Source organism: Plecotus auritus (assembly GCF_963455305.1).
Source record: "Plecotus auritus genome assembly, chromosome: 3".
Taxonomy (NCBI): domain Eukaryota; kingdom Metazoa; phylum Chordata; class Mammalia; order Chiroptera; family Vespertilionidae; genus Plecotus; species Plecotus auritus.
Window position 1 is genome coordinate 192537487 of NC_137772.1, and position 72089 is coordinate 192609575.

A 72089-nucleotide genomic window follows, 5' to 3' on the forward strand; every position below is an offset into this window, starting at 1 on the left:
TAATGATGTTGGTCCTACCAGTCCATGAACATGGTATAGTCTTTCATTTGTTTATGTCTTCCTCTCTTTTTTCAACGTCCTGTAGGTTTCTAAGTACAGGTCTTTAATTCCTTAGTTAAGTTTATTCCTAGGTATCTTAATTTTTTTGTTGAAATGGTAAATGGAATTTTTTTTAAGTTTCTCTTTCTGTGAGTTCATTATTGGTGTATAAAAAGGCCATAGATTTCTGGGTGTTAATTTTGTATTCTGCTACATTGCTGAATTCACTTATTAAGTCTAGTAGTTTTTTGATGGAATCTTTAGGGTTTTCTATGTACAATATCATGCCATCTGTGAATAATGACAGTTTTACTTCTTTTCTAATTTGGATGCCTTTTATTTCTTCTTCTTGTCTGATCTCTATGGCTAGCACTTCCAGTACTATGCTGAACAAGACAGGGCATTCCTGTCTTGTTCCTCTTCTTAGAGGAAATGGTTTTAGTTTTTGCTCATTGAGTATGATGTTGGCTGTGGGTTTGTCATATAAGGCTTTTATTATGTTGAGGTATGATCCGTCTATTCCCACTTTGCTGAGAGTTTTTATCAAGAAAGGATATTGGATTTTGTCATAAGCTTTTCCTGCATCAATTGATATGACTATGTGATTTTTGTCCCTCAGTTTATTTATGTGATGTATAATGTTTATTGATTTGCAGATATTGTACCAGCCTTGCATCCCTGGAATAAATCCCATTTGGTCATGGTGTATGATCTTTCTAATGTAATGCTGGATCTGATTTGCTTGCATTTTGTTGAGGATTTTAGCATCTATGTTCATCAGGGATATTAGCCTGTAATTCTCTTTCTTTGTAGTTTCTTTATCTGGTTTTGGTACTAGGGTAATATTGGCTTAATAGAAAGAGCTTGGAAGTGTGCCTTCCTCTTGAATTTTTTGGAATAGTCTGAGGAGGATAGGTTTTAGTTCTTCTTTGAATGTTTGGTAAAACTCCCCTGTGAAGCCATCCATACCAGGGTTTTTGTTTGCTGGAAGTTTTTTTTATTACTGCTTCAATTTCATTGGTAGTTATCAGCCTATTCAGGTTTTTTTATTCTTCCTGGTTGAGTTTTAGAAGTTTGTAATTTTCTAGGAATATGTCCATTTTGTCTATGTTGTCCAGTTAATGGAGTAGAGTTGTTTGTAGTATTCTTTTACAATCCTTTGTATGTCTGTGAGGTCAGTTGTTGCTTCACCTCTTTCATTTCTGATTTTGTTTATTTGGGTCCTCTCTCTTTGCTTCTTGGTGAGCCTGGCTAGAGGTTCATCAATCTTGTTTATCCTTTCAGAGAACCAGCTCTTGGTTTTATTAATCTTTTGTATAGTTTTTTTGGTCTCTATGTCATTTATTTCCACTCTGATCTTTATTATTTCCTTCCTTCTGCTTACTCTGGGCTTTTCTTGTTGCTCTTTTTCTAATTCTTTAACTTGTAGGGTTAGATAATTTATTACGTCATCAGTCTTGACTGTTAAAGAAAGATGACTTCCCAATTTTCCTCAATCTTAGCCTCTGCTTCCACCTCAAACTTCTCATGTCTAAAACCAAACCCAGCATCCTTCCCTGAAACCACTTGTGCTTTGAGTCTTACTTCTTATATCTGATTGATGAAGACCATCAATTTCCCAACCCAAATTAAAAGCCTTAAAAATTTTTATGGCTTCTTCCTCTCTCCCACCTAATGAGATAGATGCCAAATTTCATGGAATCTACCTCCCTAACCCCCTTGTGTCACTGGCCATCCCATTTGTACAATCTCCCCTTAAAACTAGCCTCACATTGCCTTTTTCATGGGCCATTACCATACTTTTCTCTTAATCTCTCCCCCGTTCATCACCACCACCCTTCATCCTTCTTCTTCTTCTTCTTCTTCTTCTTCTTCTTCTTCTTCTTCTTCTTCTTCTTCTTCTTCTTCTTCTCCTTCTCCTTCTCCTTCTCCTTCTCCTTCTCCTTCTCCTTCTCCTTCTCCTTCTCCTTCTCCTTCTCCTTCTCCTTCTCCTTCTCCTCCTTCTCCTTCTCCTTCTCCTTCTCCTTCTCCTTCTCCTTCTCCTTCTCCTTCTCCTTCTCCTTCTCCTTCTCCTTCTCCTTCTCCTTCTCCTTCTCCTTCTCCTTCTCCTTCTCCTTCTCCTTCTTCTTCTTCTTCTTCTTCATCCAACCTTAGCCACTGCCAGGTCTAAGCCCATGTTCAAAATCCTTCAATAACCTTGAATTGCCAACTGAAATAAATCTAAATGAAGGTGGCCTTGGACTCCTTCAGTTACACTATCATGTCTAGAGTAGGGATAAGAGGGTTAATAGATGGTTGCACTGCACATTAATGTCTTCAGCATTGTGTCCTATTCTGAAGGGCATATAAGACACCAAGAGCTCAAAGTACAGTGACCAGGATAGGGAAAGGTTGATGACCATGTGATATAAAAGTGGTTAAATAAGAGGAGATATTTTGGCCTTTAGAACCACAGTAAAGAAGATAGCTGACTTTGACATATGAATAATTGTCATTTGGAAAAAGACTCCTTTTGTGCCATTTGGTCATGAGAGCTAGAACTTGAACAAAGAAGTGGAAGCTATAAGGAAAATGATTTTAGCTCAACATATAGGGAAAATAGAACTAAATAAAGTTGGGACAGGAATTCTCAAGAGCAGAATCTCTGTTATCAGAGGTTTTCATTTAAACTGGATGCATTTGTAAGAACGTTATAGAGCTGATTTAAGAATATAATTCTTTTCAATCATGCGGTTGCTTATTTGTTTATGTAGCTCTTTCTTAGCCCAGCATGCAGCACCAACTCATTTTTCCAACTCTCCCTCTCAATTTCCATACATGTCCATGCTATCTTTACCTGCAATTTCCCTGACTTACAGATTTCCTTTCAAAATTTTATCCATTTTTTCAATCCTGAGTGATAGATAATTAACTTAAAAAAATAAGTGATTGTATTACTTCTTAAGGGAGATCTATAGGTAAAGGCCCCCAAATGCACTACCCCAGTCAGATATTCTTAAGCAGAAAGACATAGTCAGCTGATTCTTCTTCCAGGCAAGTAATAATAATAATACCAATGAAAAAAATGTATTCCATAACAGGCATTTCATTAGATGAAACCCACAAATATGGCAGTCTCACATTCCCTTGAAATCAATAGATTTTTGTCAAAATTAAAATAACACACAAAATTTTATCCATTTTTCAATAGCCCAATCAAATGTTACTTTTCTATCAAAATTTCCCTCTTCACATCTCAGATACCACCATGAACAGAGGAGTTGTTTTACTCCAAAACTTTAATACTTTTTAAATTCATTTTAAGGTGCTTAGTATTCTTGCTAATGTTATTTGTATACATTTCTGCTTTTACATAATAGGGTGTCAACTTCATGAGGCAGGAATTACTTTTATATTGTTATAACCTCTATAGGACCTAGTATAATGGAATTCCCTTATACTAGGGGTCAGATATACTGATGTCAAACTGGTAAGAAAGTTTTTTAAATTATTCTAAGTAGTAGGTAACTTTATTTTTCAACAAGTTTTGTGACATTCCTACTGAGATATTCAACACATGCTCATAATAGAACATTAAAAGAATTGTACACTTGGTTATATTTTTATGAAATTAAGTGACACTGAATCAGAGCTCTACACCATTAAAATTTGTAAAATTAACAACGTCAGAAAGGTAAACAGTGAACTCTGGCAAGACTTAAGAAAGGGAACATCTTATTGTGATATATCAGACGTTTACTCATTTATCTCTACCATTTCTTCCTGCTCTTTATAGCACTACAGGACATTCCCATTGGTGCTGATTTCTGTTTGGTAAATTGCTGCCAAGAGCCCAGATGTTTTCTCAGTGTGAATTTACAGAAACTTGTGTTGTCCAAATTTCAGAAGGGCTGTTAAACTAGATTTGATAAAGCAAGAAAAACAACAAAAACAACAGAGCAACTTACGTTGAAAACTAAGCCTAAATTATTTATTATTTCTACTGCTCCCCACCACACTTCCTCTTCCCCTTCTGCATTCAGTTCTCAAGTGACTCAAATTGGGGGCTAAAAGTCAAATTATGAGTTGAAAAGCATGACTGTGGCTGCCAGGAAAATCTAAATATATGGGAATCTGGTGAGGCAGTCTGATCAGCTCAGAAGTCTCCTTTACTTATGGTACTTCTTAGGAAGCAATCTTCTAAATCTTTGGACTGTCAGCCATTAAAATCTCCTTAGAAAAGGCCCAAAGGAAAGCCCTTCCATGTGGGTCTGAGGCAAGTGTAATGCTGCCGAGAAGATGAAGCACCATGACTCCTCAAGCGTATGGGCACCTCAGGAATGAACAAAACTCAATGATTTCCCTCTAGGCACATATTATGGCTTCTGCTACTTGCCCTTCTATCTTCTGACTTCCCCCTTCCTCTCAGCCTAAACAGGAGAAAGTCAGAATGACATGGTCCAAAAAGTCAGCAGGAAGGTTGTGGAAATTCTCTTTCTCACTTGGATATGTGCCCTAAAGAAAGAAAAAATTAGGATTATCAAGTTGCAGCGGAGAAAAAAATAATAAATAAAATAGACAAGTTGCAACAGAGTCATGCTGCCCAGTTACAAATTCAATGTCATTCTTTTCTGATAGAGTGAAGAGGAGGTTAAAAGATATTAAAACTTAATGTGGCTCCATTGCCCCCTCTTTCTGGTATGAAAATAAATTTCTAGATATGAAAGGAGCATGGTTTGGAATACCAAAACATTATTTAATTAATTAAAGCAATCTGACATTATTACCTACAACATGCTTTCTGACAACTTGGCATAGGCATTGAGATGTTGCCAGACCATTTGGAAAAGAATTAACTTGGTCTTCAGCAAGAGGGGAGCATGAGGACTGATGATTAAGCATTTATTTTCTTTTCTTATAAACTAGTGTCTTGTGTTCCAAAGGCATTATCTTTGTTTTGTAGGAGAATTGAATCTTCCCTGTACTGGCTCTCTGTGGTTACATGGGTAGGATAAGTGATAGCTGCTTCAGGCTGAGCTTTGGTATAGAATGCTTCTGACAGTGCAGGGACTCACAGAGAAAGCTGATGTAGGGTATGTGCACACTGACTCATGCTTTATGTCATTTACACTCTCTTAAGTCTTATTTGTAGACAAGAAAGCATTTTTTTTATAATTATTCCAAGTGGGATATTCTTACCATAAAGATTATAAATCTCATAATCCTTTGCTGAAAATCTGGCTTGTACCTAGGACATCAAAACAATAATCAGATTCTTTATTTTTAATGTAAAAAATTTACAACATAAAATATGTAACATATTCCAAAAAGTACATGTAAAGTATATGTAATTTAAAAATTAGTAAAATGAACAAACTACCCCCACTGCCAGCTTGAGAAATAGAGCACTAACGATGAATTAAGTCACCTGTGTACTCATCCTCATTCCCAGCCTCAGTAGTCACCCTTAGCCATTACCCTGAGCTTTATATTTATCAATTTCTTGCTTTTCTTTGAAATTGTACCACTTATGTATATATTTCTAACATGCGTGTATATGTGTGTATATACTTGTCTTTAATTTTATATAAAAAACATCAGACTATTTTCCCCCATGACTTGTCTTCCTTAACATGTTTATGAGAGTCATTCGTGGAGATGTGTGTAGCTCTAGTTAATCTATTTCTGACTGTTGAATGAATGTTAATGTTATTCTTACTCCTATTGATCAACATTTGAGTTGTTTCCAGAATTTTGCTATTATAAATGATATTGCCATGACATATATGTTGGACAGTAATTGCTAGGTTATGGGGTATACATGTCTTAGCTCTGCTAGATCATGCCCCAGTTATTATTTTTTTAAAATTTGGTTTCTAGCAGCATAAAAGAGTTTCTGTTTTCCCGTAGCTTCACCAAGACTTGATATTGTCATACTTTATAAGCACATTTGGTGGGTCTTAAATGGTATCTCATTGTATTTTAATTTGTGTTTGACTGATTACTAATGATGTTGAGCATATTTTATGTGTTTAATAGCTACTCAGTTCTGATTTTTGCCCATTTTTCTATTGAAGTGTTTTACTTCCACTTATTGATACTTAGGCATTCCTCTCTTTTTTTATTGTGAAATATAGTATACAAACAAAATTACATGAAACATTATGTATAATTTAATAAATCATTTCGAGGAAATACTTGTGGAAATACAGCCTATGTTAAGAAATAGACATTTTTAGGACCCCAGAAACTCCACGTATGTCTCAGATCTTTAATTCAATTCCATCTTTTGCCAGAGAAAACCACTATCTTGATTTTTGTGACAGTCTTTTCTTTGCTTTTTGATAGTTTTACCATCTATGTATGCAGTCTAAACAATAAGTTTAATGTGGTCCATTTTGAACTTTATACTGTACATATTCTTTTAGATTTGGCTTCTTTAGATCAACATTGTGATTCTTAGCCTGATCTCATATACTGTCTTGAGGATTTGGGATACATCTTACTTTAATCCTAGAGCTTTGCCTATAACTCAGATCTACATAGAAATTTAAATAAAACTAAAAAAAAAAATACTCACCTAGATTCATTTATGTCTTCCATTTTACCCCAATTTACAAATTTCTCTATGTTAATTCTAGATGAGTCAGGAAATTTCACAAAATTGCTAGCTAGTTGCTATGGTAGCAGATTTATTTTCATTTTATTGCTGCCTTATGTCTGAACATTTTATGTTTGGCATAATCATGAATTAACTTTAATGCACCCATGCTTCATATCTACTATCTCTGAGGCAAGGCCAGTTTTTTATATTCTTTTCTCTTCAATACCAATAGCCTAACATATATCTTAGAAGAACTCTTAGTCTTCTGGATTCATCTATAATATAAAAGCCTAAGTGACCGTAAGACCGAACAATCAGAATGACCGGAACGACCAGTTGACCAGTTGCTATGATGCACACTGATCACCAGGGGGCAGACACTCAATGCAGGAGATTCCCCTGGTGGTCAATGTGCTCCCATAGCCAACCTCCCGCAACCCCTCTACTCGGCCGGCCAACCTCCCACAGTCCCTTCCCCCAGGCCCTGATCGAGGGGTGCTGGCAGGCCAATCTCCCATGGCCAGCCAACCTCCCACAGTCCCTCCCCCCAGCCAGCCAGCCCCCCAATAGGCCTCGATCACCGGCCAGGCCAAGGGGTCCCACCTGTGCATGAATTCGTGTACCAGGCCTCTAGTGGAAATATAATATGAAATAGCCAGATAAGTTATAAATCTTCAGATGCTATGCCTAAGCCATAGTACTTAGTAAACACTAATAATTGGGACCCAAGCTCATTGCCAATTATATATAAACTAGAGGCCCAGTGCACGGAATTTATGCACCAGATTGGGGGGGGGGGTCCCCTCAGCCTGGCCTGCACCCTCTCCAATCCAGGACCCCTCAGGGGATGTCTGACTGCCGGTTTAGGCCCTATCCCGCAGTTGGACATTCCTCTCGCAATCTGGGACTGCTGGCTCCTAACCACTCACCTGCTGCCTGCCTGATCGCCCCTAACCACTCTGCCTGCCTTCATGATTGCCCCTAACCCCTCTGCCTGCCTGCCTGATTTGCCCCTAACCACCTCTGCCTTACCCCCACCACTGTGGCTTTGTCCAGAAGGATGTCTGGAAGACGTCTGGTCTATCTGGTCTAATTAGCATATTACCCTTTTATTAGTACTAGTACAGACTTTTTTTTTAATTACTAGTTTTTACCTAGTTTTCTTGTTCTCTGACTCTCTTTCCTAAAGCACCCTCAGAATTCAATTCAAATTAGTTTAATTCAACCACCAATTACTGAGGGCCTAAGGAATATCCCCTCCTTCAACCATAAAAAAGGAAGAAATAAAAAGAACTAATTTATCCTTTAATGGATTCATAGACCAGGTAAGAAGACATATATATATATATATATATATATATATATATATATATATATAGAGAGAGAGAGAGAGAGAGAGAGAGAGAGAGAGAGAGAGAGAGAGAGAGAAATAATTACCATATAGTATAAGGTCAATAATAAAAGCAAGAACAAGGTGAAAGTCTCTTAGAGGAGAGAGTGATGAACTCTATTAGAGTTCACGTGTTAGGAGAAGATATCACAGAAGAAGGAAGTACCCAACCTGGTTTTTAAAGGATGAATAGAAAATGTCCAACCAAGGGAAACAGGATGGGCAAAAGCCTGGAGATTACAATGAGTTCAATGAACTACATGTGACTCAGTGTTGCTAGAGCTTTAAGTACAAAGCAAAAGAATGAAGAGAGATGAGGCTCCAGAGAAAGGCCAAGGTAAGATCGCAAAGGACATTGAATGGCTTGTCAAGGAGTTTGAACTTTATTCTACAAGCAATAGGAAGCCATTTAAATATGGGGACATAATCACATCTGTTTCAGGAATGTTACCTTCGAGATGTTGTGGAACTTAAGTGGTCAGCTGTGTAGTGGGTATTAGAAATCCAAAGATCCAATTCAGGACTGTTACTAAGGCTCCACTGTGTCAAAGACTGTCTTTTCCTATATTGTCGCCCTCGTGTGCAACCCCAATCTCATGTTGAAGATGGCAGTGTTCACATTCCAGGCAGAAAAGTTAATAGAGACACAGTAAAAAAAGAGTAAAGTGAGGCCCCCAACTGTCTTTCTAAGAAGATCCCCAGAAACTGCCACATGACGCTTCTATCTCCCATTGACCAGAACTTCCTCACCTGCTCACACCTAGCTACGAGGCAAGCAGGGAAGTATAGAAAAAAAAAATGGTGATGGAGGACAACTGGCAGTTTTCTGCCACTGAGAAATAAGATATTGGAAGCAAAGGAGGCCAATAAAAAGACGACTCCAGGCCCAGCAGCGTGGCTCAGTGGTTGAGCATTGACCTGTGAACCAGGAGGTCACGGTTAGATTCCAGGTCAGAGCACCTGCCAGGGTTGTGGGCTCCATCCCCAGCGTGGGGCATGCAGGAGGCAGCCAATCAATGATTCTCTCTCATCCTTGATGTTTCTATCTCTCTCTCCCTCTCCCTTCCTCTCTGAAATCAATTTAAAAGAAAAAAGACTACTGTAGTATTGCAGTGAGATGATGACTGTGGTAAGGCAGTATGCATGAGGGTGGAGAGTGAATTGGGAAGCAGAATGGTTTAGTAGTTTAAAATCTAATGGATGGAGTAATGATTCTTTATTTCTAGCTTAAGTGGCTGAGTAGATAGAAGTATCCCCAAGGGGAATTTATACCATCATAAAACTGATAGGAGGGGGAAAAAAGAAACCAAGAAAAATGTCAAAATAGTATTTTTACTGTATAAAAACCTTTTGCCTCTGACACTTTTCCTTCCCCAGAGTTTCCTCCAAATGTCTGGACTTTACTTAAAAGCCTAAGGGGAGATGCAGTTATCCAAATAACAGGATACTGAGCCTTTTCCTTCTATTCAAGAGAGTGGGATAGGAACACTTCCAGACCTGACTGTCACCAACGAGATGAGTGACTGGGCCTTCATTTCTTCATCTGTAAAACAAGAAAGGTGCACTAGGTGATGTCTAAGGTCTCACCAGATAAAGAATTGTTTGATTCACTAATCAGGCCTATCACCCATGCTAATTATCAGCACAAAGTGAACAACCTTGATCCCTCCAGCCAATGGAAAAAGTAATTGAGGCAATATCTTAAAGTTCAAGTAAACACAATTTCCTGTCTAATTGCTTCATATCCCTTTTCACTTAGCTGTTGGGAACCTAGTTTAGTGTGGTCTGGGGGTATGAAACTTTGCTGAATTTATGAAGTCTCTTATTAAAGTGGAGGGGGTTTTGCCAGATGCATTTCAAGATTACTTTAAAAGGTCTTACTTGGGGGAAAAGGATTACTTTTCTCATTATATACATAAGTCTACATGTGGTAGTTGCAAATATCTCCCTTGAGTTAAGAAGTATTTTCCCTTTCGATTGGTCAAGTACACAGTGTTTCACCTACTACAAAAGTTTAAAATGACCCTTTCATCACAGAGCAAAGCAATGGCGGCAGCATGTGATTTTTGGCAGAAGGAACACTTTGGAATTGCTAATTTCCTATTTCCAAATTCAGCTGAAGATTGTAGCCTGAGTCCATAGTGCTTTGCAAGTTTTAACAAGCAGGACCCAGTGACACTGCCAGGTTGTGTAAAATGCCAATGCATCTAAAGCAGCAGGGCGTTCGCTGAGGATGAGCCTTTTGGAAGGCATGTTCAAATCCAAGACCCCGAATGCCTTACAGAGACAGAAAAGCGTCCACAGGACACAATTGGTAGACTCAGGTGTTTGCTTTGGCCTGCGACTCTCTTCTCATCTCCACTGTGTTCTGTGCCAACTGGCAGCTGTCCTCAAGGTCAGATTCTTTTTAAAAACTCAGCAACTTAAACGAGAACCAGTAATGCTTTCAGCAGGTATGATCCATTTCACTTGGAAAGGATTTCAACTAGTATTTCTTTTGATACAAAAAGTTTGGAAATTTGATATAAATGTTATATTTTAGAACTCATATCCAGCACCAAGTTTGCCTTCCTCAGCCAAAGAAAATATCCCTTACTGAATAAGTATTCAATCCCAGTCTACAATGAAAACACATTTTCTAGGTGACCAAAACAAATGCAAATAAGGCTATGATGATATAATCAACTTTGAAGCAAGTCACAGTTTTATTTTTCTCAGTTTCCCAATAATCTTCAATGCTGTCAGTTGATTTTTTTAATTAATCATTTTTTGCATTTGACAAACAGACCTTTTAAAGAGAAAGAAACTATAAATATGTTATGCATATTAAATAGCTAGATACCTGTCTACCTATATCTATCTACCTGTCAGTCTGTCTGTCTCTTTCTCTGTGTAAACTGGCAGCTTAATTCCTACAGTTTCTCAGGCGCAAATCCCTGGAGCCATTTTGTTTGCTCTCCTTCTCTTAAATACTTCATATCTAATCTACCAGTGAATTCTCCCAGCATCTCCTTCAGAATATATCCAGAATCTGACAGTGTCTCATCACCTCCATTGCTACCCACAGTGGTACCATCAACTTTCCCTCAATGATGGAAATGGTACCCTCCTCTCCAAAGTGGCCTTAAAACAGAAGTTAGATCCGTCCCTCAGCTCAGGGCCCTCCGATGAGTTTCCTTCTTTCAGAGTAAAACCACCATCCTCCCCACAACCTGTCAGACCCTGGGACCTTGGTACAGGAAAGGGCACAGAGCTTCTATGACCTTGTTGAGTGTGCCGCTGTTCCCAAATCTCCACGTGTTCACCAACGTGTAATCTCTCTGTACCCTGTTTTTCTGGATTTTATGGTGACTTCATTTCATAGGCATGGTTGATTGTCTCATTGGCCCTTGGTGATTGAGCTCAATCTCCAACCTCTCTCCCCTTCCCAGAGATGGAGGGGATGGGGAAGGAGAGGGAGAAGAAGAGTGACTGTAAGTTCCAACCAGCTAATCATAGGGTTGGCTCTGGCCCCATCCTTTGGTTACCTAAGGACTTTCCCAAGGTCACCTCATTAACATAAAAAAAGACACCTTTACTGTAATCTTTACTTTCAAGATTCCATGGGTTTTAGGAGCTCTGTGCCAGAATCAGGGATAAAGACCAAATATGTATTTCTTATTGTAAGTCATATTACACCTCCCTCCTCTCTGGGCCTTCATTTCTTCATCTACAAATTTGAATAATTATAGTTCATACTTCATACGATTGCTGTGAGGATCACATGAATTAAGGTATGAAAAGTACTTTAACCACTGGTTGGCCTAGGAACAAATTCTAGAAAGCTAACATAAGCAAGAAGCCCTTTTGAAAGTCATACATTTTAAAAAGAGGGATATTGCTTCTTCTGTTCCCTATTGGAGAAACTCAGGAGAAATTCTCCAAGCATTTTTCCTTGCACCATCTGCATCAGAGTCAGTAAGATTCTTGCTTAAAAAGCAGATTCCTGGACCCTGCCCCGGACTTCCTGAAAAAGCAGCCCAGGAAAATCTCATTCCTAACAAGTGCCCATGTGATTCTTTCATACTTTAGGATTTGAGAACCACCACTGTAAATTTGTTAACTTTTTTCAACATCCTAAGTACTCCCATTGACCTAGCCTCCCTAACTGGAACTTACGTATAACTGGATAATTTCAAGAATAGATACCAGAGAATCTCAGTAGCCATTTACGTTCTAAGGGTTGCAATTAATGGAACTGCACATGTAGCAAGTTTTAGCTTTTAAAAATCACAACAGAGAGGCTCTCCCATTGGTGCCTTCTGGGGCTACTTTGGTTCGTGTATCTCCTGGAGGAGGGGCCTGTCTATAATTTAATCCTGATTTAGGACCCTTCCAATAGTTTCTAAGACCTACTTTTAAGTCTTCAGGTGATGCTGCATTTATATATAGCATCTTTTTCAGCTCTGAGTTTGGAGAAATTCCAAAGTCTATATAGATTCCCAAGAGGTAAACCCAAAGTCAACGAAGCTTAGTTCAAAGCACAAAGAGGACAAGAAACTTGAACCTCTGTGCCAACAATACTCGTGTCTTTGCCAAAACTTTTAATTTATAGGACCCATGCTCAGATAGGGAACAGGAGCAAGGATCCCCAAGAAATCTTTCAGAATTATGCCGATTTTCCTTTGGTTTATACTTGTTTCCTACTGATGCTGACAGTGAGATTATTCCTAATTTTAGAATCTTCTAAGTTAGTGTTTGGTGTGACATTTTTAGGTTTCTGAGCAAGCTTGTCATTTGGCATCATTTCTCTAAGGTAAGTTTTGTCTTTGCGTGCAATTTACTAAAGAACAGGTGTGAAAATAAGAGCTGGTTTAATGTAATTGTTAAATTATAGAATGGTAAGTTTGGAAGTAAACTTTACATGTCAACTGGCCATCCCCTGTTGACACAAATACATAGGCTGGGCTATTTAGATCTGCAAACTATGTGAAGCACATGGTACCCGGTAAAGGGAGGAAACCTCACCAAGCTCTTGCCTGGAATTCTCCTTTTGCCCCTCTAGCATCCTTGTGAGATCCTGACAATACATATGGAGCTACCATATAATCGTTTTTTGTTTTTTTTCTCAATAAGGAAACACTTCATACTTCCTGGCTTCAAATGGATGAGGAGGGATAGAAGTTGATTGAGAGAAAGAAGTCATGGGGGGAAGTAAATATATTTTCTAACCTAGATTTAACCCTTTATAATATTGACTAGAGGCCCGGTGCATGAAATTCGTGCATGGGGAGGAGGTGTCCCTCAGCCCAGCCTGCACCCTCTCCAATCTGGGACCCCTCGAGGGATGTCTGACCGGGATTGGGTCTAAACGGGCAGTCAGACATCCCTCTCACAATCCCTCTCACAATCGCTTCTGCCGGCCAGCCTGATCATCCCTCTCACAATCGCTCTCACAATCGCTTCTGCCTGCCAGCCTGATCACCCCGTAACCACTCCCCTGCCAGCCTGATTGATATCTAACTGCTCCCTGCCAGCCTGTTTGCCCCTAACTGCCTTCCCCTGCAGGCCTGGTCACCCCTAACTGCCCTCCCCTGCAGGCCTGGTCACCCCTAACTGCCCTCCCCTTCAGGCTTGATCGCCCACAACTGCCCTCCCTTGCAGGCCTGTTCCCTCCCAACGGCCCTCCCCTGCAGAGCATCTTGTGGTGGCCATCTTGTGTCCACATGGGGGGAGGATCTTTGACCACATGGGGGCAGCCATCTTGTGTGTTGGAGTGATGGTCAATCTGCATATTACTCTTTTATTAGATAGGATAGAGGCCTGGTGCATGGATGGGGGCCAGCTGGTTTGCCCTGAAGGGTGTCCCGGATCAGGGTGGGGGTTCCCTTGGGGTGTGAGGCGGCCTGGGCCAGGGGCCTGTGGTGGTTTGCAGGCCGGCCACGCCCCCTGACGACCCAAGTGGAGGCCCTGGTGTTTGGGATTTATTTATCTTCTACAATTGAAACTTTGTAGCCTGGAGTGGAGTGAAGCCTTCTGCTCACTCTGTGGCAGCAGCCATTTCTGTTGGGATTTATTTATCTTCTATAATTGAAACTTTGTAGCCTTAAGCAGAGGCCAAAGCAGGCCAGGGCTGGGAAAAACTTGGCTTCCTCCATCGCCGGGGGCAACCCTAGCCTCCTGCTGTCTCCAGCTCTGTGGCTGCCGCCATTTTTGTTGGGATTAATTTATCTTCTATAACTGAAACTTTGTAGCCTGAAGCAGAGGCCTGGGCTGGCCAGGGTGTGCGGAAATCTTGGCTTCCTCCATTGCCGGGGAAACCCTAGCCTCCCTCCTGCTCTCTCCGTGGCCACAGCCATTTTGGTTGGGTTAATTTGCATACTCGCTCCTGATTGGCTAATGGGCATGGCTGGTGGGTGTAGCGGAGTGATGGTTAATTTGCATATTACTCTTTTATTAGATAGGATTATTCTTATCTGTCAATTTTCCAAGTTAGAATTAGATGCCTAGGATAATAGAATTTAATCAAAAGGGTGATGTATTTGGAATAATTTTTATTTTCTTGGCTTTATTACTAAATTTTGTGACAGAAGTATTCAACTTCTATTTGTCTCAGACTCACTTTTTCTAGTCATAGTGGCTTCAGAGTCAGAGAAATAAAATAACTGTGATTACATTACCAGTCTTGACAGTTGACCTAACAACTGCATTATCTAGTTGATTCTCATATTTTATTGGCAAAAGAGATGCCTTCATTGAAAAATGGATTCAGATGTTTTAAAACCAGATGCTTTAGGATAAAACAACAGCAGTTTCTGTTTTGACAAATAAAGAGCTGTCTTGGGCCTTTAATAATGTAATCAATACTCAAAGGGAGATATATGAGAGCACAGAGGGAAAGAAGTGAAAAGAAGAAATGAAGGTGGTCATGACTACAAAATTGAGATGACACATGATCTGAACCTTTAAGGATAAGTGGGATTTTACTAGTGGTAAAAAAGGCAGGACATTGTAGGCAGAGAAAACAACTATATTAAACAAAGGCTGCCTATGAGGTGGGGAAGAGTCAACAATGACCAAAGCACTTGGCTTGAGAGTAACTCTATTGGGTTTACTTTAGATGGTACAGGCAAATAGAGGTAGTATCTCCAGTATGTTTGGAAAGTGAGCAAGATAATGATCTTGGTTTTGTACATAGTACGTCATGCAGAATACCCAGATGGAGAAGTTAAAGAATCAGTTGTAAATACAGATGACTAACAGTATCTACTCTATGCCATACAGATATGGATATGGATTATATATATGAACTAGAGACCCAGTGCATGAATTCATGAATGGGTGGGGTCCGGCCAGCCCACCCCGACTCGGGCTGATCAGGCAAGGCCGGCCAGAGGGAAGGGGGTCGATTGGGAGCGGGGCCTGCCAGGGGGAGGGGCCCCGGGCGATTGGCCGGCTGGCCCAACCCCTGGTCGAACTCCTGGTTGAACTCCCAGTGGAACTCCTGGTTGAGGGGACAATTGCTAATTAGCCTTTTATTATATAGGATTATATGGAATACATGTGTACACACACACACACACACACACACACACTTACTTGACAGACAACTCATAGCCTAAGGAGGCAACACTTTGAAAAATAATTACTCATCCTTTAGGAGAACAGTTTGGTCTAGTTTTATGGTTTGAGTAAACTTATAGATGCATATTATCATTTATAAGTATCAGAATGTATTTAAAAACTGAGTTTGGCTTATTTGGATATTTCATTGTGCTGATAAGTCCAAGATTAGGTCTTGATTGCCTTATAGGTGACTTTTATCTATAAGTATTCCTGAGACAGGTCTTTTGAAGCGTGTTTTTATTATTCTGCTTTAGTGAATTCCAATATGGTATGCTGTTGTATATAGTAACAGACCACACATAACACTTCACTATTGACTGGGCAAATGACAACTGGGGAATTAATTAGTATTGGTGCATCCTCTGAATTGGCTTTAGCTTACCCTAATGGTAGTAAATCTGCATATCAATGAGCAGTATAGTATTAAACAGCTCCCTCATTTATATGATTTTTTTGCATTCAACAGATTCACATATACAAGTGATATCTTGTGTGATTAGTATCTCAAGTCACACTGAGGCATATTCTATTTCTATTCAGTTACCTGAAGCTACTGTGAGTAGTTTGTTTTCGGAACATTCTCACCTACCAGTATCACTGATTTTCCAATCTTCAAGTACCTACATCCTCTAACTCTGCTTGCCCAAAGGCCAACACTGCAGTATTTCATTCAAACCTGCCCTTTACATGCATTCAGATCACCTTTTCTGCTCCTCTCTGATGTCATTTAAACTCCCATTTAAGTCAACACTACATTTGAAGGATTTAGGTTTATTCGTAGTAGTATAATACTACCAAGGTGTGTGTGTGTGTCCATGTGTGTGCACACACATAAACGTGTGTGCCCCATAATGTAAAATATCTGCTTGCATGAATGGCCTGCCTCCTGCTGTGCTCTGTGAGATGGAGAAAGGGAGACAATCAAGCAGGTGAACGACCGGGCAGGTGAACAAAGCAAGAAGCCTCTCAGACAACTGTAGTCACAGCACTAGTAGGTAGGAGTCAATACATTGGGACTAGAGAATGTGTTCTCACCATCTCCTCTCCAACCCCAGATATCCTCCCACCATGAGCTTGGTAAGACTGGATGAGACCAGCATAGACATGAAATGCCCCACCCTCTCAGCATCTATTTTCTGAATGCAGGGGTACTTCATGACTGCTCTCTGGAAGAGAGCCACTATTGGCCCTGGTCAAAATGTCAAAGAAAGAGAGGTTTTGTCCTAGCCAGTTTGGCTCAATCGATAGTGCATCAATCTGCAGACTAAAGGGTCCTGGGTTTGATTACGGTCAAGGGCACATGGTTGGGTTGCAGGCTAAATCCCTAGTGTGGGGCATGCAGGAGGCAGCTGATCAATGATTCTCTCTCATCATTGATGTTTCTGACTCTCTCTCTCCCTTTCTCTCTGAAATCAATAAAAATATTTTTAAAATTTTTTTAAAAAGAAAGGTTTGTTTTTACTTTCTCTCTCCCTCAATGAGTTATTTGTAGACCTTCTTCATATTTATGGAAACAACATATTGTATTAAGTCAAAGACAATATTTTTTCACCTCTGAAATTGGGATGTATTGATAGTGTTGTAATTTAACCTCATTATTAATGAACTAGAGGCCCAGTGCATGAATTCGTACACCGGTGGGGTCTGGCGGGCCCGGCCCCAATCGGTGTGCATTGGGGCCCGGCCTGTCAGGAGGAGGAGATGGTGGGAGGTTGGCCAGTCGGCCCACCCTGATCAGGGTCCAATCAGGGCCAGGTTGGCTAGGGAGAGGGGCCGCGGGTGATTGGCTGGCAGGCCCCACCCCAAAATGGGGTGGGGGGAGATCAGGGGTCAGTGGCTGGGGGAGGGGCCATGGGAGGTTGGCTGGACAGCCCCACCCCCAATTGGTGTGTGGGGGGGCGATCAGCGGCAGAGCTGGCTGGGGGGAGGGGCTGCAGGCCGACTGGGATAGTGGGGTACCATCAGGGGCGGGGCCCCCATGGGGAGGGGCTGTGGGTAGTGGGCTAGCCAGCCCTGCCCCCGAATGGGGTGGGGTGGGTCGATCAGGGGCCAGTGGCCTGGGGGGAGGGGCCAAGGGTGGTTGGCCAGCTGGCCCTGCCCCTGATCAGAGTGGGGGGGCCGATTGGGGGCAGAGTTGGCTGGGGGGAGGGGCTGTGGGTCGATCAGGATGGTTGGGGCCCATCTGGGGTGGGCTGCAGGCAGTTGGCCGGCCGGCCCTGCCCCTGATCAGGGTGGGGGGGCCTATTTGTGGTGGGGCCAGCTGGGGGAGGGGTTGTGGGCCAATCAGGATGGTGGGGGCCCATTGGGGGTGGGGCTGGCCAGGGGAAGGGTCACACAGAGGAGGAGCGTTGGCCAGCCACCCCACCCTCAATCGGGGTGGGAGAGGCCAATCAGGGACAGGGCTGACTGGGGGGAGGGGCTGTGGGAGGTTGGCCGGCTGGCCCCACCCCTAGAACGAGCTGTTTCACTGGCTGCAGTGGGCATAATACCAACTGGTCATTCTGGTCATTACGGTGTTCTGGTCGCTGGCTTTTTATATATATAGATGGGGAAGGAGTAAAGAAAAGGCAAAATATTATAGTCATTTGTGCAGCTTTGCCAGGAAGGTGCAATTTAGACACATGCCCAGTAAAGTCTGGGTAACATAGGGAAGGTACTTGCTTGTTAATCACACCTGGGAAGAGGTCATTGTCCAGAATAGGCATGGCCCCTGCAAGCCCAGGAAAATTCGAGATACTTAAGCTCCTAAACAAAGGAGTTTGCTCTCTTGCTGGCTTGTGCACTTATTCTCTTGCTCTCTTGACTCCTGGCTTGTAGAGCTCTCACACTCCTGCATTTTCCCACACACACTGGACTAATGGACTACAACTAGTGCTGGGGCTGACCAGCAGCCCCTGAACGATGGATGAACAGATTGCTCTGACACAGTTTCACTGTGGGGGAGAGGGCTAAGGGACAGCCAGGCTGAAGAAGCCAGGCAGCCTTGATTGCCTGCCTCATTAGGCTTTTATTGGAATTTTTATCTTTAGATACAATCAGTAGGGTGAGTAATCTTAGGAGGACACATGTGTTTACATTGTCCGCTAGGCAAGGGCATGCAGGGATTCAGCATAAGGATTCCAGTAAACACCCGGGGTCTGCATATGCACATAGACTTGTTTGGAAAGGTCAAGGAATAATTAGGGGCGCCGCCTTTGACATTCCCCTACGTCTTCCCTAAGTCAGAATTCTGATAAACAGGGCAGGTGGCCTTCCACACACTTCCCTTTTATCAGAATGTCCTCCTTACAAATTTTCCAACCAAATCGCGTGAGCTCCCCAACAAACTAGCCTGATGCTCCATGGGACCCAGCTCCACCGTGGAACAGAAACTCTGGACACTGGCTCTGCTTTTAGCTTTATTGAATCCCCAGCTGCACATCTCCCAGGACTGGATTAAGGGAAACGGGACTTTGGAAACCCAAGGATGTAATTCCATGCAAATAAAATTCACTCATCCTCCCATGTGAGTCTCAGGAAATTCTTTTTCTTGAGATATGGTAACGACTCGACCCCCAGCATCTAGTGAGAAAATGGATCTCCCACTTTCACCAATAACATCCTATCTAATAAAGAGGGAATATGCTAATTGACCGTCATGCCCTCATAAAGATGGTGGCGCCCACAGCCAATAAGGAGGGAATATGCTAATTGACTGCCACGCCCTCAAAGATGGCAGCGCCCACAACAACAAGATGGCAACACCCAGTCCCCGCTGGGGCGGCAGGTGCACAGCACAGCTGGGCCTGCCCCCAGGCGGGTCCAGTCGCTCTGTGCGCCTGCCTCCAGACTCCCCCAGTCCCCTTAGCCCCCCAGACACCCAGGGCCGGCCCGAGGCAAAGGGAAGTATCAGATGTCGGCTGCCCAGCTGCCTAGGGCCGGCCCGAGGTGCAGGCAAGCCTTGGATGGAGGCTGCCCAGCCACCCAGGGCCGCCCAAGGCTCAGGTAACCAGGGCCAGCTCAGGCTTGCGCTGCCAGCAGTGGCAGCAGCAGAAGTGTGATGGGAGCGTTGCCTTCCCCTGATCGCCAGGTCGCCTCCCACCCCTGAGGGCTCCCGGACTGTGAGAGGGGGCAGGCTGGGCTGAGGGACCCCCTCCAGTGCATGAATTTTCATGCACCGGGCCTCTAGTTATCATATAATTAAATGGCATCCTATGACCTTGGTATTGCCTGCACTGAATTTCTTATATAAGCATTTACTTCTGACAGTTCCCTAGGGACACTACCGAACTGAGAATGCTTTAAATTAAATTCCCTTCCTGAGGTTTTTGCATAATGCTGGTGGTGTGAATTGAGACATCATATCTATGTGGGTCATGGCTGCGGTTCACCATCTCAGGGGAGATTTTTCTTTTCTTTCTCCTCCCAGTGTAAAGGTTGACAAACGCAAGTTGTCGCTTGGGGATTTCAACTCTATGCCAGGATCTCTTATTAGATTCTCTATCTGGATAGTTTTCCCTTGGGAGTTGATAAAATAACGCCGTATCTTATAGCCAAAGGATTTAAGAAATTTGATATTGGAACTGGAAAGGTTCACCAGGGACAAAAAGAAAATCTCAGTTTCCTGCTTCTGAGCAGCAGCACTGCCTTCTTCAGGTCTTTGCTTGTGTCTCAGAGCCTGCGACCACCTTTCAAGAAGAGCTACGAAATCACCCTCCAGGTGAATGATTCACGATGCAATGCGTAGGTATAATGGGATTTGTTAATTTGTAATTTCATCAAGGTGTAATTTGTGAGCCAAGATTGTGGTAAAGCTATAATTACCACTCTGGTGATTTTGTTCATTGCTTTTGCAAATACTTACAAGGTATCTATTCTGTGACCTGGGGAAGGTACAAAGATGCCCAAGAAATGATGCCTGATCTCATTAGTTTAGAGCAGCCTTGGGCAAACTACGGCCCGCGGGCCGGATCCGGCTGTTCTATCTGGTTCTCTTGCTCTCCCCTCCACTCCTTTACTTTGAATTTATATTAGTTCACACAAACACTCCATCCATGCTTTTGTTCCGGCCCTCCGGGCCAATTTAAGAACCCATTGTGGCACTCGAGTCAAAAAGTTTGCCCACCCCTGGTTTAGAGTCTATTATAATTGGACTAGAAGCCTGATGCACAAAATTCGTGAAAGAGTAGGCCTTTTTTCCCCCTGGCTGCTGGCACCAGCTTCCTTCCGGCACCCAGAACCTGGGCTTCCCTCTGGCCATTGGCAGGCACCCGGGACCCGGGCTCCCCTCATAGCCCCAGCTTCATCCAGAAGATCATCTGGAAGGACATCCAGTCTAATTAGCATATTATGCTTTTATTATTATAGATAAGTCATGTGCACAATAACTGTAATGCCATGTAGAAAGTGATGATGCCAGGGGGAAGGAATGAAAAATGTGCCCCCTGGATATTCAAGAGAGAAAGAAATCATTCTAGTTTGTGTAAAATAAAAAATACTTTATGAAAAATATGGGTATAATAGTAATAATAAAAATAATAATGATTACCATTTAAAATGCTCTACTCATATTATTTTACCGAATCCTTCATGAAATAGATATTAATTCTACTGTATAGTTGAGTACACTGGTTTTGAAGAGTGGATAGATTTTTTGAGGCTGAAGCAGTGTTGGCACCAGTTCCTCAGTGAGAATATCAGAACAAAGGCACATGTGGGAAAGCAAGGAGCACATACAGAAATACTATAGCACATGGTTTAATTTGGTTGGAGCATGGGATGTGTATAGGCATGTAATAAGAGATAAAACTGAATAGTTTGTTTTAAGTAGGTAATGGAGGAATAAATGGGAGTTGTCATGGAGACGGAATAAAATAACCTGGCAGATGGTTTATTGCAAGGTAACACAGGGAGGAAGATTTTTCCAAGATGAAGAAACCTTTTGGGGACAAGTGATGCTAAGAGAAGAATTAGTAAACACAAGAGAATATTGAACATAGAGGTTCTGTCCTAAGGAGCTTAATTAGCAAAGTACTAACACTGGCTGTGCTAGTAGAGAAAAGGCTTGGGAGAAGGACTAAGCAAGGTGTGAGATATAATCAATGGTGGCATTGCTGAAAAGGTGTTCATCATCACTAATCATTAGAGAAATGTGAATCAAAATCCCAGTGTCATCTCATACCTGTGAGGATGGTTTTTATAAAAAAGATGAGATAAGTGTTGGTGAGGATGTGGAGAAAAGAGAACTCTGTATACTCTTGGTGGAAATATAAAATGTAGGCAAAACCTACAATCAAAATGATGAAGTTTGATATACTTCTCTCTGTATTTTTTATAATAAATAGGTGAAAATTAGTAAGAATACTAATGATTTGAATAAGTTTTTATAATTAATCTAATTGAGACATATAAAACACTATACTCAACAAATTCAGAGTATGCACTCTTTTAAAAAACATATGAAAATTTTACAAAGTGTACCATATGCTGGCCATGAGGTAAACTCAATAAATTTCAAAGAACATAAATTATTCAGATTATGTTCTCTGATCACAGAAGAATTTAGCTAGAAATCACTAACAAAAAACAAAACAAAAACAAAACATAGAAAATCTTCATATGTTTGGAAATTAACCAATAGCTACCTGTAAAAAGCTATGTAAATTTTAAAAGTATATTGAAATAAATGATAATGAAAATACTACATATTAAAATTTATGGAATAAAAACTAAAGCCATGCCTATTGGGAAATACCTTAACTGCCTATGTCAGGAAATAAAAATAGGCTATAAAGCACTTACCTAAGTATCCATTTCAAGTATTCACAAAAATAACAAATTGAACCCCCAAAAATAAAAAATAATGTGTAATAAAGAGTAAATATACAAATAATCATATCATAAAGAGGACCAAAAGCCATAGTTGATTCTTTAAAATGACTGAGAAGATTAATCAAGTAATAAAAACATCAAAGAGACAAATAAACAATAACAGTTATGAAAAAGGTAGATGACACCACAGATTCCACCAACATTAAAAAACTATTACAAGGATATTTTGAAAAAGTTGGGGTAAAAACACAGCTTTCCAAAAAACAAACAAAAAAAGAAATGGAAAATATGATCAGCTCTGTGACTACTAAAGAAATTGAACTTTAAAACTCCCCAGAAAGTAAAGTCCAGAACCACAATGTATTATGAGGAAACTCTACCTAGGATATAACGAAGTAATAATGCCAATCGTTCACAAATTCTTCCAGGTGGCGGAAAAAGAGAAAACGTTTACAAACTTGTTTTATTAGACCAGCATAATCTTCATACCAAAACTTGACAAGGATTACCAGAAAGGAAGATTACAGATAATCCAATCTTTCCAAATAGATCTGTAGATTCAGTACAATCCCAATCAAAATCCAAGATGATATATTTTTTAAATTAACAAGATTATTGTAAAATTCATATGGGAATCAAAGAACCTAGATTAGTCATGATAAACAAGGTGGGGCAAAAGTAGGTTTACAGTTGTTCATATGGAAAATGATACAATAATTAATAACTAATAATACAAACCTACTTTTGTCCCATCCTGTATTGAAAGAACAAATTTGGAAGATCTATACTATACTCTACAGTTACAATAACTAAGACAGTGTTGTGGTAATAGCACAAGGATAGAGAAATCTTACCTAATAATAGACAAACATGTAAAATGACCATACCTCTGCGATGCCCACCAGCCAATCAGGAGTGAGTATGCAAATTAACCTGCCAAATATGGCGGGTTATTTTGCATAAGCAGGCACTGAGTGGGCGGGGCAGGCAGCTGCTTGCCTGAGTGCTGGCCACCAAGCAGCGGGCAGCAGGGCAGGACTCTGAGCAGGCACGGAGCAGCCGGGGGTGGGGTGGGATGCCTGGCTTTGTGGCCAAGTGCCCTGGTCGCTCTGGCCTGGAGGGCTGGGCTGGGGGCATGCCCCGAGCCATGCTGCAGCAGCTAGGAGCACACTGCCAGCCCAGTGGACACAACACGCGGCTGCGGGGCTGGGAGCGTGCAGCCTGGCTGGACCTTCTGGATACCAAAGCTGACCCCGTGCAGACACTGCAGGGTGCAGCCCACAGGCACGCAGCCTGCACACATTCCCCCCGTGGCCGTGGCTATGGCTGATCCCTTCCTCCTCCCACATCCCCTGTTCTAGGGCCAAGCCCCAACCCGGACGGAACCTGCAGCCTCACCTCCCATTGTGCCCTCCCAGCATCTCCTCCATGTGGCCCGCCCACACGTTTCCAAGCTGCAGCACCCACCCCTCCAAGTGCGGCTGGCCTCCGTCCTGCCGGGACATTATCCTTCACCTCCACTCTCCACCAGTGCCCTGAGCATCAGAGCTGGCCGCGGACACCAGCCCTCCTCCGGCACACTGGACTGAGGCCCTAGGAGTCTGAGCTGTGGGTCCCTGCCCTGCGTCTTTGTGCGACCGCTGGGAGGCCTCTAACTCTCCCCCATGGGCGCCGGCTCTCCGGGCTTCCTGCGCGTCCCAAGCCAGGTCTGTGGCCTAAAGGGTCCCGATGTGCAAAGCTGGGTCATGAGCGGCCCCCACTGTGCGGGTCCTGGGGATCTGAGAAGTGGACCACAGGTGGTTCAGGAGCTCGGGAGTTCAGCTCTAGACCTGAGAGGATGCTCTCTCCGCGTCCAGCACGCTGACTCCAAGGGCTGCACCGCACTCTCTGGCGGCCCGAGAGCCTGCGGATGGGCGGGCGGGGGCGCTGCCTGAGGGCCCTGGCGCGTTTTCTCGGAAAGGGAAAGCCCTCCGCATGAGAGCCGGTGTTCACCAAGGGAGCTGTGAGCCTCTAAACGTGACCACCTTATATTTGTAGACTTCCTGTGTAAACCCACTAGTAAATCCAGCAGCCACCAGGGGCTGATTTTCACTTTAAAAACAAAGACCCCATAATAAAAATTACTTCTAAAAATGGGCCTCTGTAGCACATGCCCATGCCAGGCACATAGCTGACGCTGTCAGTGTATCTGTGTACATGTAACTCTCAGACCACGTGCATTTGTAACCTTTGAGACTTATGAACTTTAGAAACTATAAAGATTCAAATACAAATCGGCCAGGGGTTCACTGGGTCCCGAGGACTAGAACCCCTGAAGGCTGGCAGGCAGGGCGCAGAGTCCACGTCTCCTGCCTGAGGCCAGAGGCCCGCACGCACCTGCAGGGAGCTGGGTGGGGCTGCGGTGGGGCGGTGGGCGGGCGGGGGTGGAGGCGGGCCGCTGCGGGGCATCTGCACTAGGAAGCAGGGCCTGGCTCTGTGGGTACCTGTGGGTGCCGCGCAGGAAGAAGAAAGAGACCTTTAAGGAATGTGTCGGTGTGACCCCCCTGGCACAGCCACAGCGGGGAGAGGACACACTGGGCTCATCAAAACAAAAAGCGTTTGTGCATCAGCGGACACTGCCCACGGCGTGAAAATGCCCCGGGAAGTGCCTGCAGGTCCCCGGTCTGTGAAGGGACCGACACCTGGGACCTGGGAGTGCTCCCCTCACTCAGCCCCAGCACCAACCTGACGGAACGTGGGCAAGGGCCTCGGATGGACATTTCTCTAAAGAAAAGATGCAAATGGCCGATGAGCAGCTGAACAGACGCTCAACACTCACCCGCAGGGAAACGCAGTGAAAGGAGAGATGAGATGCCACTCGCACCCACGCCCTGGCTGTGATGAAGCCCCTCCCCTGAAACAGCAGTGCTGGTGGGATGCAGAGAAACCGGCGTCTGCACCGCTGGTGGGAAGTTCAGGTGGGCCAGCCACCGTGCAAACAGCCTGGTGATTCCTTAAAAAGTGAAACACAGCCCAGCTGGTGTGCTCAGTGGTTATCATCCTGTGCACCCGGAGGTCACGGTTTGATGTCCAGTCAGGGCACATGCCTGGGGTGCAGGCTCCATCCCCAGTGGGAGGCGTGCAGGAGGCAGCTGATCAATGATGTTTGTATCTCTCACTATTGATGTTTCTCTCTCTCTCCCCATTCCTCTCTGAAATCAAGAAAAAAAAAATCCTATCTAATAAATTCTTACCCTGGTCGTTGGGTCGCCTCCTGCCCCTGAGGGCTTTCAGACTGTGAGAGGGGGCAGGCCAGGCTGAGGGACACCCCCTCCAGTGCATGAATTTTCATGCACTGGGCCTCTAGTAGACTAATAAAGCAGAATAGAGACCCAAACATATGGTCACATGATTCACAAACAAGACACCAATGGGGGAAATGCAGGACTTATTGGGTAATTATGTGGAAAAGAACTAAACCTTGAACCTGTTAATCAAACATAAAAATTAAGGTGAATCATAAATGTGAAAGACTAAAAACAATAAAACTTCTAGGAGGAGAAAATAGTCTAAATTTTCGTGACCCTAAGATAGATAAACATTTTTTTAAAACAGGACATAAAATCCTTAAGCAAAAAATATTGATAAATTGGACTTCATTAACATTAAGAACCGCTACTCATATAGTAAAATGCACTATCCAGAGAGTGAAAAGACATATCACACAGGCTGGGAGAATATATTTGTTATACATAAATCCAGCCAAGAACTCTGATCTGGAGTATATAAAAAACTCGTATAAATCAACCCCCAAAACCCACATACACACACAACACACACACATACAAATCGAAGCAAGGAACTCCTGAGTGTTCTGTGGTTAATCAAATTACCAGTCCATTAGGACCAAATAAATGGCTACACATAATGCATACTGAGAATATATTCCATCCTTGGCCTGGGTTCAAGGCCTTCGCAGTCTGGTTTCCCCTGTCTCTCTGGCTCTACCTCACACTGCACACCCAGGTCATCTCTCTGCCTTGGCCATTTAATATGCCTGCACCACGTCTACCCTGGCATTTTGATTCTTCCCAGAAAAGTACATTCAACACTGTCTAGCCACAATAGACAATTAATATGCATTTGATGAGTAAAATGCACGTAAAAAAATAAGTTAATAAATGCCTTCCTTCCTGTTATCTGCCTTTTGAAATCCTACGTAACCTTTGAGGTCTACTCATATCTCACCTCTTCTTTGCTAACCATAACAGCAAAAGTCATTTTTCCACGAGTTCTTCTAGTTCTTAACAAAACTATTCCTTTGATTCTTATCACATTCCATCCTGCATTATTTTTTCATATTCACAGATACTATTGTCCTATCAAAAGGAACATGCCTGACACCTGTTTATATTATTACAGAGTATCTGTCCCATTGCCTTGTAAAGCGTGGTGCTCAGTATTTTTCAGGGAATGGTATAGTGTAATTGACAAATGCAATCTCTAAAGTTAGACAGACCTGAACTCTGGCCCTGGTTCTGCGGCTTCAAAGATGTGTGACTCTGGGCAACTACCTGACTGCAATCGGCATCGATTTCCTCACTGTGACAGGCAGATAAAAATATGTCCTCAAAAGGATGAAATGAGATAATATACAGAGAGTACTTAACACAAATAGGAAGCATGATAAATGATAGCTAATAGTAGCAGTAGTAATAGCATTCACTATTGATTATGGCTGACTCTGAATTATAAAAGCATTTACCCAGAAACCTAAGGGAGAAACGAACATGAACACAGGACAACAACAACAACAAAACCAAGGGTAATACACCAGCTAGAGAAAATTTCAAGCACATCGAAATGCCCAGCTTGTCTTCCTTCTACTGCAGACTGTTCTACATGTGGTCGAAGGCCTTTCAGAGAGTTCTGTATCCCAACACTGCATGATTTTTCTCATTCCATCTCAGGTGTCTGATTTCTCACCTCTTCCTAATATACAGGGACTCAAGCAAATGACACTAAGTTATTTCATTCATTCTGATAATCCACCCCAGTAGTTTCTTTTCTGGTCCTAGCAAAGGTTAGAGGTGTTCTCTTGCAAAAGACTTAACTTGAACCTCAGCGTCCTTAATATCCTTAGAAGCCTCCTAATTTCTTCTGTTCTCTCATTAGCACACGAGGAGAAAAGCTGCTAACCAACTTAAATTTAATTTACCGAGTTAAATTTGCTGATACTTCAAATTGTCAGGAGACTAATGAAAGCAGCTTCATTTATGTAGATATTATCAAGAGATTTCTCAAGAATTAACAAATCCACCCGTAGTGAACTGTACCCCTTTGCCACGTATTGCCATCATCAATAAGTGAATACTGAGCCCTGGCTAGTGTGGCTCAGTTGGTTGGGCACCAAGAGGTTGCTGGTTCAATTCCCAGTCAGGGCACATGCCCAGATTGCAGGCTTGAGCCTCAGTTAATGGAGCGCAGGAAGCAGCCAATCAATATTTTGCTCTAACATCGATGTGTGATGTTTCTCTTTCTCTTTCCCTCTTCCTTCCTCATTCTCTAAAAATCAATAAAAATATTATATATATATATATATATATATATATATATATATATAATGAATATATATATTATCCTATCCAATAAAGAGGGAATATGCTAATTGACTGTCCCTCAAAGATGGTGGCGCCCACAGCCAATAAGGAGGGAATATGCTAATTGACTGCCCCGCCCTCAAAGATGGCAGTGCCCATCCCCTCAGCCCCGCTGGGGTGGCAGGAGCGCTGCAAGGCTGGGCCCACCCCCAGGTGGGCCGGCCGCTCTGCACGCCTGCTCCAGAGTCCCCCAATCCCCTCAGCCTCCCAGCCACCCAGGGCCAGCCTGAGGCACAGGCAAGCCTCGGATGGCAGCTGCCCAGCTGCCCAGGGCTACCTGAGGCTCAGGTAACCAGGGCCAGCCAAGGCTTGCACTGCCGGCAGTGGCAGCAGCAGAGGTGTGATGGGAGCGTTGCCTTCCCCTGATTGCCAGGTCACCTCCCACCCCTGAGGGCTCCCAGACTGTGAGAGGGGGCAGGCCAGGCTGAGGGACCCCCCTCCAGTGCATGAATTTTCATGCACCAGGCCTCTAGTATATAAATAATGAAAAAAAAAATATATATATATATATATATATGGAATAATGAAAACAGTAGCTACCAGTGATCAAATTTGTTATGTGTGTGGTAACCAGAGAAGAGAAGCAAGGTTTAGGTCCCTCCTTGCCTGTTGTGCTTCCACAGTGAGCTTGACTGGGCTCCATACAGTCTTATATTTGTGCCTGAAGACATGGGTACGGCTCATGTTCAGGCTTCTAATAACTCTTTCATACCCCTTTAATCCAGTGCTTCTCACAGTGTTCCTATAGGTCTCTAGTGTTTCATAAGCTATAGAGAAGGTGCATTCAACTGTAATATTGAATAATGATTGCCTTTACCCTGTTTACAGAGGGGGAAAAGTTGGTGGATAGTATTTCCTCAATTCAAATTGTTATCCGATAATTTTTTACAAGTCTTTGGCTCCAGACACCACTTTTCTGCTGCAGGTTGCCGGTAGATGACAGGGGGGAAAAATGAAATGGCGAATTCATATCTATAGGGAAACTGAAAACCAACCATTTGTTCTTTGTTCAATAGTTTGTTGGGTGTTTTATTTTGTTTTAAGACCTGTGAGCTATTGGTTGTGAGTTTATTGGTGTACAAATAATAAAAGGTAGATTTCTTTTTGCTAGTAAAAATATATAAAAATAGTGCATAGATTAAATACAAAAATATATTGTATTTTTAAAAATATTCTACAAAGATATGGTACTCTGCAAATAAGATCATGTGTTCTGAATCTCTGTCTCATGAACAAGTTGGAGATACCCTGTCTTAGAATAATATTATAAGCTGTGCCCGATTGCTCAGTGGTTAGAGCATCAGCCCAAGGAACAAAGGGTCGGTAGTTTGATTCCTGGTGAAGGGCATGTACATAGGTTGCAGGTTTAATCCCTGGCCCCACATTGGGGCTAATATGGGAGGCAACCAATTGATGTGTCTCTCTTACATCAATGTTTCTCTCTCTCTCTCTCTCTCTCTCTCTCTCTCTCTCTCTCTCCCTCCCTCCCTTCCACCCTCTCTTGCACTCTCCCTGAAAATCAATTGGGAAAAAATAATTCTTGGGTGAGGATTAACAACAACAACAACAAAAAGATAGAAAAGATTGATAGATGAAGGCTAAGTCTAAAATACCCTATGTATTAAGTAACTATGTAGTTCTTTATGAGCCATTGCTAAAATTGGCATGAATGTCTGAGGATTCAAACCACTGTTTGACGCTTGGTATCACACATGTAGATCTAGGATCTTAGCATGTGTTGAAATAGAATTTTTGATTGGGAAATCCAGTGAAGGTACTTGGACAAACTGTCTGAAACTTGAACCTCCCAGTAAATGGTCTCTTATTCTCTCTGTGAACACCTCCAGTAGGACCTTAACATGACCCTGACTTCAAGGTAAAATAAAACATCTATGTTTGAGGCTATGTTAGTTACAAGTGGATCGGTGTGAAGGAAATGAATGAACCCAGTACATTTTTTGACTAGCAAGATACTTTACAATAGAAATTTATTCTGTATTTGTGCAGGTACACATGTGAAACTATATTCCTATATATACAAACTCCTTGAATCTTAGATAGTGGGACATGTCATGTTTTAAATTATAATCCTCAAGTGCATATTACTCAATTTGGAAACTACCACCCATGACCTGAGAGGGAAGGAAAATTCTCTTTATATATACAGCCTTCGTTTACACAAGACATTTTATTTATATTACTGATTTAATAAAATCCCCCAGTGAGCAAATGTTCTCCATATGTGGAAACAGTGAGCTAGAATGCATAAAGCCAGTTCTTTGTGATTTTCAGCTTTTAAAAAATTATGTACATGTAATACTTTGTCTGTTTTTTAGAAATTGCTGAATTTTGCCACTTTAAATTTGTTCTTAGTTAAGGTAAAAGATCACAATATAATGCTCAGTTTTCAGAATCCTATTTTTTCAGACCCTATATTTACTCTTAGGGGGTTTCAGTTTCTCAAGCAACACTTATTTTCCCAACCGAGGGAAGGATAAACAGAACATTGACACAGATCCAGATGCTGGAGGAGAGAGGGATATAGAGAGAGATCAGGACAAAGCTGGTTCAGGAGTAGGTAAGCGGTTAGGCAGTGACTGTGGAAGGACTTGGGAAGATAGTGGACAAGGATTATAGCAGAGAAACAGAGAGTACAGTGGAGGGGGTCTTCATAACAAATGGATGTGAGACCAAATCCTGGCTGTGCCATCTATTGGCTATATAACCTTGGAAGAGGTATTTATCTCTCTGAACTTCCATCTCCTCATTTTGGAAAATGGGGAAATTTCCATGCTCCAGAGTTGTGTTGAAAGGACCTATGTAGACACCCAATAGTGTTTCTGCATTTCCCTTTCAGCTCTTGCTTGAGCCTCTCTCTTCCCTTAGCTAGAGACAGCCATGATGAGGATGCTCCAGTGGTGGAAGTTGGTCAGGGTGTGCGGAAAACTTGGCTTCCTGGCCAGCTTAGGCCTCCACTCAAGGCTACAAAGTTTCAATTATAGAAGATAAATAAATCCCAACAAAAATGGCTGTGGCCACAGAGCAAGCAGGAGGCTTGGCTCCGCTCAAGGCTACAAAGTTTCAATTGTAGAAGATAAATAAATCCCAGATACCAGGGCCTCCGCTTGGGTCGCTGAGAGCCATGGCCGGCCTGCAAACCACCACAGGCCCCTCACCCAGGCCACCCCACACCCCAAGGGAACCCCCACCCTGATCCAGAAAACCCTTCAGGGCAAACCAGCTGGCCCCCACCCATGCACCAGGCCTCTATTCTATCTAATAAAAGAGTAATATGCAGATTGACCATCACTCCAACACACAAGATGGCTGCCCCCATGTGGTCAAAGATCCTGCCCCCATGTGGACACAAGATGGCCGCCACAAGATGGCCAGCAGGGGAGGGCAGGTGGGAGGGACCAGGCCTGCAAGGGAGGGCAGTTGGGGGTGATCAAGCCTGCAGGGGAAGGCAGTTAGGGGTGACTAGGCTGGCAGAGGAGGGACGTTGGGGGCGACCGGGCCTGCAGGGGAGGGCAGTTAGGGGTGACCAGGCCTGCAGGGAAGGGCAGTTAGGGGTGACCAAGCCTGCAGGGGAGGGCAGTTAGGGGTGACCAGGCCTGCAGGGGAAGGCAGTTAGGGGGCAAACAGGCTGGCAGGGGAGCAGTTAGGCATCAATCAGGCTGGCAGGGGAGTGGTTAGGGGGTCATCAGGCTGGCAGGTAGAAGCAGTTAGGGGCAATCAGGAAGGCAGGCAGGCGAGCAGTTGGGAGCCAGCAGTCCTGATTGTGAGAGGAATGTCTGACATAAATACACCAAGTAATTTTTCCATACTGAACAATTCTTAGAAAAGGTCTGAACAAACCAACATACTAATCTTCCTTCCATGAAAGCAGTAAATAGTTACTTCTGGAAAACTGCTATGTAAAAGGTACACAAAAATACTTTGTACTTATAGGTAATAAAGAGTTAGGGTTTATGCTCAGAAATTATAAACTGTTTTTCATCTGTGTGAATCTCAGGCAAATCATGTGATACATGGGAAAATTCTTTGCCAACTGAGATTATCTGCCACATTGCAGAAATCTTGCATCTCTGGTTCCTTCCACTAAATGCCAGCACCAAATCTTAATGACTTCTTTTAATGTCTCCTCATAGTGACAAAATGCCCCCTACGGTTCACTTCACCCCTGTTGCAAACCACGGGCTTACTTCAAGTAACAGGAAAAGAGGAAACTGGTTTTAGTTGCATATATGCTATAACTTGGGGGAAGGAAATAAGGAAAATATCCTGAATGGGACATGACTATTAAAACATTTACAAAGTTAAGGCTTTCCAAAGTGTTTCTCAGTTGACAGAATTGTGAATAGGCTCTCTGATAAAACACATGTGGTCATAATGACTTCATGCTAATATATGTAGTTCAAATACAGACTTTTAACAGCTAAGAGACCAGACAGAGTTAGGGTAATTGGAAGAGTGGCAAGAAATAAAAAATTCATTTTCAGTTCTTTTCTAAGCATAAGTATAAATTTATAAATCTCTTATTTTATTTTTGCTTTTCTTTCTTTATATTTATTTAAATTACAGTTTACTATAAATCTCTTTATGCTATCCTATCTAATAAAAGAGTAATATGCAAATTGACTATCACTCTAACACACAAGATGGCCACCTCCATGTGGTCAAAGATGGCTGCCCCCATGTGGACACAAGATGGCCACCACAAGATGGCCCACAGGGGAGGGCAGTTACGGGTGATCGGGACGGCAGAGGAGGGCAGTTACGGTTGATCGGGTCGGCAGAGGAGGGCAGTTGGGGGTGACCAGGCTGGCAGGGGAAGGAAGTTGGGAGGGACAAGGCCTGCAAGGAAGGACAGTTGTGGGGGGACCCAGGTCTTCAGGGGAGGGCAGTTGGGGGGAACCAGGCCAGCAGGGGGGGCCAATTGGGGGGCGACCAGGCCTGCAGGGGAGGGCAGTTGGGGGTGACCAGGCCTTCAGGGGAGGACAGTTAAGGGCAACCAGGCTGGCAGGGGAGGGCAGTTAGGGGCAATCAGGCTGGCAGGGGAGCAGTTAGGCATCAATCAGGCTGGCAGGGGAGCAGTTAGGCATTGATCAGGCTGGCAGGCGAGCGGTTGGGAGCCAGCAGTCCTGGATTGTGAGAGGGATGTCTGACATTGGAGAGGGTGCAGACTGGGCTGAGGGACACACACACCAACCCCTCCACCCTGTGCACGAATTTCATGCACTGGGCCTCTGGTATGTACATAATTGGCCCATAACACTGATAAGAAATGGCTTCATTTCTGAAAAGAAAGTATACCTTCCTCTAGCTTACTTGCCTCATTATGTGTAACATTTCTTGTCTTTTGATTTATTAAAATAGTTACTTTGTTCATTGTTAGTTGTATTTAAATACTATTTATAGTTCTAAGATGGAAGCCATTTTCTAATCTAAATTGGAAGATGTTTTATCATTATTCCTAGAAGTAGGAATTGTTTATTTATAATACCTTGCTTTTTCCTGGTACATAGTAGATGCTCATTTAAATATTTAAATTAACTTACCCATCCAGTAATCAGTATCATTAATATATCATATCATTGTGTACAATGATATAGTTTTGTATGTATTAATTTTATTCTCATGCCTCATTATCATAAAACATTAAGTATAGATCTTTTACTCAAAGTGGAATCTATATTAAGTGACTTATTTTAAGTCATACTGCTGGCATAACTAGGAGAAGAATTTATGTCTCCTGGCTTTAATTTTACTATTTATACCAGTAGGTTAATTTTTGCCTTAAAAGTATATGTTTTCTGTTCCTGCTTCCTGGCTGTTTCCATGTGCCAAAACAAAACAAAAAAACAATATAAAAATTGTTTAAAATCAACATTCAAAAACAGTGATTAACTCTCCAATATTTATTGCCTACTAGCCTTGACCCTCAGAAATCCAAAATCGGATATCAAACATCCCGGTGACAAAGTTTGTCTGGTGGGAGATCTGGCTCTCCTAAAAGCAACTTCCCTTATTTCATCTCTGCAAGCTACAAAGCAGGTGCAGCATCAACATAGTCATTGTTCAGAGACTGGAACTTTGTAACTATGGAGACATTACGTCACAGTGTTCTGACAGGCAGCGTTGGCCCAATGTGAGAACTGTAGTCATAAAGATAGCTATGCTGGGTTACCACCCTGCCCCCTGAGCTGCTTCCAGTGAATGCTTCACACCTTCACCTTGGTTTGTCTAATAGCCTTAGCCAACAGCAGTATTGGCTATGTCAGGACTTATATCTTCCCATTAGAATCCTGGTCCTGGCATCAGCATGGTAGAGAAAGCATTAAACCTGGCAGGTGCTTTAAGGTAGTTAGATTAATAGGTGAGGTCACTTGACATAGAAAACCTGGTGTGAACCTCAGCTATGGTCCTGGCCTAATGTCATAATCTGTTTTCCCAGGAAAGAAAAGAGACTTTTCTTCTGGCCAAGATAAAAGACATACGAGCCACTCAAGAAACATCGACAGCCCTGCAGAGTCAAGTTCCTGAGAGGGAAGATAAAATGGAGAAAGATACCTCGTAAGAATGGCACAGAGGAGAGGAGGGAAGGGGCTGAGTGCTGGAGGATAGTGATGGAGCACTTGGCCTCTTGTTTCAAGACATCTAATAAAGTAGTTAGGACTGGAATTGATTCCACACGTTTTCTAAGATTAACTATAACATGCAGTTACTTCCCATCCACTGTTTTATAAGGTTGAGTCCTTGAGGAATATAAAAATATACCTGGATAGATGTCCATCATATCAGACCCGGTTGAGGTTCCAAAGCTCATATCTAACACGTTAAAACAATTGGCAGATAATTTCCTTAGAATCACTTTACTGATCCAGGGACAAAGAATTACCAAAGAATTTTTGGTTTAGGAAATGCCTGTGAGGATATGAAATAAAAATTACAACTCCCTATTGCAACCACTAATGTAAATCATTCTATCAACTGAAGCAATAGCATTGATTTTCCAATGTTTTCTACAAAAAAAAAGACCCATTGTATTGAATATACACAATTTAAAGCCAATGTTACTTTGGACCTAGATGTCCTGTATTTATTGCTTGGTTCAAGTTTATTTTTAAAATATTTTACCTATTAAAATAAACAGTTTAAATCATTTCTCAGGTGAACTGCGCATGGCTGTTGTCAGTATTACTAGTGCAACATCTCCCAAAATCACACTGAAATGCTGGCATTGAACTTTTGTAACTGCCTCTGGTTTCGTGCTAATTGGTTACAGAAGGAGCAAAATACCAAGAAGGGGGTTGGAAAATTTCGTATGCAAAGCAGTAGGGGAAGCTAACTAAGCACTAGGATAAACCTCCCCTCTTGCAAGAAGTCTGCTCGGTCTATGAGTGCAGGGTTTTCAGACAATGGGTGCATCACGCACGTCTCTGCCTGAAATATTTGAGCTCTTCCAAAGGTGTGCAGCCAGTAGAAGTTTCTTATTCAAATAGAAAAAGAAGAACACCCTGTGGTCCTAGGCCAGATTTCTTTGATTGCAACCTTTGCCAAGGCTTATTGGGAATCTTTTGTGGAATTAAATTTATGTGGGAGCACTATTGTTTTACTGGAGAAAAATAAATTCAGAGCTTATAAGATGAACATGCTGAAAGATACAGCCAGCTTGTCTGTAATGAAACCCAGATGTGAGGAACGTGGAAAGAGAAAAGTACTTTTCCTGCTTATTCTACCAGTGTCGGGGAGAAGTCACGTCATAAGAGCCTCTTTCAGGTTGGACAGAGATGGGATGTTTGTAATTTGACAACTGATCTCTATAGTCTCCATCCCACAGTCAAACTCGAGTATATCTTCATGGGTTTGAGATTTTCAGACAAAGATGAGTGCTCGGGTTGTCAGCAGAATGGCACTGCTCAAGCTTAGTAAGTACTGGGCCAGGGATAATGCAACTTTCAAACACAATGCATTCAATTTAAATAATAATAATGATAATAATAATAATAATTTGCCTGAGAAGCCTGTGCCTTCTGAGAGGTACAGAGAGGTACAGAGTTAGAGAAGTCTGGTTTTGGTAAACATTCTCCAGGTTAGTATTTCTGATGAAGGAACTTACAAATTATAAAACAAAAGGATTCTACTTACCTCTTGGTAAACAGAGATATTGAGACTGACATCAGCAAGATGGCAGGTTAGGAAGCTCCAGGCCCTTGTACCCTTTTGGAAACATTTAAAAAAAAAACAATAAACAAATAAACAAAAAGACAGCAACAGAAAACTGGCTAAAATGACTTTATAGAAACTCTGGGAAAACAAAGAGATCAAAATAGAGGCAATCCATGGAGGTAAAACACTTAGTTCCTAAGTTATAGTGGATGTGTGACCACCAGAAAGGGCGTGACTAAAATCTGGCTGCTCATTTATCCCATGTTTCAGAGAGCTGAAAGGTTTTGGACCCCAGAACTTTGTTCACAACTCAAGCATTAAACACACACACACACACACGCACACGTACACGCAGACGCATACGCACACAAACACATTGCTTTTAGTTTATTGAGGAGAGTCTCAATGTGACACATAAAATGGGGTTGTCATAAACCTTTTCATGAGTCATGCCAGGAGGCTACTGTTTTACTAGTACTTGTAAAATAATTGTAGTTTAAAAAATGTTTGTGTGTTAGTTAAGAAATGCTTTTATATTTATGAAAAAGAAAGGAAAAGCTTTGTTCATAGTAATGTTTGCTTATAAAAATAGTACCTGAAAATTAAGTCTTTCTTTTCCTGCTAGTCTTGTCAACATTCACACACACACACACACACACACACACACACACACACACGCATATATACACGTGTGCTATATTTACAGTTATTAGTTTTCATAGAGTATTTGAAAGCAAACATTAACTATAGAATCTTAATATAGGAAAATTAATTCAACAGCAGAAGTCAAAGGAAAAAGATATAGTAAACAATATATTAAACAAGAATTATAATATTTTTATGTGAGTAGAAAGGAGAACTAGGATATAATGAGTGATAAATGTGGCATACAAATGGTTTATAGAGTCTCAAATACATGTAAAATATGCATTAAAAAGCCTACAGTTCTTGGTTGATTTTTATTTTCTTTCTACTTTTACACTTTTTCAAAACCATCTATTGTGGGAATTCACTGATTCTTAAATTAAAATATAGAGAAAATTTCTTAACTTGACACTAAAGTGTTGTATTTAGGTTCTTAAAACTAGAGCTATAAGATGTTCTTGTGCTTATATTAAATGCATAATACCTTTGAAAATCAGAACTCTGGGTAACAATGATAGTTTATGCTTCTTGTGCTCATGGTCTATTCATGTTGACTTTCTTTGTTCATTATACTAATTTCTTGTCCACAGAAGAGAAAATACAAATGGCAACTTCTCAAGGACACACCGATCTTCAGTACGTTTCCCAAGTACTGAAAATTCATATAGCACAGCACAGCCGTTGTCACTGTCATCAACCAGTGAAACACCTCTCGGTTGTTATCTGTCTAACTTTGAGATTAGTGGAATGGCTATATTATCAAGGGGATCAAAGTCTTCTAAATCAGTTACAGCGGACCAATCAGAAAGCAACTTGGGTAAGCAAAGCCTGTACCGATTATTTTTAGACTATTTTTAAATTATATCGTTCAATAAATTTTCTATGTATCTAGAAACCAGAATGATGTTTTATTACCTGTGTTCAACAATGCTAATTTCTTAATGTCATATGACTATGCTCACTATTGATCCTAACACTGGAATCATATTTCGGTTCCATAAATGTATGTGGCCAAGTATATCATCTCCATGATTAAAATACCTTGAGTTAACCAACTTACACCATACACAAAAATAAACTCAAAGTGGATAAAGGACTTAAACATAAGATGGGAAACCATAAAAATATTAGAGGAATCCACAGGCAGCAAAATCTCAGACATATGCCAAAGCAATTTCTTCACCGATACAGCTCCTAGGGCAATGGAAACTAAAGAGAAAATAAACAAATGGGACTACATCAAAATAAAAAGCTTTTGCACAGCAAAAGAAACCATCAACAAGACAACAAAGCCCACTGCATGGGAGAACATATTTGCCAATGCTATCACCAATAAGGGCTTAATTTCCAACATTTACAGGGAACTCATCCAACTCAACAAAAGGAAGATAAACAACCCAACCAAAAAATGGGCAATGGACCTAAATAGATACTTTTTGAAGGAGGACAGAAGGAAGGCCAAGAGACATATGAAAACATGCTCAAAGTCACTAATCATCAGAGAGATGCAAATCAAAATGACAATGCAGTACCATCTCACACCTGTCAGAATGGCTATCATCAACAAATCAACAAATGACAAGTGCTGGCGAGGATGTGGAGAAAAAGGAACCCTCGTGCACTGCTGGTGGGAATGCAGACTGGTGCAGCCACTGTGGAGAATAGTATGGAGTTTCCTTAAAAAACTAAAAATGGAACTCTCATTTGACCCAGTAATCCCACTTCTAGGAATATATCCCAAGAAACTAGAAACACGAATCAGAAAGAATATATGCACCCCTATGTTCACAGCAGCACAATTTACCATAGCTAAGATTTGGAAACAGCCTAAGTGCCCATCAGCAGATGAGTAGATTGAAAAACTGTGGTAGCCAAAACCGGTTTGGCTCAGTGGATAGAGCGTCAGCCTGAGGACTGGGGGGTCCCGGGTTCGATTCTGGTCAAGGCTGCATGCCTGGGTTGCGGGCACATCCCCAGTGGGAGGTGTGCAAGAGGCAGCTGAATGATGTTTCTCTCTCATCGATGTTTCTAACTCTCTATCTTTCTCCCTTCCTCTCTGTAAAAAATCAATAAAATACATTTTTAAAAAAACCAAACAAACAAACAAAAAAACTGTGGTACATCTACAAAATGGAATACTACGCTGTGGTAAAAAAGAAGGAATTCTTATCATTTGCAACAGCATGGATGGAACTGGAGAGCATTATGCTAAGCGAAATAAGCCAGTCAAGAAAGATAAATATCACATGATCTCACTCATTTGTGGAATATAATGAACAACATAAACTGATGAACAAAAACAGGTCCAGAGACAGAGAAGCTCAAGAGGGAAGGTAGGGGAGGGAGGAGGTAAGGTGGAGAGAACAACCAAAGGACTTCTTTGCATGCATATAAAACTAACCAATGGACACAGACACCGGGGGTGGGGGTGAGGGTATGAAGGGGGGGGTGGTGGGAGGGGCAATGGGGCGATAAGGACACATATGTAATACCTTAATCAATAAAGAAAAAAAATTAAAATACCTTGAGTTAGCATAATGGTTCATAGGTTGACTGCTTACATGTTCTAGACTTGCTAGATAATTAAAAAATTCTAATGCATAACATGGCCTGCCCTTCCTCTTAATGCTACCAGAAAGATTAAGTAATGTCTTGGGTACTTTGTGCCTTTAGGAGATTTAGGACTTTGGTAAGGAAAAGACAGATAGATAAGAGAAAGAATAAAAATAAAGTAGGTAAAATGGTGGCGAGAAAAGGAAAAAACAATGAAGGATTTGGAGGAGAGGAAAATAAAAACAGGACTACGGTAGGAAGAAGTAAAGTTGTAATAGGTGCCAACAATGCACTCAGCAATATCCAGGCTGCAGGGTGTTTGTTCCTCACCAAGTACAGGAAACTTTGAGGGTTTGTTATAGTTTTCTAGAAGGACCGCTGTCCTTGGGAACAGAAGACCAAGGTCCAAACTACCCCTCTGCTCCCTACAGTGTGAACATGAAGTATTTAGCATCTCTGCATCCCATTTTCTACAACAGCAAAAATGGGGATTAAAATATCGACTTCACAGGGCTATCCTAAGGATGATTAAAGGAGATATGAAGGATTTATGAAAATCACCTAGCACATAGTAGGTCCTCAATAAAAATTAGTTGTGAATCTGAACATATCTCTAAGCACCTTCTCATAGAATGGGCTAGATCGGGGCCTATAGTTCCATTACTCATCCATTAACAAGTTTTAAAACTGGAAACATAAACACACTGACACCCTGATGCCTCCATTTCCCTCTACCATTCTGTGCACATTTACAGCCTGGCTGCTGCTTCTCTGTGTTTGATTTTGTTTGTGGTATTTGCCTACGCCTTTGACACACAGGTATCCAAAGTTTTGACCTACTGCCATTATTGTCATATTCCCTGTGCTTCATTGTTTGCACACCTAAGATACATTTTTTTCAAGGAAGCCTCCTAAGCTCACACTGACCTTTAGCAATAACCAGATCCATATGCTTAAAAGTGAAAGTACAGATTTAGATCTAGGGAGGGAATATTTTCTATCCTTTAGCACTGTATCATCATGGCGCATGTTCTATATTTGGGTCAAACTTGGAACGCTCCTACGATTAGTGGGGAAAAGAAACAAAAAATATAGTGGCTTCCCCTTGCAAGATGAGCATGGAGCTGGGATGTAGGCTTCTCCTTCAGTTTCTGTAGGTTCTGCTGCTGTTGGTAGAAGTCCGAGTTTGCTACGACTTGCTGCGTTTGGTTCATTTCCATCTGTTTCTCCAGATGAAATAATGACTGGGACTAAAAATTAATGGATCTTCTTTCCTTTTAGAATACAAATTCCCCCCACACACACACTCCTCCGCCCCAGAGAATGAGCTATTTATTCAAAGGGCTGCTATATATTCCCTATTCCCAAAGGAATTCTAAAAAATTAAGTAAATACTTGACTGAGAATAAACAAATTGAATTCCAAACATTTCTTCTGAACAAAATACTTTGAGGAATCCTCTTTAGAAACTATAAGTTTAATCCTTTCCAGCTTTCACCTCACTTTGGTTTTGTTAAAGATACACAAATATAAATCAAACTCTAGATTGTGTTAATTTGTTGATAATTTTGAACCCAGGGGTCCAAATAACCATTATTTATTGAGTACCTGCTAAATACCAGATATTGCTAGACACTTATCTACATTACCTTCAATTCTCACATCACCTTAACAAGGTAGTAGTATTTTTTTTATGTTCATGAAAACTGAGAATTGGAAAGTTTAACTCAGTTGGCTTAGTAAGTGACAGATCGGGAATACAATTGCAAGTCTGTCTAAATTCAGGACATATTCCTCTGTCCACTTTGTCATAATGCCTCTCTGTACTCTTGAACTTACATTATTAGATTTACTCTGCATGGTTCTTTCTATGCAAAATTATGAAACCTATTTTGTGTTTGAATCTTAGCGTGAGGATTTTAAAGGAGTTTATTTCCAAGAGGATACTAGAATCTGATTAAGCATATTTTATCTGTCTAATAAAGTATTTTAGTTGATGAAAGAAAACTTACATCTTTATCTGGCAAAAATACTAACCATTGGTAGGAAAGGACTCATTTGAATATTTAATTTATGGGTATGAATGTGGAGAGAATAGCTAATATAGCATAGAATAAAGATGTACTTACATATGACTTATCCAAATTTGAGATACTCAAATGTTTTACCTACTCAAAAATGTATGATGCTTCTAGTACAAGTAACTAATCTGTTAAATAGTCATTATGTTGATGATATAATTAATAGTTTAAAACAATCTTTAGGAATTGAGTATCACTAAAAACAATCTCTTACTGGTTATTTTGTAGCCTTTGGTTTAAAGTGTTTAATTATCTTCATTTAGTTTGACAGTGACAGTAAAATGTATAAAGAATATAGTTTTGTAGAAGCAAAGAATAAAGATAATGGTTTTGGGTTCTTTTAATATCCTGTTATTTACTTCTCTCTTTGTTGCTTCCCTCTTTGATTTGTTTAGAAAAAGTCAGCAGCTTCACAGCTCCAAAGAAGAAAACTCTGTTCATCCCTACTTCTGAACCAGCTGTGACGGGGGAAGGGGAGGATTATTTCCTATCTATGTTTGGCGATTCAAAGAAACTTATTGCACACTCATTCAATACCAGGAAAAGTTGGAAGCACTTTTCTATGATTCTTGAAGAAGTGGGCCCATCTAGATCCAGGTACATATTCTATTTTAATTATTTTATATCTTCTATTGGGATAGGAGCAATAAGTCAGTAGAAAGCAAAGTTTTAATCTGTTGTGCTGTTCCAGGATTTCATCTAAGAAATTATATAAAATATAACTGTTTCATGTTATAAGCAATTAAAAGAAATCAATATAACTTTCTCAGAAACTGAATAATGAATGCTAATTCTTCAAAGATGCTAGAGGAAACAGCAATACATAATCCCTACAAATAAAGTCAATTCAATTATTCAAGGACTTTATTATTGGCAAATCATTCAGGTGGACTTAGTATCTTTTTTTCTTCTACTAGGTTCTTGAGTTCAATACAGAAAGAGAAATGTAGACTTTTAAAATTGAATTTATAGGGGTGACCTTGGTTAATATAATTATACTAGAGGCCTGATGCACAAAATTCGTGCATTGGGAGGTGTCCCTCAGCCCAGCCTGTACCCTCTCGCAATCCAGGACCCCTCAGGGGATGTAAACCAGCAGTTGGACATCCCTCTCAGAATCTGGGACTGCTGACTCCTAACTGCTTGCCTGCCTGCCTGCCTGATCACCCCTAACTGCTCCCCCTGCCTGCCTGATCACCCCCTAAATGCTCCACCCTGCCAGCCTGATTGCCCCCTAACTGCCTTCCACCGTCCTGGTCACCTCTAACTGCCCTACCCTGCAAGCCTGATTGCCCCTAACCGCCTCTGCCTGCCTCTGCCTCGGCCCCTGCCACCATGGCTTTGTCCAGGAGGACATCCGGAAGATGTCCGGTCTAATTAGCATATTACCCTTTTATTAGTATAGATAGGTTTCAGGTATACTGTATAGTTCTATAATTAACATCTGCATATTGTATTGTGTTCACCAAGCCAAGTCAAGTCTCCTTCCATCACTGTTTATTTATCTTTCCCACCCCTCTTCCCCTCTCATAATCACCACTAGTGCATGACATTCGTGCACTGGTGGGGAGGGGGCTTCCTCAGCCCAGCCTGTGCCCTCTCACAGTCTGGGACACCACGGAGAGAGGGCCTAAGCCAGCAGGCGGACATCCCCCAAGGGCTCCTTAGCACTGCTGTGGAGGTGAGAGAGGCTCCCGCCATCACCACTGTGCTCACCAGCCATGAGCCTGGCTTCTGGCTGAGTGGCACTCCCGCTGTGGGAGTGCACTGACCACCAGGGGGCAACTCCTGCATTGAGCGTTTGCCCCCTGGTGGTCAGTGCATGTCGTAATGACTGGTCATTCTGCCATTTGGTTGATTTGCATATTAGCCTTTTATTGTATTGGATACCATTGTCTGTGACTATGAGCTTTTTTCCTTTGCTTAATCTCTTCCCCGTTTTCACCCAGCTCCCATCCCCCTTTCTGATAATTGTCAGTCTGTTCTCTGTATCTATGAGTGTGTTTCTATTTTGTTTGTTGGGTTTTGGTTTTTTTTGTTACAATAAGAAACAAACAATCCAATAAAAAAATGGCAAAGGATTTGAACAGACACTTCTTCAAAGAGGACATATATGGCCAATAGACATATGAAAAGATGCTCAATGTCACTAATCATCAGAGAAATGCAAATTAAAACCACAATGAGACATCACTTTTACTATCTGAATGGCTATCATCAGTAAATCAACAAGCAACAAGTGTTTGTGAGGTTATGGAGAAGAGTAAACCCTTGTGCACTGTTGGAAGGAATGTATATTGGTGCAGCCACTGTGGAAAGCAGTATGAAGTTATCTCAAAAAAATTAAAAATGGAACTGCTTCATGACCTAGTGATTCCACTTCTGGGTATATAGTCAAGGAAATGCAAAACACGATTTTGAAAGAACATATGCACCCCTATGATCATTGCAGCATTATTTACAATAGCCAAGATATGGAAGCAGCCCAAGTGCCCATCAATAGACAAATAGATAAAAATGTTGTGGTACATATATACAACGGAAAAAAACCATTTAATTCACTTATATGTGGAATCTAAAGAGCAAAACAAATAAAGCAGAAACATTGACTGATAGATACAGAGATCAGATTGATGGCTGCCAGAGGAGAGAGGAATTGAGAGGTTGGCTGAAAAAGGATTTGGAAGTACAAATTGGTAGTTAACAAAATAGTCATGGGGATGTAAAGCACAGCATAGGGAATATAGTCAATAATATTGTAATAACTATGCATGGTGCCAGGTGGATACCAGAAATATCAGGGGGACCACTTTGTAAAGTATATGATTGTCTAACCACTTGATGCTGTGCACCTGAAACTAATACAACATAATAGTGAATGTAAACTGTAATTGAAAAGATTGTAGATATAGATATAATCTTTTAAAAGTGCCTGGCACATAGTAAGTATTGGTTATTATAATTGGTAGAGGCATATTTCACGTTTTAAATGATCTATCTAATCCACCAAAGGGATTGTAACCCACACTCTAAAAACCACTAATATATAAATGTTCAGCCTGGTCCCTAGTACATATTAAGCCCTTAACACGTTAGTAAGAAAAAATACCATCTTATCTCTGTATGATATTTTGTTTGCTGAATTCTTTGAAGAGTACAGTTGCTAGTCATCTTCACAGTCACTTTATTAGAAATAAACTAAAATATTTAACTTTCCTCTTTATCTATTTCAGTTTCATCTCTCAGTGGTTTTTTGAATAGGAGGATTTAACTAATGATAATTGCACCATCCTGTGGCACTTATATCTCTACACCTAAAGCACCTTTTAAGTTTTCTTTATTTTATGGGAAAGAAATGATTTTATTGCACAGATAAACAGAACTAAGAGATCAAGGCATTTGCTATGGAAATACACTATCTCCACATAGAATGTGTCCAATAGAGTAGACAGTTTAGGAATAACTTCCAAAGCATATTTATTATTCAGCTCTTCAAGTGAACTAAAGGCATGCTTATCTGAAGGCACCTTATAATCTTTATATTTTTCTAGTGCTTTTGGAGACATTAAAATAGCAGAAGTGAATAGTTTGTTTGTGAAGCTCATTAACTCTTCCCCTAACCAAGAATTGGAGATTGGAAATCACATTCTCCAGCAAAATATGAATGGAAAACCAGATTCTCTGTACCATTTTCCTCCCAATATCACAATGCAGGCCAATTCCACGGTAACAGTGAGTATAAGATATCAATACTACAAACTAAAACTGTACAGGAAAATCTCGCTTACCCAGGTCAGATTGCGGCTCAGCACCAGTGGTTTCTTCATCACTCACTCTCTACGTAAAATGGGGTGTTTTGTTGGTGGTGGCTAATTGAGCCACGTTGTCCATCTCTGTGTGTAAGTTAATACCCATAGTTAAACTTCCATAGCTTTCTTCAGTTTGTTGAAGAATACCTCATGCTTTTATGACTTACCTATTAAAATGAAATCCCTAAGTTCATAAAATCAAGCAAACATAATCCTTAAAAGAAAAGTTAAGAGAGTGTTTGCCTAGGGAACAGATAACTAGTTGATACTGGAGGGTTTTTCCTCTTTCTGTGCTTTCCTTTAAACCACATACAGTGTTGCACTGCTTGGCACTATATATTATATACTCATTACATTTTAAGATCTCATGTTGAGAAAGACAACATTGCAATCACCCTCTGACATTTACAAAACTGTTGAACTCCAATGACATTTTAAACTAACAAACTATTTTCTTACAGGTCTGGACAGCATCATCTGAAGGAAAGCATCAGCCACCATCAGATTTTCTTTGGAAGGAAAAAGAGAAGTTTACAACAAGCCCAAATTGTACAACCGTCCTGTGCAAACCTAATGGTGAGGTCAGTATCTGGTTATTAACAATGCTTTTTAAATGGGTAGCCTCCTTATGTTCTCCTTGTCTCCTTAGCTCGCTCAATTATTTTTCCATCCCTAAATCTTGGATAGAACCATCACTGACTGTCATAAGAAATCAGCAAATCAGCAGCACCCTCTCCCCGGTGCTAATGTGCCAAAGAGCCGCTTATCCTTGGCAAAAAGAATTTTGATATCCCAAATTTGAAGCTACTTCAGATTTCAGAGTTAAGGATGGATTTCATTTATGGTATTTAGCATGAAGAGCAGGATAAGAAAGGAATAAACTCTGTATAGGCCCTCTCTATCCATTTATGGATTTTTCAAATGTTTGTTGAGATTCTTCTCTATTCTAAGGGTTGTACTACCACAGGACATCTGCTGTCAAGAACTAGCATTCTAATGAAACAAACTACAATCTAATTTGTCTGACTATACTATATTCACTATAAAATTATGTGTATTAGTAATAGCTTAGTGACTAACTCTGAATATTTGACAATTTTATATTTTTACACTACCTCTTTCCTTGGTATAATATTAGCATAAGTACATATCCAAGGACTAATAGTAAAGTAAGGTATCTTTTTTTTACAAAAAAAAATTACTTCTTTTATAAAACTACTAGAGGCTAGGTGCATAAATTCATGCACCAGTGGGGTCCCTCAGCCTGGCCTGCAAGATTGGGCCAAAACCAGCTCCCCGACATCGCCTGAGACGTCCCAGATAGCAAGAGGGTGCAGGCCAGTCTAAGGGGCCCAACCAGTGCACGATCAGGGCTGGGGAGGGATGCAGGAGGTTGGCCAGTCGGGGAGGGACCACAGGAGGGCTCCAGGGCATGTCTGGTCCTTCTGGCTCAGTCCCAATTGGCTGGACCCCAGCAGCAAGCTAACCTACTGGTCAGAGCGTCTGCCCCCTGGTGGTCAGTGCACGTCATGAGAGTGGTTGAGCAGACACTTAGCAAGCATATTAGGCTTTTATTATATAGGATTCTTTAGATTTTAAAAAAATACCTGCCTTTTTTTCTTAGACCCAGTCTAACTTGCTATGTCATACAACTACTAATCCACACAATATGTTGATTAAAACCTATTTCTTAATTTGTTCTTTCTTGATTATACCTGATGACATAGACTTGCTAATTTATTGAGTCATTTAACCATTTGTACATCATAAGCGTCTATAGACGCAAGCGGCAGACATTTTCAAAATATCGTGGCAGTTAACTTGTTAATGTCTTCCTACGAGAACAAGCAGTTGTTGTTAGATGAAGAAAGCACTCATAAGATAAATTTGCAGCCTTCACTCACTTAATCGTTAGAAATTTTTGTGGGCACAAACTGAATTGTATAATATGTCTAATAATTTTTACTGATTGTGAAAATAAAGCTAAGTTATTACTCAGTCTCATAAGAAATTATTAACAAAACCCAGATTAGGATTAAGGAATTATTGTTTCAGACATTTCATTACATTTATCCACCTATTTAGCTACTCTGCAAACAACCTGGGGTTTCTACCTTGTATGCACACAGTTCCAGGCACTGAGGGTTGAACCAGATAGATCCTAAATTAAACATTTTTTTTTCCTTTGGTGAATTGTCATGCCCTGAAACTGAATTAGACTTCAAATTTAGACTAACCCTTTCATTATGTGGTTTAAACTACTTCGCTCACATAGAATCAGACCCTTTCTGCAGGGGGATGTAGACACAAATATTTTGTTTGCCAGTGAGAGAGTGAATCTGATTGAATCATACAGGAAATATTTGCATATATTTAGTATCTGCCAGGCATTGTGCTAGGTACAGGGGATTTGGAGGGGGAGGGGGACGGTCAGGGGGAAGAGCATAACTATTGAATAACTATTCCTGGCCTCAGAAAATCAGAGTCCAGTAGTAGAAATTGATATGTAACAATAAATAAGTGCAGTACAGTGAAACAATGCTTTAATGGAAGTATGTGCACAGAGTGTGGTAGCCACGTTAAAGATAATAGCTCTGTAAAGGGAAGTGTGGAGAAAAGCATCAGAGTGGGAGAAAGCACTCGTTTTGCATCTGCAAGAGAGAGTTCACCCAGCTGACCTGAACCACAGTGGTCTTGTCCCTTTCCTCCTTTCTAACTCACCGCTCCCCATGCTTTTCCGTGCTCTCTTCTCAAACCACACTGGCCTTCGTTTACTTCCCAGTATTTCATTGCTCCCTCAAGCTTCAGGGTATTCGCACATGCTCTTTCCTCCCCTCTTTACCAATTAAATCCTGTTCATCCTCAGCCCTCATCCTTATTAATTCAAATAAAAAATATTTCCACTCAATACACTGAAATGTGACTTTATGTCAACCTAAAACCCTAATGTAAGCATAGCATTCTCTCACCCCTCTTTTTAACAACACATTTACTTCTCTTCTCACCTCAGTGATGCTGACCTCCCTATCTGCAGCCCTCCGACAGATTTTCCTTGCAAAGATGGGTTGCTACATTCCCATAGACATGCTAAAATGCAGGGAGACGCAAGGTTTTATCATGACTCAAATTGATTTCTATTTCTATAACTTGCATAAAGAAAATAACCCACGTGTTACAAAAAAAGTTAGAGAGCCTCCAATCTTTTGCCTAAAGCAATAGCCAATCATACAAATTAGAATAGGTACTATTTCTGGACTTGAGCAAAAAAGTTATATTACTGATCATGAGTCATTAAAAAAATTAACCTAATCTGGATGATAGGTATACAGACATCACTAATATGTCCATTCTACATAATAAAAGCCTAATATGCAAATCAATTGAATGGCAGAACAACCAGTAGAATGACTGGTCACTATGATGTGCACTGACCACCAGGGGACAGATGCTCAATGCAGAAGCTGTCCCAGCCTGCAGGCCCTGAGGCTGGTCGCCCTACAGATCGGCCCTGATTGCCAGCCAGGCCTAGGGACACTACCCATGCATGAATTTCATGCACCAGGCCTCTATTGGTTAATATTCAATTAACAAATCATGTGCTATAATATAAAGGTAGATTTAGTTCTGTTCTACCATGAGTTAACTATGTAATCTTTATTCTATTTTCTAATATATAATAATAGTGGCCCGGTGCAAGAAATTCATGCTCATTAAAAGGGAATTAATTAGAGGAAATATTTTAATATTGCTATTTGCCCTTTCTTTATAATAGAAATGTCAGAGATGAAAGAAAATTAGTAAAATGTATATGAAAATCTTCCTCCTGTCAGAGTCTGGGGTACGCTGCGAGACCCAGAGTCAAGTCCCCGCCCACCTACATGCATCTCGAAATCGCACAAGACCCAGACCTGGCCGGCCCCACCCCCATTGCGTGAGATCCAGACCCAGCCAGCCCCACCCTTGTTAAGCCCCGCCGGGCAGGAGGCACAGCCTCAGGTCCCTCAATCCAGTGCCAGAGCAAGGTGTGTGGCCTGTGGTCCCCCAGCCCGATGCTGGGACAGGGGGCACAGACTGAGGTCCCCCTTGAAGCCCCACCGGACAGGGGGTGCAGCCTCAGGTCCCCCGCCCCAGCCCAGTGTCATGCAGCCTTAGGTCCCTGCTGATGGCTCGTTATGGCTCATTACAGGAACCCCGCCTCCGCTGTGGGCACAGCCATCTGTGACAGCATGACAGAGTGAGGGTCAATTTACATATTACCTCTTTATTATATAGGATAAGGGCTTTGCAATATAATTACTAAGATTCTGTGGGTCTATTGATTTTTAAACAGAGCTAGATTTTTTTTTTACCAGTTACATTGTCGTTCTATAGGATTTGTAGCCTCTATATTATATGTAAAAAAAATTTAATGGGGCCCAGCCAGCCTGGCTCTATTGAGCATTGACCTATGAACCAGGAGGTCATGGTTTATTTCTTTTCAGGGAATATGCCTAGGTTGCAGGCTTGATCCCCAGTGGGAAACATGCAGGAGGCAGTCAATCAGTGATTCTCTCTCATTATTGATGTTTCTATCTCTCTCTCCCTCTCCCTCTCTAGAAAAATAAATTAATAGGTATTTTATATTTATGCAGTGCTGGAATCTTCCCAATACATTGTTTTGCATTAGAGATCCAGATAAGGGACAGACTGCTGCTATGTTGTAGAAGCTCGCTGAAGGGCTGTATATTTGTGCATTATCCTGTTTGATTCTCACACTGTTTAAGCATTTACAAAGGAGGAAAATGGGGCTTGGAAAATTAAATGGCTTGCTCAAGGTCACATGATTGGTAAAATGGCAGAACTAAAATAAAACCAGACATTCCAACTCCAATAATTTTTCTATTGCACTAAAAATAGCCTGCAAAGTTCATATGCCAACATTCCAGCAATGTAATTATTTTATTTTATCACATTAATAGAGGCCCGAAGCACAAAATTTGTTCAAGGGGCTTGGCCCTCGCAGCCACAGCTGCCTCAGCCCTCGCAGCCCCGGCTTCATCTGGAAGGTCATCTGGACAGTCATTCTGCTGTTTGGTCTAATTAGCATATTAGCTCTTTATTATATAGGATCATTGTCATCAAATATGTTTAAGTCCCTATAGTATAGAGAGAAATAAAATATTGCTCTTATCTAAGAAAATCTTACAATCTAATTGAGGGGGATTGCACTAAAACAAAATCATAATGTATTTTCAACAAAAATGTCTGTGAGCTACTGAAAGAGGAGAATCCCTAATTGATTACCTGAAGCAAAAGTGGAGTTTTCCTATTGTGATCCATGAAATTGAACTTTTTAGAAAAGATTTTGCCTTTCTCTTTCTCTGCCGTTGACTTAACTGACCTGAACTTGCCTGACATTGCCTTTATGTCTAGTTAGTTTGCCAATCCAATCAGTGCAATCCAATCAATCAAATCGATTTTTCAATTGTAACAGCATTGCTGGTGGCAAATTCCAGCAGGTCATAATTATGCAAGAAGTTCATCAGAAGGCTGATGGACCTTGGGGCTTCAGCAGGGCTGAAGATCTGCAACAGCTGTAGGCATTTCCCCTAAACTGGTCATCTTTTCCTGTTTATCAAACTTTACCTGTTGCATTCCTAAGGGGCTAATGTGTTTTCCAGCAAATAAAAAGCCGTGAGTCTGGAGATTCGGAGAGCCCACTTCACTAGAAAGTGAAGCCTCTCCTGGCTCCCCATGCCTCCCAAATTTATATTTCTTATCTAGCTTATTCATATATACACAGCCCCTTCTCCAGATTCCTGAACCCCTAGCAGTGAAAAAGGCCATAGCAGCATAAGCCAAAACTTCTAATTTAATGAACTAAAAACAGATTAAAAGAACAAGTAGACTATTAGGGCACATTTCAGTGTTAAATTTTCTCATGTTGAATACAGACATAACTGTAAGTCCCTACACATGATTTTCCTGAAAAAATTTGCACATATATGTTGTATACATTCCACATATTCAAGAAACCAAAACAAACTCCAGCTTTAGTGGTCATGGGTCCCCTTAATAGTTTCACTTAGTATCTAGCCTGGAGAATGTGGTATCCTCTTCTTGTCTCTGGCTTTGGTTCTGCTGCCCATTTTCCCATCTCAAATTATAGTCTTAAATAGTTAGCATTTTAACTTATTAATGTTACTAGAGGTCCAGTGCACGAATTTGTGCACGGGTGGAGTCCCTTGGCCTGGCCAATGATTAGGGCCAATTGGGGCTGTCTCACCCAGTCCCGATCGGGGCTGATTATTGGGGCTGGCTGTCCAGGGGGAGGGACTGCAGGAGGTTAGACAGTGGTGGGAGGTTGGCTGTGGGAGCGCACTGACCACCAGGGGCAGCTCCTGCATTGAGTGTCTGCTCCCTGGTGGTCAGTGCACATCATAGTGACCAGTTGACTAGTCATTCAGTCGTGCCAGTTGCTTAGGCTTTTATATATATTGACTAGTGACCTGTGCACGAAATTTGTGAATGGGGGGAGGGGTGTCCCTCAGCCCGGCCTGCACCCTCTCCAATCTGAGACCCCTTAGGGGATGTCCAACTGCCGATTTAGACCCGAGGGATCGGTCCTAAACCGGCAGTCGGACATCCCTCTCACTATCTGGGACTGCTGACTCCTAACCACTCAACTGCCTGCCTGCCTGCCTGATTGCCCCTAACCACGCTGCCTGCCATCCTGATCGCCCCCAACTGCCCCCCACTGCCAGCCTGATCGCACCCAATTACCCCCCACTGCTGGCCTGCTCACCCCCAACAGCTCCCCACCGCCAGCCTGATTGCCCCTAACTGCCTCTGCCTTGGCCCTTGCCACCATGGCTTTGTCTGGAAGGATGTCCGGAAGGTCTCCCTGTCTAATTAGCATATTACCCTTTTATTAGTATAGATAACTACTTTTTACTTAGTATCTTAACTAAATCTCAGAACACCCTCATATAGCAGTTCCCTACTACCAGCCTCCTTATTTTGTGTCAGAGGACTCAGGTACATAACAAGTAACTACCTGGCCTGAGGATATGCAACTTGTGATTTTCAGAATTGGAAACTAAGGCCAGGATGTCTTGCTACATTCTTATGATGTTTCACTAATCCATGCACAATAGGTAAGTGATATTATACAGTTGACTTTGAAATTTTATTGCAATAAGTCCATGACATTTTTAAAAAAATCTAACTCCTGCCCAACCATCATGGCTCAGTGGTTGAGCATTGACCTATGAACTAGGAGGCTGGATTCCAGGTCAGGGCACATGCTTGAGTTTTGGGCTCAATCCCCAGTAGGGGGGCAAGCAGGAGGCAGCCGATCAATGATTCCCTCTCATCATTGATGTTTCTATCTCTCTCTCCCTCTTCCTTCCTCTCTGAAATCAATAAAAAAATATTTTTTAAAAAACCTATTTCCCATAGTATTTGATATTAATGAATCATTTCTGTTAGGCCGTTGCCTGGTGCACTCCTATTCACTGGAAGCAAGCATGGGAGAAATTAGAGACTGACATTGAATTTCAGAGAAGCTCAGTAGTAAATGCAGCATCTCAAAAGCACATGTTTCATTGGCCAAAAGCTACAACCACAGCTAAAGAAACACTTGATCAAACTGATACTAATATCTCAAACTACCAGATGGAACAAGTTCCGGTTTTTCTTAAGAGGTAAAAGTTGCTCTTTTATGTGTGTGGGGTTTTTTTGTGTGTTTTTTTTAATTGAGCCCTTCCCACAATTGGTAACTGAGCAGAGAGGAATACCTGGGTGATAAGTAAATATATGATGAATAGGTAAATCAATAATGTCCAAAAAAAATCTATTTTGAATAGGACCATAAAACCCTTAATAGTTTTAAAACATAAAAACACTTATGGTACAGCCTTAGCTGGTTTGGCTCAGTGGATAGAGCGTCGGCCTGCGCACTGAAGGGCCACAGGTTTGATTCTGGTCAAGGGCACATGTCCAGGTTGCAGGCTTGATCCCCAGTTGGGAACGTGCAGGAGGCAACCGATAAATGATTCTCTCTCATCATTGATGTTTCTATCTCTCTCTCCCTCTCCCTTCCTCTCTAAAATCAATAAAAATATATTTTAAAAAACAAACAAAACACTCATGGTACAATAAAGGCTGGCAATTTCCCATAGGCAATGGAGACCCACCCCTCGCCTCCGCCACCCTGGCCATTTCACTTCCCGATGGCACTGCTGTTAGAGGCAGAGCTATGGAGGGTGAAGAAATGAAGTTATCACCTCATCTTTAGCAGTGTGGAGGTGAAGGGATAAGTGCCACATCTAGGAGCTTTATCTTGGGTCAAGAGCTGGCTGTGACTGAAGGTGCAGATTTGTTACTCGCTTGTGGGCTAATGCTTCTGAGGTTGTGATAACAGTGCTGCCCACAAGGTCTAGAAAAGCCATATTGTTTTGTCTTAAAACATGTCTGTCTTTAATTGAGCTTTCTTTACTAATGCCACTGCATAAAATGCCTTTTTAGCTCAATTTGGGTTTAATTTTCCTTTTACAGAGAAAAAGAAATCCCACCAACTCTTTTCATGAATCGCAGCCCTTGGTGCCACAGTCCCGATATCCCTGCACATCCCTACTGTCCTCTGATTGAACCTCACAGTCCCAGCATGTATGAAAGTCTTCCCAGGCTTCAGTCATCCAGGCTTAATGCAGACCTGGTAAGTCAAATGGATACTTATTCCAGCAGAGAGTAAGAGGGTGTATGTGTATAGAACTGGTAAAAAGGAGTTAAGTTGTAAAATACACTAAATATTAAAAATGATTCATATCCTCAAACACAGTTGGCTCCTAAAGGAAATATTATAAACCGTTCACTTACATTTGCTGCAGCACAGTGTATTTACTGTTTAAATAAATATTCACTGAATGAAACAAAAGAACAGCAAAATATCATGGCCAGCAAAAATATGTAGTTCTTGAAGTTTGTTCAAAAGGACATATTGTTTTTTTATTATGCACAATAAACTGGTCCTACAAGTTATGCTATGCTAAAAAAAAAAATTCATCTTTTCCAAACATACTGTAATATTAATCCCAAGTTCTTTTTTTTTTTTTGAACCGAAGTTTCTTATTTAAATTCTCTCAATAAAGCTTTTAGAGTTGATGTTATTAACACAGAATCTGTAAATGGATTTCAGGAAGCCCAGGAATCTATTAAATTTGGTGCAAAAATGTGTTCCTGCGTCATGTTTTCTGCGAAGAGAGTCATGAGGGCTCATCAGATACTCCCACAAGTTAAGAACTGATTGGAAGAACACAATGTCAGATTCAAAGCTGTGGAGAAAGGCCGTTTCATACAGAAGCCCTACCTTGGTGAGTTATAATGATTTGCAAACTTTCATTTAGCAGAGGATTCTTTTTGAAATGAAATCTTGGGCAGAGTCCCAATGTATGAAATGGATAAAAGCAGACCTGCCCAAGTGGAAGAGGAGGCAGCGATTCCCATTATACCATTCTTCTTCCCTCCTTCCCTGTGATCCCTGAGGCACCGCCCTGGGATCGTAACATTCTGTATACAACAGTATAAAAACCAGTTAGTATGCTAACATTTTATTGGGACACAGAACCCCAAAATAATACCTTTCAGAAGTGGAATGATGGAAATTTTGTAAATTTTATCCCATTTCATAAAATTAAGTATTCCATATCTTTGTGCCTGAGTCCCTTCATCTGTAAAGTAAGAGATTTGGGTCTGAAATGTAAAGAGCTCTTTCAGCAATAAGTCTTAAACACATACTCTGTACATAAATAATACATATTATACACACATGCATATCTTCAGTACACTATGACTTAGATTTGAGGTTCTCAAGAAGCACATTAATTTATGTTTTTCTCATTACTCATTTCTCTGTTACTCATTCTGGACAACTTGTTTTCCAAATTAATTTGACTTTACATTTTCTTTTTTTAATTTTCTTTTTTAATTATAGTTTACATTCAATATTATTTTGTATTCAAATTTTCTGGATTCACCTTTCTATAGTGGTGGCAACTCACCTTGATTGTTCAATAATTTTTGCTATTCAACACAAGACATTTCATGTATGTGTACTAGTGCATTCTATAATAGTTGCTTTGTTACTTTCAGGGCCTCTGTTCATCATTATATACCTTTTTCATTTTTTATTTATTAAATTTTCAATGTGAACAGCTATACATCAGAAGTGTAAGAACTTTTCTTTGGTTTCAACTGTGAAAGGTGTCCATAGAGAGGCAGATGTTATGAATAATTCATTGATGATTCACTGGATTATAGCAATCCTTAAATCATCTGTTCATTTCTGTGAAAGAATATGTAACATGATCCTTCAAGGGAAAGTTACCTAGATTGTTAATTACCCAGTCTCTTTTTAATTTGCCTACCATTGAATTATTTGCTATCATTAGTGCACTTCTCAATAACTGACAAAGAAAAAAGATAAAACAAAAATCCGCCAGTTTTACTCACAGGTTCTTCAGTCCTGCTCCTTTCCCCCTACACTGAAAAATAGGTTAGTTTGCTGAGTCACGGAAGAATCTTAGTTGCATGTGATTCATCTACTTGGGGATAGTTGCCTTGTGTTTAAGTGTGCCTCTCAAGTACATTATAGAGGAGCCTAGTGACTTAACAGTAAGGATAGTTTTAAAGAAACATCTACACATCATATGCCTAATCTTTATCAAGAAAACGTCTTTTTAAACATGTTAAAATACAGAAAGCATGGAAGAAGTCTGATATGAAATAAGTCATTCTGGTTCTCATTTTTATATTTTAATTCTCTATAAATGGATCCATGAAATGTATAATTGGTGTGTTTTTAATCACATAAATGACAATAAATATAATGCATATCACATAATAGTTGTTTAACACATGTTTGATGTAGCGCAGGCAGAAAAGGAGACACTGTAGGTTTTCAAGCAGGCAACTCATATTGTTAGATCTGTCTTTTAAAGAGAATTTTGAAAGCAGTATTGAAAATGAAGTGGAGTGAGAATTCTAAAATCTAGGAGGAAAGAAAGAAGGAGAGGAAAATAGAGGAAAGAAAAGAAAAGGAAGACCAAAGCAGGTTAAGAAAAGAGATTGGTGACAAATTGGTTCTGTAGAATTGTAATTTGACTCCCAAAGGACAGGTAACAGAGAGATTGGGGCAGAAACAATACTTAAGAAATAATGACAAAAGACATCAAGCCATAGAATCAAGAAGAATAAATCTCAGGCAGCATATTTAAAGGAAACCACACTAATGCATTTTATAACAAAACTTCAGGAAACCAAATAATAGAAATCAGAAATCAGTAGAATGATATCTTCAGTGTGCTAATGTGCTAGGAGAACTACTATCCTAGAGTTCTATACAAAGCAAAAATATACTTCAAAAAGTGAAAGTGAGCCCAGCTAGTGTGGCTCAGAGGTTAAGCGTTGGATCATGAACCAGGAGGTCACGGTTCCATTCCAGGTCAGGGCACATGCTCCGGTTTTGGGCTAGGTCCCCAGTGGGGGCATGTAGGAGGCAGTCAATCGATGTTTCTCTCTATCTTTCTTCCTCTCTCTAAAATCAGTTATGTACAAACACACACACACACACACACACACACACACACATATATATTTAAATAAAATAAAAAGTGAACAAAGACACTTTCAGGCAAACAAAAACTAAGAGAATTCAACAACAAAGTCACACTGAAGAAATGTTTCAAGTAGAAAGGAAATGACCCTAGAAGGATGCACAGACATACTGGAAGATGTGAAGAGAAATGCAGAGTCAAAGCATAGAAAAGCATTAATGAATATTTACTGTACAAAATAATACTAATATTATCTTGCAGGTTTTACAATTTATATAGAACTTTACATTCATGACAACCCTCACCCATCCAGTATAGCTCAGTAGACTGGGCAACCTACCATGCACCAAGAGGTCACTGGTTTGATTCCCAGTTAGGGCACATGCCTGGGTTGTGGGCTCAATTCCCAGTACAGGGTGTGTAGGAGGAAGCCAATCAATGTTTCTCTCTCATTGATGTTTCTCTCTCCCTCTGCCTTCCTAACAAATCAATAAAAACATATTTAAATTAATTTCCCAGGGCTACTGTGACAAAGTACCACAAACTTGGTGGCTTAAAATAACAGAAATGTATTGTCTCACATTTCTGGAGACTAGACACCTGAAAAAGAAGGTGTCAGCAGGACCACCCCCTCTCTGAAGGTTCTTGCCTGTTCCCAGTTTCTAGCAGTTGCCAGCATCCCTTGGTTTTTCATGGTTTGTAGATGCATCACTATAATTTCTACCTCCATGTTCACATGGCCTTCTTGTTTGTATGTTCATATATCACTCTTTTTTAAAATATATTTTATTGATTTTTTACAGAGAGGAAGGGAGAGGGATAGAGAGTTAGAAACATCGATGAGAGAGAAACATCAATCAACTGCCTTCTGCACACCCCCTACTGGGGATGTGCCCGCAACCAAGGTACATGCCCTTGACCGGAATCAGACCTGGGACCTTTCAGTCCACAGGCCAATGCTCTATCCACTGAGCCAAACCAGTTAGGGCATATATCCCTCTTTTTATAAGGATGCCAGTCACTGGGTTAGGGCCCACCTAATTTTGTATGATCTCATCTTAACTGGATTACATCTGCAAAGACCCAATTTCCAAATAAAATCACATTTACTGTTCAAGGGGTTAGGACTTCAAAATATATTTGGGGTGGACATAGTTTAACCCATAACAACAGTAATAGCACAAAAGTTCAGAGGAGAGTAAATGGAGTTAAAGTACTCTACATTTCATGACGTTTTCAATAAGTTGTAAAAGTAATAATTTATATTAGACTTTAGTAAATCATGGATATGCATGTTGGAATCTAGGATAGACACTAAAAGGATAGTATACAATTGTCATGTTCATGTTTTTTAGCATACTTTTATTATCAGTCACTATAAAATATATTCTAATTTTCAATATATTCTTCTTTGATACATGGGGTTTTTTTTTAGATAATATATCACAAAAACGTGGGTTTATTTAAGGAATGCAAAGTTGGTTTAAGTTTTGAAAATTAATCAATTAAATTAATCATCTTAGAATAAAAAGGAAAATGATATGACTATCTCAATGGATATAGAGAAAGCATTTGATAAAATTTAATACCCATCCATAAGGAGAGAACCTTAGAAAATTAGTATTTGAAAGAATTTCCTTACTCTGACAAATAGAATCTACAAAAGTCCTAAAGCAAACTATCATATTTAATGGTCCTGTAGTGAACATTTTCCCCTTGAGATCCAGATCAGGATGATTCTCCTTATGATGACTTCTGCTAAGCACTGTACTAGAAGTCTGAGTGAAATAAGGCAAGAAAATGAATATCCCATTACCCCATAATCCAGCAATTCTATTCCCAGGAATTATATATGACTAAAAAATATGTACGTATGCATACCAAAAGACAAATACAATAATGATCATAGCAACTGTATTTGTAATAGCCAAAAACTAGAAGCAACCAATTGTTTGTCAGCAGTATAATGGATAAATAAATTATGATATATTAATACAATCTTGTAAGCAATGAAAATGAATGAACTACTGCTACATCAATGACTCATATAAGAATAATATTGAGTGAAAGATGCCAAGCAAAAAGAATTGTATATTGTATGTTTCCATTTATATAAAATTTAAAAACATACAAAACCATGGTGTTAAAGGTCAGAATAGTAGTTATCTCTGAGAGGGGGAAGGAAGTAGCCTTTGGAGGTTACACAAAAACTGCTTCTAGAACACTGACAATGTTTCATTTCTTGACCTGAGTGGTGTTTATATGAGTCACTGTTTTCATCATGCTGTATAATTATGACTTGTGATCTTTTCTGCATGTATATTATACTTAAGTAAAAGTTTATTTTTAGAAACTTGATTACAAGAAAAAGAAAATTAGAAAGAGAAGACAGCACAGTGATAGTAATGAGCACTGACAGCTTATACCCTGAAGAGGAAGGAGAAAGAAAACCTAAAAAATATAGGGTGTCCCCAGAAAAATGTATACACACTTGAATAGCTGGTAGTTCTAGATTCTATTTGATTTTGAAAATGAAATAGATTTTAATAAACACTGCCTTTATAATTACTCAAGGTGTGTGTATATATTTTTGGGACACCCTGTAGATCAATGGACTCAAAATAAATATCCTATCTAATAAAAGAGTAATATGCAAATTGACTGTACCTCTGCTACACCCACAAGCCACGCCCACCAGCCAATCAGGAGCAAGTATGCAAATTAACCCAACCAAGATGCTGCGGCCACGGAGAGAGCAGGAGGCTTGGGTTTCCCCGGTAATGGAGGAAGCCAAGCTTTCTGCACACCCTGGCTGGCCTAGGCCTCCACTCAAGGCTACAAAGTTTCAATTATAGAAGATAAATAAATCCCAACAAAAATGGCTGCCGCCACGGAGCAAGCAGGAGGCTTGGCTCTGCTCAAGGCTACAAAGTTTCAATTATAGAAGATAAATAAATCCCAGATACCAGGGCCTCTGCTTGGGTCACTGGGGGCTGTGGCCGGCCTGCAAACTACCACAGGCCCCTCGCCCAGGCCACCCCATGCCCCAAGGGAAGCCCCACCCTGATCCAGGATACCCTTCAGGGCAAACCAGCTGGCCCCAACCCGTGCACCAGGCCTCTATCCTATCTAATAAAAGAGTAATATGCAAATTGACCATCACTCCAACACACAAGATTGCTTCCCCCATGTGGTCAAAGATGACTGACCCCATGTGGACACAAGATGGCTGCCACAAGATGGCCAGCAGGGGAGGGCAGTTGGGAGGGACCAGGCCTGCAAGGGAGGGCAGTGTGGGTGATCAGGCCAGCAAGGGAAGGCAGTTGGGGGGACCAGGCCTGCAGGGGAGGGCAGTTAAGGGTGACCAGGCCTGGAGGGGAGGGCAGTTAGGGGTGACCAGGCCTGCAGGGGAGGGCAGTTAGGGGTGACCAGGCCTACAGGGGCGGGCAGTTAGGGGCAAAGAGGCTGGCAGGGGCGCAGTTAGGCATCAATCAGGCTGGCAGGAGAGTGGTTAGGGGGTGATCAGGCTGGCAGGCAGAAGCAGATAGGGGCAATCAGGAAGGCAGTCAGGCGAGCCTGCAGTTGGGAACCAGCAGTCCTGGATTGTGAGAGGGATGTCTGACTGACTGTTTAGGCCATAAAAAAGAAGAAAATTTAGGCCTGGTAGGACCGGGCCTAAACGGGCAGTCGGACATCCCTCAAGGGGTCCCAGATTGGAGAGGGTGCAGGCTGGGCTGAGGGACACACACCCCCCATGCACAAAATTCATGCACCGGGCCTCTAGTTAATAATATGAGGCTTATTTAGCAAAGGAGAAAAATAGCCTTACCTGAAATAAGTCTGAGCCTATTGTTATATTGCCGTGTATTGGAAATTAATTTTAATAGAGTTCATCATAGCTCAGTCATTGCCAGGGACATCTGTGGCAGAAGTGGCTAATTACTGCCCCTAAGTCATTGTTCCTTTAGACACAAGGCCCACAGGCCCAGGGACATCTAGACACATGACTGCCAAGAATGAGGCCTGTTTTTCTCAGTCTCTCCTGCAGTTAGGCAGGATTGTGTCTACATCTGTACAATGGAATGTGAACAGAAATGTATATAGCATCTTATCATGCCCCTGGAGTGGACGCGCCCCTGTGTCTCCTCCATACCCCAATAACAGGAGCTGGAGTTGCCATCTTTCAACCCAGAGATGAGGCCATGTGTTGAGGATGAAAAAGACATTCTACATGGCCTGTGTTGGCACTTCTCCAGATTGTTAAGTGAGAAAGAAATACCCTTGTTTAAGCTGTCGTTAAGTTGTGTCTGAACCAGATGGCCCACACAGGATCACTACCATTTAGTTTCACTTAACAGGCTACTGGTTAAAAAGAAAACAAAAATCTCAGCCAGGAAGGGCATTTTAAAGTCAGTTAAATTTAAATATAGACTGAATATTGGAGATCAATGAGTCATATCCTTTTCTTAGGTGTGCTGATTGTGTTGTAGTTATATTGATGGTTCTTAGGTTCATACAGATATCTGTACTTAGTGTCTAGTGGTTTAGTGATATAAGCATAGGTAGATAATACAAATATGGCAAAATACTAATTCTTGAATCTGGATGATAGGTATACAGATTTGGTTGTATTATTCTTTCATATTTTGTGTATGTTTGAAACTTTTCACAATAAGAATTTGAAAAAATAAAGTATTTTTTGTTGTTGTTTTTTAGTTTTTTGTTGTTGTTTTTTGTTAATCCTCACCCGAGGATATTTTTCCATTGATTTTCAGAGAGTGGAAAGGGAGTTGGAGAGACAAAGAGAGAGAAACATCAATGTGTGGGAGAGATACATCAATTATTGCCTCTTGCACACTCCCCGTCTAGGGTCAGGGATGCAGCCTGCATCTGAGGCACATGCCCTTGACTGGGAATTGAACCTGGGACCCTTCAGTCCACAGGTCAATGCTCACACAGGCTAGGGCAAGAAAGTTATTTCTGATAGAGTGTAGCATGCACTTGGAGGTACTAGTGCACAGAGCCAAGGCACTGGCCACAGTAGGAAAGAGTAGCTCTTGGGAAGGATGGAGACCTTTCATAAAGCAGAGGTGTTTGCATTGTGTTGCCACTATTGCTCCTAGACCTAGAGAGAATGCACTTTCCTCTTGCTGAGATTAGTCTTTTGATAATGTTGTCAGTCTTCTTCTGTAATTCAAGTTAAATGACAGAAACTAGTCAGAAGGTAGTATTCTACAGACATTGTTTTAAACTAACACTGGGGTGTGTGCACTGCTTGGTGCACTTTGCTTGCACATGGTCTAATATACTTTGCTTGTCATCTGTGATCCATAGTGTACCCTGCAGTGAGATTCATTTTAATTGTGGACTGTACTGTTGCTACTGTCTTCCATGCCAATGTCATTTAATGTTCCTTTGTATCTGAGGATTGCTGAGCCACACTACAAAAGCTAACCTGTTAGAGAATCAATGAAACTAGAACATAGATAGCATTACGTAGGAATGAAACATTTAAAATCTCATCAATGTAAGCTCTCTCTCCAGGTTACAATTATGGAATTTTACATTAGCGAGACTGTGGTCAGTTCCTCATCACACTTCAATAGAACTGGCTTATCTGCTCCTGGGGTCAAAGTATTTTTTCCCCATAAGAACATGTTCCCAATCCATACTGGTAACAAAGGAAAGAAATACAAGTTTGAAATCAATTTTTTTATGTGTCCTCCATATTATAGTATCTGTTCTGTGTATTGATGGTTATACCCATATTGCATTATTAAACTTATCAGATTAAGAATTTAGAATATTGTATGTTACATCTTTATGACTGGGTAGATTTTTAGTTAATGTTGTAACTAGAAATTGTATGAATTGATATATAGAAATTTTAAACCAAAAAAAAAAAATCTGACTAACCTAAGAAAAGACCAATTACTTGGACCTCTTTCAATCAGACCGAATAGAAAATAATGACTTGAAGAAGCACTGCAAACTGCCAGGGGTTTCTGCCCATTATTTTGTTATCAAATAATAGCATCCAAAAAATTAGGAACTTTTTTTATAAAGGAAAATTATATTGCATCATGTATTTAAGGGTAGTGATTTTATTATTCTGTTGCTTGCTTTCAGAAATTTTAGATTATAGTATCTTATATTTCTGAAGACATTTCTTTTGATAAAGAATAGACATGTGAAAACCATTGATATGTCTTCTTGAAGCTGTAATACAGGTGTCTTTAATGCTCATACAAAGAATTCTAAGATATTAGTCCTTTATGATTGGATCTTTTATTTCAAAACATTTCAACATTATAAAACAGAAACATTTTAAATTAATTGCCCTTTAGTTATAAAAGATTATAATCTCATTTGTAATAATGTATATGTATATAATTAATGAGCCATTTCATCACACAAGTAAGAAATATTGTTCAGGGAGTCAGAGTGCCCACATTAATGTTACTAGGTTTGAATGTCTCCAGCTCAAATAATGCAAGAAATTGCCATCACCCACCCTCTGACATTGAAACAAACACTACCACTACTACGAATCCTGTCATTAAAATTCAAGAAATTATAGATGGGAAATTTTATAAATGTTATTAACTTTATAATACTTCGCTATAAAACAAGTTTTCAGGGTGTAATTCAAAGCCTTCCCCCTCAGGCTAGTCAGTCTGGAAGGACAAACATAAAATATTTACAAGGTCTGTTTCATGCCAACAAATTGCTGTGGAAGATGGGAGGTGATGGGCTAGATTTTTCCTATATCTAAGCCACTGCCTGTGGTAAGGAAAGTATCTTGGCAGCCTATCTATATTCCAGGTCCATAACTTACTATTCAGAGAGTTTACACCGTAATGTGCCAAACAGCATCCTGACTCATTGGATTCGGAAACTTAGTAGTGGCTAAGGAATAACTGTGCTAACCAGAAACACTTTGCATTTTTTGTTCATCTTCCTTGCAGTTCACATTCTCACATCCAGCTTCTGGTTAATTGTTTCTTTGTAATCAAATACTGATAGTTCACCTTGATAATTCTTCCTATGAGTTGCAGAGACAAAGAAAGGATTAGGTATGGCTGAGAAGCTTTTACTGTAGTTGTTCTTTGTTTTGTGTGTGTGTTTTTTCTAGAGAAGCTCATTGCTGTCTGTACTTAAGATATTATTTTGCTTTCTTGTTTTTTATTTTACAGGAATAAAAAAGCATCTCTGGAGTAGAAGTAATTTGTACTTGGGAACATTTGATTGAGCATTATTTCTGTTTGATACACTAGTCTTCTATGTAGAAATTACATTTAAACAAAGTGACTTTCAATCCTTGCTTAAGTATATAGAGGTGAGGAGGCCACCATCTCTGTCACCTCATTCATCACCAGGGTGGAGTGGCTAACTCAGCAGGCTCAGCAGCATCTGCTCCTGTCTACACACCATCTCGTGCAGCCCTCCTGATGCAGCCTGATCCTCTACCTCCCTCCACTAGCTACTTCATCATTATGGCAGCTGTAAGTATAGAGAGTAGAAAGCATTAGAGAAATTTTGCTGATAAAAATTATTCTGCAACCTCAGTTTTTAAAATATACTTTCCTGATGGATACTGACGTCTTGAAATATGTTTTTGTAATAGCTCATTGAAAACTTGGACTTAATAAGCAAATAATACCTTGCAAGGGGTTTTTAATCTACTTGGTTTAAGTTACCATTAAATAATGTTCTTTTTTTTAAAAAAAAATGATTTCTGAGAGGAAGAGAGAACTAGAAGCATCAATGATGAGAGAGAATCATTGATTGGCTGCCTCCTGCACACCCCACACTGGGAATCAAGCCCGCAACCCGGGCATGTGCCCTTGGCCAGAATCGAACCCAGGACCCTATCCACCACTTTACCATCACCACCCAGCCCCTGCTCCCCCTCCCTCTGGCCATCACCACACTGTTGTTTGTGTCCATTGCCTTTGAAAATATGTTCTTTGGCTAATCTCTTCACCTTCTTGCATCCAGCCCCCTCCTCGCCCCCTCCCACATGCTCCTCCCATCTGACCTCTGTCAGTCTGTTCCAAGTTTTCTTGTCTCTGGTTCTGTTTTGTTCATCAGTTTATGTTGCTTTTGGAGCCAGTTTTTGTCTTCCCTGTTGTATGATAAACTTTCTAAGGCTGCGAAATAAGGAAATGTCATGTCTTTCCTTTTTGCCCTATATTCTCATTCTGTCCTTGTTGATGGATAAGTAAGAGTGATTGAAATCCAGAGGCCCTTTAAATACTTAAAAACACAATTCTGCAACTATGCCAATACATTTTAATTCCCATGAGCAACAGATTACTTATAGCATAATAGAAATTATTCTGGTTAGAGAGACTACAGATGCTCTGTATGTATCTTTTAAATGGCAATGAAAGGAAAGATTAGGAACTTTGGCTTCTGCTATTTCGTTGATAAATGGCCTTCTAGCATTTAACTAGTCACTTCCAACATTGCTTCATCATTTTTTTATGATAATATCAACATCTAAGTAATTGAGGAAGATCTCAATGGCTTTCCATTTTACAAGGCGTGTGTTGAAACTCTTTTCCAAAGAGCTGATGACAAGGTGATATTTTGGTCAAGGATTCCTTTGGGAGAGTATCCTCCTCTAGTTGACATTTTTTGCTGCCCTAGTCCATGACTGATATATTTTATGTTTTCTTGATCCTTTTTCTGACTATGCTTTAGTTCATTCCTTGATTTAAGAATAAAGCTGCAGCCACCTAATCTCTAACTTGTTAGTATCCTAGACTCTGCTGGCACAAATGACTTAATTTTAATGCTCCACACAGCCTACTGATCTTTTAATGGTCCCTACCACCTACATCTGTGTGCCAACCTTTCAGTTTTTCTCAGATTGCTCAGATGTCTAATTTCTTTTATATATATATATATATTTTATTGATTTTTTACAGAGAGGAAAGGAGAGGGATAGAGAGCTAGAAACATCGATGAGAGAGAAACATCGATCAGCTGCCTCCTGCACACCTCCCGCTGGGGATGTGCCCGCAACCAAGGTACATGCCCTTGACCAGAATCAAACCTGGGACCCTTCAGTCCGCAGGCCGACGCTCTATCCACTGAGCCAAACCGGTTTCGGCTGTCTAATTTCTTTTGGCTCATCTCTTTCTAGACTTTTTCCTAATCATCATCTTCTATTTTCCGAAGGTCACCAACTTTTTTATAAGTTCACTCTCTCCATTTCTATAGCATCGTTGTTCTTTAACTTCCAACTTCCTAAAAATGGTTACAAACTCCCCATTCTTCTGAGAAGCTTTTTTCTCAGGCCCTTCTTTTTGTTTATTATGTTTTTATTTATGAGAGAGAAGAGAGAGAGAGAGAGAGAGAGAGAGAGAGAGAGAGAGAGAGAGAGAGATTGGCTATTTCCTGCACACCCCCTACTAGGGATCAAGCCTGCAACTGGGCATGTGCCCTGATCAGGTATCGAACCGGCAATCTCTCGGTGCATGGGACAACATTCAACCAACTGAGCCACACCAGCCAGGGCATCTCAGACACTTCTTAATAGGATATTAGAACTATAAAGGGATTTATTCCAACCATCTCTTTTTAGAGCAAAAGAAACTGAAGTCTGTAGAGACAAGTTACTAAAATTCACCTAGTAATCAACCGCAGAGTCAAAGCAAACCCCAACATCTTTTAACTACAAAGAGTTAGAAAAGCCAGCCTTGGCCCTACTGACATAATCTCCCAGAGGTTAAAGTTGTATCTGCACTGGTACCCGTTTCCTCCAGTATAGCCCTAAACAGGGTGTAGTTGAAGTGTAAAGTATGGTATGTGAAATCTGCCACAGACATTAGCAGCCAATGCTTCCGCAATTCAATTACCCTTCACTTCCTGTAATCAGAAGGGAATATACCAAATACCTAATCTAGATATGAGTTGGGAAGGGGTCATTTTATTATATTCAAAACAAGGACTTTGGTTGTTGTTGGTTTAGGTTGGAAAGATATTTTTAATCCTTTCATTAAGCATTGAATAACAATTTTGGCAAAGATTTTTAGCTTTTGTTGGTATCCTCCATTATTACTTTGCTTAACTACTGTGGTCACAAATTTGTTCATTGATCCCCTGTGTGGGAGATTTGTTGGTAGGTTTGATTTTTTTTTATTTTTTAACCCACCCTGTTTTGAAAAGTTTCAGGCCTCTTGAAATGACTTACTTCTGTCTTCTGAGAGCTTCCATCCCCATCTGGTGGTATCTTTAGGATTGACCATCAATGTGCCCTCAGAATATTTTCTCAGCCTTTACTAGGAGCAAAATTTTACTTCATCTGTTAGTGAACAACTTCTGTATTGCATTCAGCTCCTGAGTCTTGTGTGTCTGTTCATGGAAAATTGTTCAGAGATTAAGTCATCATTTGTTTCTCATTGGAATTCATGACGATTTGTTGGTAACTTGTGATGCTATGCACTTGTGTAGCATTTCACGGTTTTCACATGATCTTGTTTGAGCCTATGAGGTAGATAAGGCTAACATTATCTCCATTTTATGCTTGAAGATGCTAGCTCAGAGATACTCAGTAACTAAACTAAAGTCACTTAGATAGTAAATGGCAGCCTTAAGACTAGAATTCTAGGCTAAAGCCAATGCTCTTCCATTCCACTCTGTTCATCAAGCATTGGCATTTGCTTGTCTTTGTCTTTATTGCTCCATTCCCGACTTGCCTAAAAGGAAGAACACCACACATTTAAAAGTAGGGCTAGAAAAAGATATTTTTATTGATGCACCAAAAAAAGACCCACTTGGCTACCATGGAAATCTTAAGACTACTCCAAACAGCAAAATACACTGAGTGGCCAGATTATTATGATCTCTGAATGCCTAATAATCTGGCCACTCAGTGTATATCCTATATAATAAAAGGCTAATATGCAAATTGTCCCCTTGACCAGGAGTTCAACCAGCAGGCAGGCCGGCCAACCACACAGGTCCCCTCCCCCTGGCCAGGCTGGCCGGACCCCACCCATGCATGAATTCATGCACCGGGCCTCTAATATATATATATATATATATACTGAGTGGCAAGATTATTATGTGTTCAGAGATCATAATAATCTGGCCACTCAGTGTATATTCAGATCCTATTTCCAAAATTGCTAATTTAACAGAGTGCCAGTCATTGGTACAAAAAAAAAAAAAAAACCAAAGTTCAATCTCTGGGGTATTTGACTGCTCCTCACATTTCTGTGCTACAACTGATTAAAACCATGTACTTGGAGTCACAGCTCTCATATCCTCTCTCTACTCAGTACCAAGGAATTGTGGGAGCTCTGCTGTGTGAGTAATGCACAGCATACGTGAGTGATGCCATGGAATGCTGCAGAAACAGAACTTTTCACAGGTTAGAGTCAGAGAACTCTGGAAAATCCAGGTAGTTTCCTTTTGTGTCTGCTACCTGTCATATGAATTCTCAGGCTTGCTAGGAAACAATGAGAAATTGAGGATAGATTATAAAGAGGAAAGAAAAAACAGGGCAGAATGGGACTTGGGACATATCATTGCATCTGTCCTTAAGAGTATGCAATTGCATACTGCTAAGAATGCACCAAAATCCCAAATACCAGATATTAAATTCATAGTTAGTAAACGTTCATCTACCTAGGAACCACCCCTTGTATTTGACACTCCTAATAAAGTGCTGAAAGCTTTTCCTCTAAGATGAGGGACAAGACAAGAATGCCTACTATCACCACTTCTATTCAATATAGAATTGGAAGTCCTACCCACAGCAGTCATACAAGAAAAAGAAATAGAAGGCAACCAAATTAAAAAGGAAGCAGCAAAGCTCTTATTATTTGCAGATGGCCAAAACTATATATATAAAACCCTAATGTTTTCACCAAAAAAAACCCTATTAGAACTGATAAGTGAATTCAGTAATGTTGCAGAATTCAGAATCAATATGCAGAAATCTGGTGTGTTTCTATAAACCAATTAAGTATGATCAGAAGGAGAAATTAAGAAAATAGTCCCATTTATAATTGTATCAAAAAGAATAAACTATATAGGAATCAATTCAACCAAAGAGGTGAAAGATCTATACTCTGAAAATGATAGGATATTGAAGAAAGAAATTGAAGAAGATACAAAAAAAAAGGAAGGATAAACCTTGCTCATGGATTGAAAGAATTAATATTGTTAAAATGTCCTCACTACCTAAAGCAATATACAAATTCACTTCAACCCCTCGTAAAATACCAATGACATTCTTCTAAAAATTAGAATACCAAATCCTACAATTTATATGGAACTGCAAAAGACCCTGAATAGCCAAATAAATCTGGAGAAAAAACAAATTGAGAAGTATCACACACCTTGATATCAAACTATACTGCAAAGCTACAATATACAGTGTGTCCCAAAAAATGCATACACACTTTAACAGCTGATAGCTCAATTTTGAAAATAAAATGTATTTTAATAAACATTGCCTTTATACTTATTCAAAGTGTGTATACATTTTGGGGGATACCCTGTATATACATATACAATGGAATATTATTCAGCAATAATAAAGAATGAAATCTTGCCATTTGTGACAACATGGGTGGACCTAGATGGTATTATGCTAAGTGAAATATGACAGACAGAAAAAGACAAATACTGTACAATTTTAGTTATATGTGGAATCTAAAAACGAACAAACAAATTCATAAACAAAACAGAAATAGAGCCCTGGCCGATGTGGCTCAGTTGGTTGTAGTGCTGTCTTGTACACCAGAAGGTGGCAGGTTTGATTCCTGCTCAGGGCACATACCCAGGCAAGAGGCAACCAATCAATATTTCTCTCTCATCTCTCTCTCTCTCTTTCTCTCTCTCTCTCTCTCTCTCAAATCAATTTTTAAAAATTTAAATTAAAAAAAAAAAAGAAATAGACCCATAGATATAGAGAACAAGATGATGTTTGCCAAAGGGGAGACTGGTAGGGAGATGGAAATAAGTTCGAAAAGAAAGAAATGAAGGATGTGAATATTTAGAAATTGATCATTGAACTGGTTGCCTCAGAACCATATTAGTCTTCATATGTAAGACCAGAAATATACATTATGCACAGGAGTCAAAGAGCTCTGCATATCATAAATCACCATTAAAACTGTAACCTAAACAAATGCACATTTTTCAGAATTGAGTGAGAAGGATTTTAAAAAATTAATAATTCTTTCATCTTGGCAAAAGTTGAGATATCACAGAAATAATTTTCTCCCTCCTGTTATTGTTCTGCATCTATGAGTATGTTGAAGATTTGCTATTTCCAAGTCTTAGTTTAAGATAAGTGTGATGGAAAGACTCTGAACATCTCTACTTTATACTGCTATAACAACACAATTTCACCATATTAACAGTGTGCATTATTGCATTGCCATTTTATTTTTTTTGTTCAGGACAATGATACGCAAAGAGAACATAAGGATGCCTGACATATCGTAACCAGCCTTCATCACACAGGACAGGAAGCCAGTAGCAAGCAAGAATGTGGTTTCTTTCAGAAAAGATAATTCCTCAGGACTTTACTATAACCATTTCTTAAAGAAGATGATAGAGTTTGTGGACAAGGTAAAACATTTGTTTTTTCTGTGTGTGTTTTTTTCACCTGTTAAAAAGAAAAACATTGGTCAAAAGCAAAACCAACATAGTCTTCATTTTATGCACATGAAGTTCCCCAATCAATAATTTCAGTCTTTTATACCCTGCCCAACTGTTGGTCTACAACTTCTGTCATTTCTGCAGATGCACTTTCCAAAAGCACCTGTTTCAGGAATTTTAAATCTTATGGTCTGTTGATTCACTACACTGCCGTCTGTCCCCTTAACACATGGATTAATTTAGCTTCCTGATGACTGGCAATAAGTGAAGTTTCTATGGAGTAACTAGTTGGGAGTTTTTAAACCTCAAATCCAACCAAGATAATCCCATCTTCCAGTTTGTGATAGTAGGTACATGGGATTTTCCCCATAGATAGGAAATGAACACCAAAAGGCCAAGAATGTTTTAATTAATAATCTGATAGAGTTCCTTTAAAAAAACAAAACAAAAACAAAGCATTCTCATTTTTAGCTTACTCTATATCTATAAAGAGTATAGAATTTGAGAAAATAACAAAATATGCTCATTTTTAATGTTGACCCTTACTGAAGTCAGAGGGTATGATTGTTTCAGTTTCTGAGAACAAATGCTTTCTATACCTTGTAACCCTGCATAATTTAATATAATTTATTTTGAGTTAATATATGTGTATTATATAGCATATGCAAGAAGATGCAGAATATACAGTCTTGAAATATGAGAAGTGAGGAAAGTGAGGATTTCCCCCCAATATCTGTTTTTAAAAATAAAGAAAAGCAAATGAACCCCAAAATCAATAGTGACCACTGAGTTTTATTTTAATACAAAGAAACACCAAGAGCTAAAGATACTTTCTTTTTAAAAATATCATGTGTCAAGGGACTCAAATATATACTTGTATACCAATGTTCATATCAACATTATGCAGAGCAGCCAAATTGTGGTAACAACCCAAGTGTTCAACAACAGATGAATGGATTTTTTAAATCTGGTGTATACATATAACAGATTATTCATCCAATAAAAAGTAAAGTTCTAATATATGCTACAACATGGATTATGCTTGAAAACATTATACTAAGTGAAATAAGCCAGACACAAAAAGAAGAAATATTCTATTATTCCATTTCTCTGAGGTACCTAGAATAGGCAAATTTATAGAAATGGAAAGTATAATAGAATTTACTAGGAGCTAGGAGAAGGTAGAATAGGGAGTTATTGTTTAATTTCTTTCTAGGATGATGAAAAGGTACTGGTTATAGCAAGTGATGATGGTTACACAATATTGTGAATGTACTTAATGCTCCTTAATTGCATACTTTAAAAAAATAGTTAAAATAGTAGGAAAAATCTCAGTAACATCTAATTATTATTTTTGAAATAATAAAATAAGTCATATGCCAATCCAAAGCACCTGAGAATACATGTGTTGCTTGACAAAATAATTTGTCATATACATTCTGGTTTTATATAAAAGGGATTCACATTAATTCCTGCATAATGATGTAGCTTAAATATTTTCTAGTCACCAGGTCACACTGATCACAGTATTTCTCTTCTT

General features: G+C 40.4%; 1 protein-coding gene across 1 annotated transcript; it reads left to right on the forward strand.

Moving 5' to 3' along the window:
* Positions 1 to 10245: 10245 nt before the first annotated feature.
* LMNTD1 (lamin tail domain containing 1) lies at positions 10246 to 54618 on the forward strand (the record flags this gene model as incomplete). The annotated part of the gene is made up of 9 exons (XM_080660235.1): positions 10246 to 10465; positions 20150 to 20339; positions 37474 to 37700; positions 41913 to 42114; positions 45069 to 45249; positions 45788 to 45907; positions 52797 to 53011; positions 53865 to 54024; positions 54505 to 54618. The coding sequence occupies 9 exons, from the start codon at positions 10246 to 10248 to the stop codon at positions 54610 to 54612; spliced, it is 1623 nt and encodes a 540-aa protein (XP_080516361.1). The 3' UTR covers positions 54613 to 54618.
* Positions 54619 to 72089: the final 17471 nt, after the last annotated feature.